This window comes from Bombina bombina, chromosome 12 (genome assembly GCF_027579735.1).
Source record: "Bombina bombina isolate aBomBom1 chromosome 12, aBomBom1.pri, whole genome shotgun sequence".
In the NCBI taxonomy this organism is placed as follows: Eukaryota; Metazoa; Chordata; class Amphibia; order Anura; family Bombinatoridae; genus Bombina; species Bombina bombina.
In genome coordinates, this window is record NC_069510.1 from 136,227,698 (window position 1) to 136,299,786 (window position 72,089).

Here is a 72,089-nt window from a genome sequence, read left to right on the forward strand (position 1 = left end):
AGTGAGTCTTGATGGGCCAGATGGATGGGCCCGTGGCTGGATTGGTAAAGGGCAGAGAGCTCCAGTCCGACTCAGACGCCAGCAAGGTGGAGGTGGAGTACTGGTTTGGGCTGGTATCATCAAAGATGAGCTTGTGGGGCCTTTTCGGGTTGAGGATGGAGTCAAGCTCAACTCCCAGTCCTACTGCCAGTTTCTGGAAGACACCTTCTTCAAGCAGTGGTACAGGAAGAAGTCTGCATCCTTCAAGAAAAACATGATTTTCATGCAGGATAATGCTCCATCACACGCGTCCAAGTACTCCACAGCGTGGCTGGCAAGAAAGGGTATAAAAGAAGAAAATCTAATGGCATGGCCTCCTTGTTCACCTGATCTGAACCCCATTGAGAACCTGTGGTCCATCATCAAATGTGAGATTTACAAGGAGGGAAAACAGTACACCTCTCTGAACAGTGTCTGGGAGGCTGTGGTTGCTGCTGCACGCAATGTTGATGGTGAACAGATCAAAACACTGACAGAATCCATGGATGGCAGGCTTTTGAGTGTCCTTGCAAAGAAAGGTGGCTATATTGGTCACTGATTTGTTTTTGTTTTGTTTTTGAATGTCAGAAATGTATATTTGTGAATGTTGAGATGTTATATTGGTTTCACTGGTAAAAATAAATAATTGAAATGGGTATATATTTGTTTTTTGTTAAGTTGCCTAATAATTATGCACAGTAATAGTGACCTGCACACACAGATATCCCCCTAAAATAGCTATAACTAAAAACAAACTAAAAACTACTTCCAAAACTATTCAGCTTTGATATTAATGAGTTTTTTGGGTTCATTGAGAACATGGTTGTTGTTCAATAATAAAATTAATCCTCAAAAATACAACTTGCCTAATAATTCTGCACTCCCTGTACACAACAATATTAATACATTTGGCTTTTTGCCTTACCTTTATTGTGAGCTGTAACTTTATACAATTATACCACTAGGAGATCAACATTAAACTGATTCAATTTACAATTAGTTATTTTGTTTCATTTTATCTCCAACCCACAGCACTTCAGTGCAATCAGCACATTGCAAGTCTATATAAATGTAAACTTTTTTTAACACATTGTGTGCTAGAGATCGGTTATACTTGGTTACAATATACACACAAATGTTAACCATTGCTCTAACACTTCTTAGCACGTATGTGTATATGATTACCAGGCATCATATTGTTTAACACTGACAAAAGGATCAACCAATTATTGCTACATTCTGATCTTTAGTGTTATAGCATGGTAGCTTAATCTTATAGTGACTTATATATATATATATATATATATATATATATATATATATATATATATATATATATATATATATATATATATATATATATATATTTATTCCGCTAATTTGCCCCCTCAACGCAGTTTTAACTTGTATGTTGTTTGTGTTTTTGTCATTTTTAAATTTCTTCTTAATAAAAGTTATATTTTAATTAACCACTATCTGACCCAATTGTCATATCCAATATTGAAATATTGTCCTTTTATACAATTAATTGTGACTGAAACATCTTTTTGGACTCTGGAGTGCTATCAGTGTATACTTTTTTGGGGGGGTCTTGGCTCCCCATATCTCTCCTTTGTAACAGTTATTATACACAGCATCAACCTTGGAACCCACAGTGATATTACTGGAGTATCCATATATTAGGCAGAAGTCCTTATATATTTTTGTAGTGCCATTGGTATATTCTCCTTTTCTTTTAAATATCTTGGGTTGTCTACTAAGATATATATGTGTATATATATATATATATATATATATATATAGTTTTGATAGGTAAATGAAAATGATAATAATAATAATAAAACATGATTCAATTTCTTTTCAAAAGGAATGATAGCAAAAATGCTAAAAATTCTTCGGTATTTTGGGCAAGTTTTAATCTGAAATTGTGAAGAGTTAATGCCTATTAACTAAGTCTGAGCTCTACATACTGATATCACATGCTGACTTGAAATTGATCTATTAGTAAAAATCTATATTGCTATTAAACTAGAATTTTCTCATACAACAGATAGATTTTTACACGTAGGGCATTTTGGTGCATTTCCCCATAGAGTTTGCAAGCCATAGATATCTTTAGATCTGATTGACTTCACTGCTAGAACTGAGACGTTGAGCCAGTTTCAAAGCCTGTGACGTAAGAACTAGGCATTTTTCATCAACTATTGATTATCCATAAGAATTCAATCTTCTTTACAATTATTAATGTGCACGTTTATGGGACTAATTGAGCATTTTAGTGAGAGAGTTTCCATTGTATTAGATATGTTAATTTAAAATTTACAGGATGTATTTCATTTAGAGGGAAACCTTGTCTATTCAGTGCATACAAAACTCAAGTCTCATCCCATCTCAAACATTGTGAACATCATAAATATTTGTACCCACCCTTCGTTACCGCCATCAGTTGCGAGATCAGCTGCATTATAACCAATGTATGTAGATGTGCATAAATATGTTCGAAAACTCACACTGAAAAGGCATTTCCTACAGAACCCAGAAAATAGAATGATGCAAAATCATAATTATATTGAGTCTGGGGACTTGGGAACTCTAGATATTCTCAAAAATCTAGAGAAAGAAAATAAGGGGCAAGAACAAGACAGAGACGATAGTATGATGCCTCATATAGATATTGATATAAACATAACTGAATTATTGAATATGTCCCAAAATGAAATTGAACCAGAGGACCATCATTCTTATTTTAAGGGGAAATCCATGTTTTATCCTGTGGGGACACAGGGAGAGCAGGTTTCTAGGGTTACTAAATTAGTTCTTAAAGACATAGAAAAGCTGTTTATGAAGGAGGACAGCTTCCTGAACAAACATAATAATAATCTATTTTAGAAAGAAAATCCCTTTAAAAATTGATGAGTTATGAAGATATTGTGATACGTTCTGCCGATAAGGGCGGGGGAATAGTGATCTAAACGAAGGCAGAATATCTATTGGATGCTATGAATCTCCTTAATGATAAAAAAAAAACATACTGTATACTATTGAAGCACCCTACAGACCTTTATGTCAAGGAACTAAATAGAGTATTCATTTCAGCTAAAACGGAGGTTATACTCAATGATTATGAATATAAATTTGTATTTGTCCCCCAGCCTAATGTGTCCATCTTTTATCACCTCCCAAAAGTACATAAAGACCCTTTGAATCCCCCAGGGAGTCTCGGGGATAGGGTCTATATGTGATAATATTTCCAAATATATAGATTATTACCATCAGCATGTAGTTAAAAGAACTCAAGCATACTTGAAAGATACAACATCAGTTATTAAGAATTTTGAAGGCTTACTATGGGAGGATGATATGTACTGGATTACCTGTGACGTAGCGGCCCTGTATATGTGCATTCCACACGATAAAGGCATAGATAAAATTAAGGAGGAACTGTCAAAATGGCTAATGTAATAGAGAGTATTATTTTTATCTTCAGGCACAACTATTTTTTATTTGAAAATAAATACTATCTTCAAGTACGAGGAACGGTGATGGGTACTACCTTTGCCCCATGGTATGCAAACCTGTACATGAACGCCTTTGAGAATGATTTTATTTGGGGGAAAAAACCTTATACTGAGAACATTGTAAAATATGGGTGGTATATAGATGATATTGTCATTTTATGGAAGGGGGTCCTGATGGGATAGAAAATGTTATAAAATATATAAACAATAATGACTATAATTTAAAGTTCACGAAAACTTCCTCTAAAACCCATATAGAGTTCCTAGACTTAATTTTATTGAAAGATAAAGAAGGGAAAAGAGCAGTATGGAACTTCAGAAAACAAACCGATAGAAATAGTTTTATCCAGGCAAAAAGTGCACAAAATAAATGCTGGATGAATAATGTTCCATATAGTCAATTCCTCAGGTTAAAGAGGAACTGTACCCATCAAGAAGATTTTGAAATGGAAGCACAGATCCTTGAGAATACATTTTTAGCAAAAGGGTACAGTTTTAGATATCCTAAAAGAGGCACGTAGGAAAGCAGGGTCCAAGGCAAGGGATACATTATTTGAACAAGAGAAACAGGGGACACAACCTTTTGGCACCAAAATTCATAATAATGTAATAAAATCTCAATCCACAAAAGAAAATCCTATTAGATTAATTACAACATTTAATGAAGGAACTAGGACCCTAGAAAGCATTTTTTTAAAACATTGGCTGCTTCTGAAGGCAGACCCCATTTTGGGATCTCATTTATACGATAAACCAGAATTTACATACAAAAAAGGAAGACACCTTAAGAATGTATTAGCACTTAGCAAAGTGTTACAATTTTGTGAATGGTTGTTTTATCTCTGTTGGAAAATTGCAATAGATATGAATCACAACTGCTGATATCAAGCCAAAATAAGACAGTATAACTTATACACAAAGACAGATAGGAGCAAATGGAGATAGTGCTAATAACCTTACCGGCGGTTAGAGCGACAATCCAGCAAGCAGGGATGAATGCGGAGATGGTGGATGTGACGTCACTAAGCGCAGTTGAAGATGGATTCCTCTCGAGATGACGGCTAAAGCTAGGAGCCTCAGCTGACTTGAAATGCAGAACAATTTACACAAGGCAGAAAGTCCAAGTAACAACTGCAGGAAGGATATGTTACTTACATGGAAATATAAGGGAGTAATACTCAGGAACTATTGAACACAATACAGCTTGGTTCGTTCTGTGAATAAGATGAAAAAATAACCAAGCAATGAGCATAAGGTAGAACCTCTTTTTAAGGCGTGTAAAAAGGGGCGTGAAATATTACTTAAAGGTATATAGGTAATGATAAGTTTACTAAAACATAGCTAAATGTTACACAAACCAAGGGCAAAGAAAATACAAAAAGAGAGCCAAGCTAATCAGAGGGGGAACTGGTTATCTAAGTGGAAAGGCACTTAAAAGTGCGCAAAATCTAGGTGTAATATGTGCTAGCATGTCAATAGGTCCAACACTTTTGTGAATTCAGATTCTACAGAAACCTTCAATATCACATTTACTTGAATGTGGGTCTGGCCTACTTTATGTAGGTCACACAAAATGAAAATCCCGACGTAGGGCCAATGAACCCATTAATAATATAAAAGGGAAATTCTTAAAGCATAGTGTTTCTAAACATGTTTTAGATCATCACAATAATAATCATTCATCACTAAAAATCCAAGTTATTAACTGGGTACCTCTATCTAAACCGAATAGATTATTAGAGCTTAGGAAACTAGAAACCATATGTTTTACAAACCTAATGCAACGCTCATGGGATACTCCTCTATCAGACCAAACTCGGCCAGTAGTCTTGTTATCCCGGTGTCGAGCCGGAATGATAGGGAATATCCCAGAGCAGAGAAAGTTAGAGAGATGAGGAAGGCGGCACTCACCACAGGCAGGACAGTCCCCAGCGGCAACAGCAAAGCAGTCCAAGGATGAACCACTAGAATGGTCAGGCAGGCAGGGTCTGGCAACAGCAAAGCTGTCAAAGGATAAACCACTAGAATGGTCAGGCAGGCAGGCAGAGCTTGGCAACAGTAAAGCAGTCCAAAGATAAACCACTAGAATAGCCAGACAGGCAGGGTATGGCAACAGTAAGCAGTCCAGCAGTTTAAGGGTTAAGGCAGGTAGAGTAGTCAGACAGGCAGGTTCAGCAACAGTGATCAATCCAGCAGTGTAAGGGTTAAGGCAGGTAGAGTAGTCAGACAGACAAGCAGGTTCAGTAACGATATTAGGCACAAAAAAGAATGATCTGTCACACCCAGGAGCACACAAAGTAACACCTATACTTGGGCAGTGACAGATCATTCTAAAAACATTCAAATAGGCACAGATTTGCTCCACTGAGCTCCGACCGGCATCCGGAGCGTGCGGCGATGATGTCAGCACCGCACGCATCTGGAGCCGACACAGCCCCTGACAACGAGCAGGGAAGGAGACGCCGCGCCCCTAGCAACGGCTAGAGTGGCGCGGCTTGACATAGCCCCCCTCTCAAGGGTTCCCTCCGGGAACCAGAGTCGGCCTCAAAGCATGAGCAGCATGGAATCTGGAGACCAGAGATGGAGCATGCACATCACGGAACCCAGGAACGATATGCCATGGAATAACCCTTCCAATGTATCAGATACTTCAGTTGTCTGCGCCTGTATCTGGAGTACAGAATCTTAGCTACTTCATATTCGGGGTCACCATGAACCAAGAGTGGAGGAGGAGGAGCTGGGTATATCTATTCTTGATGTAAGGTGGTGTGGAGTGGAGGTGCAGAGCTCTCTTCCCCGATGTTTGGATCCTCAGTGGCAGTCCTCAATGGCAGATGTGGAAGATGTGGAAGACTGGATGTATGCGTAGGGTTTTTGCCAAGGCCACTTTGTAGGCAACAGGAGATAGTCTTTTCAGGATCTTGTAAGGGCCGATAAACCTAGGCCCCAATTTGTGACAGGGTTGACGTAGACGAATGTGTCGAGTAGAGATCCAAAGACATTCACCCACTGGGATGGCACGTACAGAAGCCCTATGACAATCAGCAAACTTCTTATATCTAGAGACAGCTGAACGCAGCTGAGAGTGAATATGTTGCCAATGAGTGGTGAGTTCAGTGACGTGTCAGTCTGTGGCAGGGACCCCAGTGGACTGAGCTGAAAGAGGGAAGACACAAGGTTGATACCCTGCTGCGGCTTGAAATGTAGAACATTGAAGAGAAGAGTGCCAATGAGTGTTTCTTGCCAGCTCAGCCAGGGGTAGCAATTCAGACCAGTTGGTATGGCGAGCGTTGACAAAGGCTCTAAGGTAGGCTTCAAGATCCTGGTTTGCTCTCTTAGTTAGTCCATTGGTCTGAGGATGGTAGCCAGACGACAAGGAAACAGTGGTTCCAATCAACTTACAAAAGGCTCTCCAGAAGTCAGAGATGAACTGTCGGAAAAAATATTCACAGGAATGCCATGGTCGCACCACATGCAAGAGAAAAAGGGACAACAATTCCTGTGCAGAAGGTAGTTTGGTTAGGGGTACGAAGTGAGCCAGTCTGGAAAAGTGGTCTACCACAACCCAGATAACTGTATGGTGGTTGGAAGAAGGAAGGTCCACAATGAAGTTCATTGTTATGTGTTCTATCTTCATCCATAGCGAAGGTGGCACAGAGCTGGCTTCCCTGATGCATGGATCCTCAGCGGCGGTCCTCAGTGGCGGTCCTCAATGGCGGCAGTCCTCGGCAGCGGCAGGTCCTCGGCAGCGGCAGGTCCTCGGCGGAGTGGAGACTCCTCTTCATGCAATTGTCCAAATTAGCCAATGGGATTTCAGTAGCTCTAATCCTATTGGCTGATTTCAAAATTTCAGCCAATAGGAATGCAAGGTACCCCAAATTGAATGTGGTACCTTGCATTCAATCTTCAGTGTACAACAGACATCGGATGGAGAAGAGCCTCCATGCAGCCAAGGGCCGCCGCCTAGGACTGCTGCCGTTGAGGACTGCCACTGAGGATCTACACATCGGGGAAGAGAGCTCTGCACCTCCACTCCACACCACCTTCGTTCCAGGTGAAGATAGAAGATGATGGAGCTGCCTGGAAGAAGACCTTCTCCGTCGGACTTCAGGAATGGTGAGATTTGGGGCTTAGTCTTATTTTCATTTTTTGGGGTGGCTTTTTTTTCTAAATTAGGGTTTTTGGGGCTGGAAAAGAGCTGATTGCCCTTTTAAGGGAAGTACAAGAGCTGAATGCCATTTTAAGGGCAATGCCCATACAAATGCCCCTTTAGGGGCAATGGGTAGTTTAGTTTTTTTTATTGTTATTTTTTTTTTCCGGCAGTTTGGTGTGTGTGGGTATTACTTTTAGGAGGTAATTGGTATTTTTTGTAAGTAAAAGAGCTGTTTAACTTAAGGCAATTACCTACAAAAGGCTATTGGTAGTTTAGTATTAGATTAGGGGGTGTTTTTATTTTGGGGGGATTTTTTATTTTTATAGGGGTATTACTTTTTTGTAACTTTAGCTTGGGGGTTTGTATATTTTAAACATAGACTTATTGCCTAGTACATAATAATAGCAGAACGCCCACTAATGTAACACTAGAAACAATAGGTGAATGGGATATCATGTGTTTTAGCACAACTGTACATAATAATAGCAGAACGCCCACTAATGTAACACTAGAAACAATAGGTGAACGTGATATCATGTGTTATAGCACAACTATACATAATAATAGCAGAACGCCCACTAATGTAACACTAGAAACAATAGGTGAATGGGATATCATGTGTTTTAGCACAACTATACATAATAATAGCAGAACGCCCACTAATGTAACACTAGAAACAATAGGTGAATGGGATATCATGTGTTTTAGCACAACTATACATAATAATAGCAGAATGCCTCTAGAAACGATAGGTGAAATGAGCCTCATTCCCTTACAAATAAGATCTCACTTGAGCAACTAGGCCCCTCAGTAGACTTATTATGAGTGTCTTTGAATGTTGCCCATTAAGTATGGGGTCTATTCCAATAAGATTTCCCTTGCAGAGGGCACAGCATGGTGTTTCCTGGGTTTTTAGCATTTGTACAATGAAAAATTGCCATACACCTTGCATGAGGATCATTCAACATAAACATTCCATCCAAACAGGAAATACTCTGCATTCCACAAGATTTTTGGAGTTGGACTTTTTGAAAAAAAAATCTACTTTTGCCTTTTTTTGAGTGGCATTTCCTGGCTGTTTGCATGTTTTGTTTTTCAATGGGTTTTGCACATGCTCAGTTAAAATTTATAAAATGCATTTTGTTTCATAAAATGCTCCACGCAATTAATTTATCAGGTAAGCATAACTATATAAATAAACATGTACAAATCATACTTTTAAAACATTATCTAAATATTACTTTATTATTCCAATTAGGTATTTTGTAGTTTAAATATATAAATTATAAAATTACTTGAAATACTCTGACATTTTTATTCAAAAACACAGACACAATTAGCCACCATTTTATTTTGGTTGTATCTGTGCATTTCTGTTTCTTCCTTGAAGGTCTCTACAAATCGTTGCAATAAGCTACATGAAAACCCTGAGACACAGCATTTTTATATATAGTTTTCTACTTGTGTATAACTTGATTGTGCAGTTATATCCTTTTCTAATTAAAATGACAGCTCTTCTTGTTGATTGATATGGCTTGGAAATCAATAAAAAGAAAGTCAAATAAAAAAATGAGATGTTATGGTGTTTTCATATGTGAGTGAAACATAATTGGGGTGGGGGCTGATTGTTCAGTAAAATAAAGTCGTTGTGTTCTAGAGACAATCTCCTGTTTTGTTTATGTCGCCTGATAGGGAGCATATGAATTAATAGGTCACTTGACTCCTATGTATGCCATTTAAATGATTTTTTGTGCAGGGTCTGACTGGGAATAAAAAGCTGCCCTGAAAAAATTGAAGACTAGCCATTTTATCCGTTGAATTCATAGACTACACAGGCCCCTTTTTTCTTAAGGGTATTACTAGGATGCTCCTTCCCTGCGATAATGGAGACATTTTACTCCATTTCACCTCACCACACATAGGCAGGTGCAGCAAGACTTGTGCTCAATACGCGAGCACCGTAACCCTCTGAAAATAGTAACTAACACGTAATGCATGCACAATGCCTATCTACCTCCTGAAAATAACTAACACCTAACTCATGCGCAATATCTATCTACCTGTCAACCACCAACCTCCACCGCAATAACTAATAAGCTATTTTAACCCCTAATCTGCCAACACCCACATTGCAAAACATCTAATTAACCTATTAACCCCTAATCCGCCAACCCTCCACAACACTATATACCTAATAAACGGCTAGATTACGAGTTTTGCGTTATGAGCGGTGCGGTACTAACTTGCAAGTTATTTGCACCGCTCACTTCCCTACAGCGCTGGTATTACAGGTTTATTAAAACCCGGCTTTAACAGGCAAGAAGTGAGCGTAGAGCAAAATTGAGCTCCATACCGCACTCCAATACCAGTGCTGCTGAAAGCTGCAGTAAGCTGGTTTTACGTGCTCGTGCTCGTGCACGATTTCCCCATAGACATCAATGGGGAGAGCCGGCTGAAAAAAAGCCTAACATCTGCAAAAAAGCAGAGTAAAGCTCTGTAAAGCAGCCCCATTGATTCCTATGGGGAAACAAAATTTATGTTTACACCTAACACCCTAACATGAACCCTGAGTCTAAACACCCCTAATCTTACACTTATTAACCCCTAATCTGCTGCCCCTGACATCGCCGACACCTACATTATACTTATTAACCCCTAATCCGCTGCCCCCAACATCGCCGACACCTATATTATACTTATTAACCTCTAATCTGCTGCCTCCAAAATCGCCGACACCTACATAATGTTATTAACCCCTAATCTCCCACCCTCAATGTCGCCGCAACTACCTACACTTATTAACCCCTAATCTGCCGAAGATCCACTTACAGTTTTTGAAGACCCGACATCCATCCTCAACGAAGCCGGCAGAAGTCCTCAACGAAGCAGCAGAAGTCTTCATCCAACCGGCAGAAGTCTTCATCCAGACGGCATCTTCTATCTTCATCCATCCGGCACGGAGCGGGTCCATCTTCAAGACATCTTCATGACCTTATTTTTAGATGGTGAGTCTTGAAAAAGGCCTAAGCTAAGGCCTGCCGAAGATCCACTTACAGTTTTTGAAGACCTGACATCCATCCTCAACGAAGCCGGCAGAAGTCCTCAATGAAGCAGCAGAAGTCTTCATCCAACCGGCAGAAGTCTTCATCCAGACGGCATCTTCTATCTTCATCCATCCGGCACGGAGCGGGTCCATCTTCAAGACATCTTCATGACCATGTTTTTAGATGGTGAGTCTTGAAAAAGGCCTAAGCTAAGGCCTAAACGTGTTGACCAAAGAGCTAGTAAGCATATTTTCATTTTTTAAACTTGTTGGAAAAAAATTACACTATCAGAATTCATGTTTTTAGGACTCTGAAATATAAGGATAGAACAATGTGATTCAAAGACAAGGATTCTCACCTGCAGAAACAGGGATTCTCCCCTCCGCCAAGGAAGTTTATCTCCATCGGGAAGTTTAACATTCACCTTTGGGTGAGGCTTGGGAATACACACAGCGGTTCTCACCACCAGGATTGGAAAGGGTTTCTCACCATCTAAAAACAAGGTCATTTTAATCTAACTTTTTCACTTAAACTATAACCTCAATAACAAAATATTGGATCACAACACTTTTTCTATTATTTTTGTGTACACAATCATTTTTTGCTTTCACTTTTTTATCAACTTTTACATTTTTTTCATTTTTTGACTCTTTGAGACACATTTGAATTGTTTTTTCTTTACCCTATCAAGTGTCTTACGTTCACCACTGTGTTTCCCTATTGTCCCTTTGTCTTTTAATTGCAAGTGTCCCTGTTTGTGCAATTTTCATATTTTCATAAAAATCTGTTTACATAAGAAAAGGGTCAACAAAGGCTCCCTAAACTATTGTCACACTGCCAAATCACTATTCCAAAAAACTATTTGATGCCACAATCAACATCACTGAATATGGAGGTCACACCACAACGACACATTTTATATTAAAGATACCACAAGATTTATTGATTTACCAGTGAAGATAATTCCTTATACATTATCCAAAGTCGGCCCACACTACATTCATTATAGTCGGCCCATAGATACAGATTTAACGGCCCACACTTGACCCACTGCTATTGGCCCAAAGCCACAGCCCCAACGGCCTACATTACTAGGCACCCCAAGTGACAGTGGTCAATTTCAGGAGCATATTGTTTTAATTCTGCATATTTGTTGCAATTCTGTACAACTGTACATTGCAGATCCACATTTTTTTTTACTATATGTGCTTTTATTTGTATAGTGGAATTGATTTATCCAAGTTTTTATTCAATATAAAGCTTTGTTTTTATTGAAATAACAGCTTGAGCACATAATTCTCAAAGACTCTCCCTCCACCCAGCACGATTTGAGGCGCTCTGTACTACCACATTCACATGGATGAAGACTTCTGCCCGGTTGGATGAAAACTTCTGCCCGGTTGGATGAAGACTTCTGCCGCTTCATTTAGGACTTCTGCCTGCTTCGTTGAGGATGGATGTCGGGTCTTCAAAACCTGTAAGTGGATCTTCAGGGGTTAGTGTTAGGTTTTTTTAAAGGTTTATTGGGTGGGTTTTATTTTTAGATTAGGGCTTTTGGGCGGAAAAAGAGCTAAATGCCCTTTTAAGGGCAATGCCCATCCAAATGCCCTTTTCAGGGCAATGGGGAACTTAGGTTTTTTTAGTTAGGATTTTATTTGGTGTGTTGCTTGTGTGGGTGGTGGGTTTTACTGTTGGGGGGGTTGTTTGTAATTTTTTTTTTTACAGGTAAAAGAGCTGATTAATTTGGGGCAATGCCCTGCAAAAGGCAATTTTAAGGGCTATTGGTAGTTTAGTTTAGACTAGGGTTTTTTTTTGTTTTGGGGGGCTTTTTTTTATTTTGATAGGGCTATTAGATTAGGTGTAATTAGTTTAAATATCTGATAATTTCTTTTTTATTTTGTGTAATTTAGTGTTTGTTTGTTTTTTGTAATTTAGTTAATTGTATTTAATTTATGTAATTGATTTAATTGTAATGTAAGGTTAGGTGTTAGTGTAACTCAGGTTAGGTTTTATTTTACAGGTAAATTTGTATTTATTTTAGCTAGGTAGTTAGTAAATAGTTAATAACTATTTGGTAACTATTCTACTTAGTTAAAATAAATACAAACTTGCCTGTGAAATAATAAAAAAAAAACTAAGCTAGCTACAATGTAACTATTAGTTATATTGTAGCTATCTTATGGTTTATTTTACAGGTAAGTATTTAGTTTTAAATAGGAGTTATTTAGTTATTAATAGTAGGTTTTATTTAGATTTATTTTAATTACATTAAAGTTAGTGGGGGTTAGGGTTAGGTTTAGGGGTTAATAACTTTAGTATAGTGGCGGCAACGTTGGGGGCGGAAGATTAGGGGTTAATAAATGTAGGTAGGTGGCAGCGATGTTATGGGCGGCAGATTAGGTTAATAACTAGTGTTTGTGATGCGGGAGTACGGCGGTTTAGGGGTTAATATGTTTATTATAGTAGCGGCAATGTCCGGAGCGGCAGATTAGGGGTTAATAAATGTATTTTATTGTTTGTGATGCGGGAGGGCCTTGGTTTAGGGGTTAATAGGTAGTTTATGGGTGTTAGTGTACTTTTTAGCACTTTAGTTATGAGTTTTATGTTACAGCTTTGTAGCGTAAAACTCATAACTACTGACTTTCAGTTTACGGTATGGATCTTGGCGGTATAGGGTGTACCGCTCACTTTTTGGCCTCCCAGGCAGACTCGTAATACCGGCGCTATGGAAGTCCCATTGAAAAAGGACTTTTTGAAATCTTCGGTAATTATGTTGCATTACGGCCAAAAAAGTGTGCGGTGCCCCTAAACCTGCAATACTCGTAATACCAGCGGTAGTGAAAAAGAGCCTTAACGCTGCTTTTTCACTCATACCGCAAATCTCATAATCTAGATGATAGTGATTAACCCCTAAACAGCCATCACCCTACAATGCAATATACCTTAATAAACTATTAACCCCTAATCCACCATTCACCCATATAGCAAAGTATCTATTTAAGATATTAACCACTAAAACCGCCATCCCCCACCAATCCAATAATTTAATTATATTATTGTGTTGTGTGGGTTTGGCAGATTATGGGTTAATAGATCTATAAGGTTTGTTGCGATGTTGGTTAACGACGGATTGGGGATTAATAGTTTTAATAGGTACTTTGCGATGTGGGTTAATGGCAGATTGGGGTTAATAGTTTTAATAGGGAGTTTGCGATGTGGGTTAATGGCAGATTAGGGGTTAATAGTTTTAATAGGGAGTTTGCGATGTGGGTGAACGGCGGATTAGGGGTTAATACATTTATTAGGTAGTTTCCAATGATGGGGTTGGCGGATTTAGGGGTTAGTACTTTAATTAGGTAGATTGCAATGTGCGTGAATGGTGGGTTAGGGGTTAAAAGTTTAATTAGGCATATTGCGTTGTGGGGGGTTGTCGGTTTAGGGGTTAATACTTTTATTATTAGTTCCAATGTGGGTTTAATGGCGGATATAGGGTTTTATGTGTCGGGTTTATTTTTGGGAGGCGGGTTAGACTTTTACTGGAGATTTGATATTTTTTTTTATTTTCTTAGGCACCGGCAGTTTCTAAAGTGCTGTAAATTACTGGCAACTCCATAAATTTGTATTTACGCTAATTTCTGGACTTCGCTAGTTTATCCGACTTACAGCACTTTATGACCTGCCAGCAGGGTTTATGTGATACCCCAATGTGCAAGGTGAAATTACGGGCGGCTCGGGTTTTAGCAGTTGCGCTGAAGCTTGCGCCGCATATGGAATCTCGCCCCATTTTCTTATTTATTTATTTTTACAGCCTGTTTATAATTTATCTTTTGTTGACTGTCCCCAGGGCCCTGTCTAGACAAGATGTTTATTTTACTGTTCCAAAAACATTTAATGACTTCATAAAGGGTCATTTAATGCATGTGGGATTTCCAGCATAACCTTGTTATCATCTATTAAAAAAATACCATTTCTATTTTTTGTGCTTTCAGATTGCACTATTTTACACAAAATTGAAGCAGATTTTGGAGCGTACGGAACTGCTTATTGCGCACCACATATCTGTATGCTCCAAGATCCCCTCAAGGTAATATATATATGTATCCGAGGAATATAAATGTATGGCAAATACTAAAATAATTATGGTCTGAGGATCCCTATTTATTTTTATACTTTCAGGTGCCTTTAATCTCTGATCTTGTTTAATAAAATATATTAAAAATACATAGCATATGTTAATCACAGATATGAAAATAATATTTAAATTCTATAATCGTAGACATTTTAAAATGATACTAAAGGAAATATTTGTGTTTATATATATATAAAATCAAATTTAGACATAAATATTACCCAATAATTTGCTTAGTTCATACGATTTTTCTTTTTTTAATTGAAAATTATGTTTTAGAAGTTTTTATAAATAGTTTTATTGAAAAAAAAGATCATCTACACGTCATGCAATGCACATTTTATGCACAATAATTACTGAAGAAAAGCTTTTGTACAAATGATAATTAATATGTTGTCAAAATATGTTTTCCAAAGAAAGCGTTTTGTTGTTTTAGCTAATGAAATGATTCATATAAAATATTGGCTCAAAATAAACTATCAGCGTTTACAGTTTTAGAATAACTTTAAAATGTACGTTCTAGAATGTCATTTGCCTTATAAATTTCTAATTAATCATTTCTAAACTACAGTAGGTCAAAAATATAATTTTATTTGCTAACAGGTGTTAATTAGTCATTAATATATGCGTTGCTAGGCCAACATGACAAATACACTGAGTGAAATGTTATGCGATCACTAGGTTACCTTATCAGGCTTTATAACTGTGAAGCTGAATCTTGCAAGGGTCAAGTCCTACAAAAAAAAAGTGTGGGATTTCACCAAGACTTCCGCCCCCCACAATTAATATTGTTTTATGCACACAGATACACTGTACTTCTATGTATCTAATCTATACACTTTGGTTAATGAAAGCAAATTAAAACCAATGAAGGGTTAAATGGTTGCCGTTGGGCCTGAGAATTTGCCTCTGTCACAGAGTCTCACCCATTTAAGGTGCAATAATCCTATTTCTAATGAGGGGAGCTAAATAACCTCAGAGCAAGCCAGACATAAATGTAAGCACCATGGGGCATATTTATCAAGCATATTTATCAACCTGTCCGTCTGCTCTGAGGCGGTGGACAGATATCAACACGATCAAATACAATCGGGATGATTGACACACCCTGCTAGCGGCCAATCGGCCGCAAATCTGCAGGGGGCAGTATTGCACCAGCAGTTCACAAGAACTGCTGGTGCAATGATAAATGATGACAGCGTATGCTGTCGGCATTTATCGATGTGCAGCGGACATGATATGCTACATCGTATCATGTCCGCTCGCACTATAATAAATTGACCCCCATGTGCTAAACACAGTGCGGGGTGATCACACAACAGGACCACTGACACTCTTGCATTTAGTGTATTCAATGAAGTGTTGCTGCCCATTACTAAAGGATCTCACTATTCCTCTAACTAGACTGTGCCCCAGCTCCTCCCACCACCAGCAGCTGTGTTTATTGAAGCATTTCTGTTCTCTGTCCAGAGGGAATTTAGTTACTCCTGCAAAAATAGTGCAGGAACTCTATTCCCATGCGTTCCCGCTCAACTTGACCCCTGGAGTCTTGCCATTCTAGTGCTGAGGGAAATAAATGTATTTACATTCATTTTGCTACTAAAACATTTTTATCTTATATTTTATTACAGTTTTACTTCCTGTCACATGTTTATTTTAAACTCAACGGGACAGTAACCACATTGAGATTTTTATATAAAAATGCTTATTTATCTGTAATGAAACAAGCCTGTTTAGCTCCTCCAAATAATGCTCCTGGGGGGTGGAGTTTGTCTACTGAAAACATATAGATTCTACAGCAACACAACAGAATATTCTTGGAATTACAAAGGGTTCCATTTATCAAGCAGCGGTTGTTTCTTTGGAAGCTCATCAGTTCAGGATCGACTGAAACAAATGCTAAGAAGAAGCGGGCGTAAGACTTTAACCTATCCGCCACCTAAAACATGGCAGATTGAAATCCTCCCTTCTTTTGAGCCTGCACATGGCTTAAACCGGTTGCTGCCCTCCTGGTGTTATTCTTGCTGGCTATTCCATCAGCTAAATGAGTGTCTAAGTTTTCTGCTATAATTTACTTGGCTTTCATAAAGATAAGGCAGTTTTGTATATGAAATTTTTTGTTCTTGCTCAAGGCACTTTTTTCTTAGACTATAAATCGGGAAATTGTAGTCCCTTCCTTGTGTCCAGTTCTTAAAAATTCTAAGATGCATCTTTTGCAAGATGCACATGAAACGCGTCAGATGACGTAATTACCATCAAACCGCTACTCTGTGAGTTTTTTGTTTCCATATTAAATGCATATCAATAAATAATGAATTTTGCCTTTTATTAAGGCTGTGCATGGTATTTCTACTTGTGACCTCTGAACCTTGCTTAGAGTTATTCCTTTTTTCTTGCATCTTCTGCACAGCCTGATGTGGTTTGTGCTTTCAAGTTTTATGTTGAAGCTACTAAGTCCTTATAAAGTAATAAGATCTGAGTGTAGACTGGGACCACAAAGGCCGGTGATGCGCTGCAGGAACAATGTACAGCCAAGCTGTAGAACTCTCAGGCAGATCAGAGGAGTAGTCAGTAAGGAAGTCAAGTCAGCACCAGGTAATCCGTCAGAAGTCAAACATCATGACAGTGGGAGATAACAAACTCATAAGCCGGTAATCAGTTCTAAATGTCTTTAGCCAGTAAAAATGGATATTCATTTGTTTTAATGAAATTAATATCCAAATTAATGCACCAATGAAATTTAAAGAAAATGAAAAAAAATACTGACAAAATTCATCAGTATTCATTATTTAAAAAATAAAATAAGGGGTTAAATACTTACCTTTCACAAACTTGAGAGGTTTAGCGTTGCTCTCCAGTGCGTAAGTTATAGGTGAACATTTTCACCTGTAGTTTTTGAACATTTATATTCGTTTAACGAAATGGAATGTAAATATTCTATGAATATTCAGTTTACCAAACAGTGCAGCCAGCAAATATTCAGGGAAATTAAATTTCCCAAATATTCCTTCCGAAATATTCAGACAAACCAAACATCTTCTATTCAGACTTGGCTCCAATGGTACAACAAACATCACTTCCGACAAGAAATGCGCACAAAGTGTTATTATTAGCATAAATACAGACCATGAAGATGCAGAACAGACTGCATGCACAACACTAATGGCTGCGCTAAGTCAAAGGCTTGTTAGTGTGGCCCCCGAGTCCTCACAGAAGGGATAGTGAAACCATAATTCAGACTCCTAACATGCTCCAGGACCCAACACCTGATACTTAACTTTCTTCTGATTTCTCTGGCATTTTTCTGGCCCTCAAAAGTGTCCGAAGGCAACTGTATCTACATTGGCAGTCTAGTTTAAAGCCTTTATTAGAAAGGCGTATCTTGTTGTAGGGAAGTATTCACTAGAAAGGATTATACTGCTCATTCTACAAGATCAGGGGCCACTTTGTGGCTCTTTTGTAATGGTGCTTCTCTTGAACAGATTTGCAAGGCTTCTGCTAGGTCTTCTTTGCATGCCTTTTATCAAAATTCAATCACTTTGACGTGTATGCCTAGGTTGAGTCAGCTTTTGTCAGGAAAGTACTGTATGTGTCCTGTCCTGTTGGTGGTCTTGTAGTCGTCAATGCTTTTGTATAGGGGCCCAAATGAGAGAGGGGATAGAAGGGAGGAAGTCAGCTCTAGAGAGTGTCTGTTTGTTTGCCTCCTCCTGGTGGTCAGGAAATGAATTGCCAGAAGTGATGATCTCTTGGACTCTCACCATCCTGAAGGAAATTACTTTATCAGGTATACATAATGTTTTTTTTAATAAAGTATATGGTGAAACACTTTAAGCAGCAGGATGAATGCATACGCATTATTTTCAGCTAACACAAGATTCTCCATCTAACTTATAAATCATCTATAATGTGACTGTATCTCCATATCTGTACATTTAAATCATGACAAATCTGCACTTATTAAATCTTACAACCCTAGGAACGCCCTCCAGACCGCGATCAAATCCTGGAAGCACAGAAGGCTTCAGGACAGCCGTTGGCTATGACGTTCTATTGCGACATAATGGCTCTATAGCCCAGTGTAATTATGATGGAATAGAACGGCATAACGACATTAAAAGGTTAAAGACATATAAACACATAAATACACTGGAGCCATTTGCTGAAGAAATCATGAAAACTCATATTCATGCAATATTCATATTTAATAAAGTGTTATACTGTGTATTTACTGTAAATAGTATACATTCCAATGTTCTGCACATAGGGGATTATGTTATATGTATGTATATATATATATATATATATATATATATATATATATATATATATATATATATATATACTGTATATATAATCATCTACATATGTATAGATATATATTGTACCAAAATACCATCAGATATATGTATAAATATGTATTTATGTATAAATATAACATATTCTGGTATGTGAAGAACATTGGAATGTGAAATATTCTTATTTTCATGTTGGGCTAGTGCACTTGAGAATATGCGATTAGGTTTGCATGCGAGTAGGGTGTTTCTTCCCCTTGTTTTGCTCCATTGACTTCTATGGGAGAATACATTACTGTGCGTGCAATATTCTAAGTTCGGGTTTTTACGTGCGTCCGGGTGGGAAATGGAGCGAAATAAGTTTACTGTCAACTTGTAATACAAGTGCAACTTGATGTGCGTAAAAAAACTTACTTTTAGTGGAGAAAGTGCCAGAGCAGGAATGTTAAGTTCCGCTACACTTCTAAATCTGACCCTTTGTATTAGCACAGACAATATTCACACCCAAATTCAACACATTTGTAGTTACCAAAAGCTCCCAACTGTTCCATTTCGGGGAAGGTCCCACTGGCCTGCCAAGCTATGCACTGTATGACCTCTAAGGAGAATACAGAACCCCCCAAGACTGTACCTCCATCTTCACATTCCCAGTTACTAACCAGCAAGTGTTGGAAGGTGTCATGAGTAAGTGTAATTATGCTCCTGAAAAGGGACTAACAAGGATACAATAGTTGGCAGTATGGGTTGGAAACAATGATAAATTAGACTCTAGCAGGCAGTCTGGGAACACAATGTGGGTCATGGAACTTTAAAAAAAATTACACACAGGAATAGTTGCACAAATCTCAGTACTGTAGCACCATAATTACAGACGTTTTCCAAAGACTTTCCAAATAAGCAGGTGAGGAGGAGTTGTGGGCAGTGCTCTATTTGTGTTCTGTGGGTGGAGCCTCAACAGTGAATAGTAGTGAAAGGGCTGCAGGTTTGAAGTGGGTGGGGTTATCTCAAGTGGGGTTGGGTATGATCAGGGCGTCTCAGCAAATATGCTGCTACAGATCCAAACACAGCTCATTTTGTTGTAGGGTAATGGGTCACATGTAAACCACACAGAGGCGGGATGCTAGAAACAAAATGGCGGCACAATGTTGTATATATATATATATATATATATATATATAATGCACCAAAAAAAGAAAGTATGTTGCTGCACAAAAAATTAACAATGTACTATTTTATTTGATAACTATGTTAAAAACACATGAAGCATTAGCCCACATACGCGTTTCTTGCCCATTGCGTTTACTTACAATGGCTATGAAACGTGTAAGATGTGGCCTAATACTTCATGTATTTTTAACATATTTATGAAATAAAATATTTAATATTTATTTTGTGTGCAGCTTTCTTTTATCATAGAATTAAGGCACACAGTGGGAGGAGGCAGGACAGTCACTGGAAATCGGGACATTTGCCCTGATGAGACAAGTTACGGGAGTGACACCGAGCACCTGACAATCTCACTGGGACAGTTGAGAGGTTTACAATGCTGATGCCAGAAAAAAGAAACGAAAGTGACCTGTTGGGTTAAAATATGCATAAAAGTATCACAAAACCAATGCAAATGGCACAGGAAAAAGATCTATGCGGTAATGAAAAACATTCAGAAGTAAACAAATGCAGACAAGTTGTGCCAGAGAGCTATAAATTAACATGAAACCAACACATATGGTAGCATGGTGGCATCTCAGTACTTAGAGACCCTTAGTAATACAACATAAATAAATTCCCCCCAAAAAAACAATGCACTGCCTCTGCAACAGCAGATTATAAGACATTTACAGTATAAAGGAAGTACAATGCGGCCCCTTTGGAGACTTGGGGGCCTTATATATGGCTGCCTGTTACTAGCAACAGCATGTTTAAAGGGACAGTCTAGTCAGAATTAAACTTTCATGATTCAGATAGGGCATGCCATTTTAAACAACTTTTCAGTTTACTTTTATCATCAAATTTGCTATGTTCTCTTGGTATTCTTAGTTGAAAGCTAACCTAAGTAGGCTCATATGTTCATTTCTAAGTCCTTGAAAGCCGCCTCTTATCTGAATGCATTTTACAGTTTTTCACTGCTAGAGGGCGTTAGTTCATGTGGGCCATATAGATAACATTGTGCTCACACATGGAGTTATTTAAGAGTAAGCACATTTATTGCCTGAAATGAAAGTCTGTCAAAAGATCTGAGATCAGGAGGCAGTCAGCAGAAGCTTAGATACAAGGTTATTACAGAGGTATAAAAGTATAATAATATAACAGTGTTGGTTTTGGTTATGCAAAACTGGGGAATGGATAATAAATGGATTAACTACCTTTTTAAACAATAAGAATTTCAGAGTAGACTGTCCCTTTAAGGGAATGCAGGCTAAAACGTCTGTAATCATAGATACCCAATGATGAAATAAAGATATTTCTAAAGAAGATTGTTCTCTTGTCATATTGCATTGGGCCTTGAAAGAGGTCTTGAACTAGGGCAGCCTGCAGTGAGTTTGAGGTGAAGGGCTGTAATCTTACAGGAATTGTGTCAGTTACTGAGCACAGTTGTGCTAAAGCCACAAGACTAAATAGTGTGCAAATGCTCCTTCAGAGCGTGCTACAATGAGATCATCTCAGTCCATGCATTATTTACAGCCCTTAGCTCTGCAAGGTACTTTTATTATCAGCAACATTTTTCTTTTCTGTAATATGAAATTTCTAAATACTTTCTTCCAACATGATAATGATATCACTAATGACTATATTTCTGGCGTTGTAGAAAACACGCAGGGAGCAGGCAGATTCCAGCAGAAACATCTTTTTTCTATGCAAATGTTCCATTTAATTCTAATAAGGTTTTCGTAGATCATTTCTATGGAAGAACTTTTAAAGGGACATAAAATTGGGGGGAAAAAATACTGTAACATGAGCATTGTATTATTTAGATATCGGTTGCATACAGTTGCAAGAAAAAGTATGTGAACCCTTTGGAATGATATGGATTTCTGCACAAATTGGTCATAAAATGTGATCTGATCATCATCTAAGTCACAACAATAGACAATCACAGTCTGCTTAAACTAATAACACACAAATAATTAAATGTTGCCATGTTTTTATTGAACACACCATGTAAACATTCACAGTGCAGGTGGAAAAAGTATGTGAACCCCTAGACTAATGACATCTCCAAGAGCTAATTGGAGTGAGATGTCAGCCAACTAGAGTCCAATCAATGAGATGAGATTGGAGGTGTTGGTTACAGCTGCCCTGCCCTATAAAAAACACACACCAGTTCTGGGTTTGCTTTTCACAAGAAGCACTGCCTGATGTGAATGATGCCTTGCACAAAAGAGCTCTCAGAAGACCTACGATTAAGAATTGTTGACTTGCATAAAGCTGGAAAGGGTTATAAAAGTATCTCCAAAAGCCTTGCTGTTCATCAGTCCATGGTAAGACAAATTGTCTATAAATGGAGAAAGTTCAGCACTGCTGCTACTCTCCCTAGAAGTGGCCGTCCTGTAAAGATGACTGCAAGAGCACAGCGCAGACTGCTCAATGAGGTGAAGAAGAATCCTAGAGTGTCAGCTAAAGACTTACAAAAGTCACTGGCAAATGCTAACATCCCTGTTAGCGAATCTACAATACGTAAAACACTAAACAAGAATGGATTTCATGGGAGGATACCACAGGGGAAGCCACTGCTGTCCAAAGAAAACATTGCTGCACGTTTACAGTTTGCACAAGAGCACCTGGATGTTCCACAGCAGTACTGGCAAAATATTCTGTGGACAGATGAAACCAAAGTTGAGTTGTTTGGAAGAAACACACAACACTATGTGTGGCGAAAAAGAGGCACAGCACACCAACATCAAAGCCTCATCCCAACTGTGAAGTATGGTGGTGGGGGCATCATGGTTTGGGGCTGCTTTGCTGCATCAGGGCCTGGACGGATTGCTATCGTCAAAGGAAAAATGAATTCCCACATTTATCAAGACATTTTGCAGGAGAACTTAAGACCATCTGTCTACCAGCTGAAGCTCAACAGAAGATGGATGTTGCAACAGGACAATGACCCAAAGCATAGAAGTTAATCAACAACAGAATGGCTTAAACAGAAGAAAATACGCCTTCTGAAGTGGAGTCCTGACCTCAACCCGATTGAGATGCTGTGGCATGACCTCAAGAAAGCGATACACACCAGACATCCCAAGAATATTGCTGAACTGAAACAGTTCTGTAAAGAGGAATGGTCAAGAATTACTCCTGACCATTGTGCACGTCTGATCTGCAACTACAGGAAATGTTTGGTTGAAGTTATTGCTGCCAAAGGAGGTTCAACCAGTTATTAAATGCAAGGGTTCACATACTTTTTCCACCTGCACTGTGAATGTTTACATGGTGTGTTCAATAAAAAAATGGCAACATTTCATTCTTTGTGTGTTATTAGTTTAAGCAGACTGTGATTGTCTATTGTTGTGACTTAGATGATGATCAGATCACATTTTATGACCAATTTGTGCAGAAATCCATATCATTCCAAAGGGTTCACATACTTTTTCTTGAAACTGTATAACTACAGTGATTGCGCTCTTTTTAGCAGATAATGATTCCTGAACATCAGCCGGTATTGTCAGTGTGGGTTTTCCAGTGATCAAAATCCAAAAATGCTACTGCTGTTAATACCCCAGAAGCTTGAAATAATGACCTCCCGAAAATGACACAAAATCCTTAGCTGCTCTGTAAATATCCTTATTTCGTAATTCAAAAACCAAATGTGCAGGATTAAGGGCAAACAAAATGTTTACAGAGGTTCTTTCAATAAAATCTGAGTGCCTTAAAGGGACATGAAACCCAAATGTCTTCTTTCGTGGTTTAGATAGAGCATGCTGTTTTTAACAACTTTCCAATCCACTTTGATTATCTAATTTGTTTTGTTCTCTTGGTATCGTTTGTAGAAAAGCATATCTAGGTAGGCTCAGGAGGTGTTGGCTGGTGGCTGCACATGTATGCCTCATGTAATTGTCTCACCCATTGCTTTCAGCTAGCTCCCAGTAGTGAATTTCTGCTTCTTCAACAAAGGATACCAAGAGAATAAAGCAAACTAGACAATAGCAGTAAATTGGAAAGTAATATAAAATTGCAATTGCAGCTAGCATTGGAATCAATCACAATCCTATAGTTTATTTAATGCTTTAAAAAACATTAAAGTTAGTGGGGATTTGTGTAGATAAATCACATGTTAAGTTTTTTTAAAGGATTGTTATTTACTCTGTAGTGTTTATGTATTCTGAAAAAGTCACACTTAGCTAAAATGCTAATTACAAGACTGCACAACACTGTTGTAATGATAACCTTTTTCATGCTCCCAAATAAAAATATTGTGTTCTTGATAGCTATATATGTTTGTATCTTTTTTTAACAAAAGGGTGTGTCAGGTACTTACCTGGTCCTGGTCCCGCTCCCTGCGAGCACTGAGGTCGGATTTCCCAGTCTCGGTATCCCACGTGAAAGGACGGTGAGACTCAACTTCTGCACTGATTGCTGCTTCCCCTTAGGTGTGTGCCAGCGCACGCTACTGATACTTAAAAGGGCAATGTCCTAATTACCAGAACACCCATCTGGAGATATCAGGTGTGGGATTTCCCATAAAAGCTCACTCAACCCATCACTTGGGGGTGAGATATTACTTTACCTACCTTGTTCCAGAAGTTTGGCATACTTCCTTGCACCTGCATGTGCTCACCTGGTTCCTGAAAGTCAAGCATACTTACCTGTTAACTGTTTATGCTCACCTTGTTACAGAGACAAAGCATACTTACCTGTTACCTGCATATGCTCACCTTGTTCCAGAGACTAAGCATACTTACCTGATAACTGTGCATGCTCACCTTGTTCTAGAGACCAAGCATACTTACCTGTTAACTGCGTATGCTCACCTTGTTCCAGAGACTAAGCATACTTACCTGTTAACTGCGTATGCTCACCTAGTTACAGAGACAAAGCATAGTTATCTGATACCTGTGTATGCTCACCTTGTTCCAGAGACCAAGCATACTTACCTGATACCTGTGTATGCTCACCTTGTTCCAGAGACCAAGCATACTTACCTGATACCTGTGTATGCTCACCTTGTTCCAGAGACCAAGCATGCTTACCTGATACCTGTGTATGCTCACCTTGTCCCAGAGACCAAAGCATACTTACCTGAGAACTGTGCATGCTCACCTTGTTACAGACAAAGCATATTTACCTGTTACCTGCATATGCTCACCTTGTTACAGAGACAAAGCATACTTACCTGTTACCTGCATATGCTCACCTTGTTACAGAGACAAAGCATACTTACCTGTTAACTGCGTATGCTCACCTTGTTACAGAGACTAAGCATACTTATCTGATACCTGTGTATGCTCACCTTGTTCCAGAGACTAAGCATGCTTACCTGATAACTGTGCATGCTCACCTTGTTCCAGAGACTAAGCATACTTACCTGTTATCTGCTTATGCTCACCTGGTTCTAAAAACTAAGCATACTGACCTGTTACCTGCTTATGCTCACCTTGTTCCAGAGACCAAGCATACTTACCTGTTACCTGCTTATGCTCACCTTGTTCCAGAGACCAAGCATACTTACCTGTTACCTGCATATGTTCACCTTGTTCCAGAGACTAATTATACTTACCTGATACCTTTGTATGCTCACCTTGTTACAGAGACCAAGCATACTTACCTAATACCTGTATATGCTCACCTTGTTCCAGAGACCAAGCATACTTACCTGTTACCTGCTTATGCTCACCTTGTTCCAGAGACCAAGCATACTTACATGTTACCTGCTTATGCTCACCTTGTTCCAGAGACCAAGCATACTCACCTGTTTCCTGCATAGGCTCACCTTGTTCCAGAGACCAAGCATACTTACCTGTTACTTGCATATGCTCACCTTGTTCCAGAGACCAAGCATACTTACCTGTTACCTGCTTATGCTCACCTTGTTTCAGAGACGAAGCATACTTACCTGTCACCTGCATATGTTCACCTTGTTCCAGAGACTAAGCATACTTACCTGATACCTGTGTATGCTCACCTTGTTACAGAGACCAAGCATACTTACCTAATACCTGTATATGCTCACCTTGTTCCAGAGACCAAGCATACTTACCTGTTACCTGCTTTTGCTCACCTTGTTCCAGAGACCAAGCAGACTTACCTAATACCTGTGTATGCTCACCTTGTTCCAGAGACTAAGCATATTTACCTGTTACCTGCTTATGCTCACCTTGTTTCAGAGACCAAGCATACTTACCTAATGCCTGTGTATGCTCACCTTGTTCCAGAGACCAAGCATACTTACCTGTTACCTGCATATTCTCACCTTGTTCCAGAGACCAAGCATACTTACCTGTTACTTGCTTATGCTCACCTTGTTCCAGAGACTAAGCATACTTACCTGATACCTGTGTATGCTCACCTGGTTCCAGAGACCAAGCACGCTTACCTGTTATCTGCATATGCTCACCTTGTTCCAGAGACCAACCATACTTACCTGATACCTGTGTATGCTCACCTTGTTCCAGAGACCAAGCATACTTACCTAATACCTGTGTATGTTCACATTGTTTCAGAGACCATGCAGACTTACCTGATACCTCCATATTCTCACCTTGTTCTAGAGACCAAGCATACTTACCTGTTACCTACATATGGTCACCTTGTTCCAGAGACCAAGCATACTTACCTGTTACCTGTGTATGCTCACATTGTTTCAGAGACCATGCAGACTTACCTGATACCTCCATATTCTCACCTTGTTCTAGAGACCAAGCATACTTACCTGTTACCTGCATATGGTCACTTAGATTTTGCAAAGGCGTTTGTTACGGTACCAACAGGATACCAAGGGTTAATACCAGGGAACAATGTCCTGCATACAGAATCAGCACTTCACAACCTCGATCAGTTTCCCTGCAAACATGAGACCAAGCTCCACATATCAGGTTTAAAAAAGAATATATTTATTAAAGGCTGAATGCCTAGTATTTATACAGGTTTTGACCCCAGATGGGGGGGTTGAATATAACCCTGGCTTCAGGTTACAGAGGGCATTGGTTAAACAGTAAAGCAAACATATGAACAATGCATCAAACCTCTAAGAATTGTCTATTCACAGGTAAAACAGATTAACATATTAAGTACTCAGACAATCTGATGTTGGGCAGTCTAGTTAACATAATCACACAAAACCCAATCAGTTTACCTAGACAGACTCCTGAGACACAATCAGATCTTAAACATACATAGAATACATCTTATTACAGAATATAGGAACAGTTCTTATTAGCTATAAAGTCTTTTATGCCCACTTGGCTTATAGAGTCACAATTGCTCCCACAAGGGGCACTCACACCCTGTACCCATCCTGTATTTATGGATACAGGGTGACATAGACATAAGACAGAGTTATGAAAGTACATGGGGTGTCCAGCATATAAAATTCCATATTTCCATGCAGTCTCTGGGTATCCTTAAGCCCATGTACCTCCAGCCCAAAAATGTTCCATAACAGGCCCTCCAATGTACAGTGGCGAAATTGGTTTTGTCACATCTCTCCCCTTTTCCAAACAGACTAACAGGGTATCTGACCTCCTGCCGGTCAGTGCCCTGGTTAGTCCAGCAACCCACCCATAAAACACAATTAGTAGTACAGCCCACCCACAATAAATGGTTACTACACCTGAGTACGGGGAAAACTTGTCCATGTCCAGGTGCCTCACCACAGCTGTGTGGGGGACTGGTACGCTGAATTGGTGGGTTGCGAGGTGGGCAGAGACCAGCTGTACTCTGCCCGGGTGCCAGCACTACCATGGAAGTAGCCTGGTGGGAGCCTGGTTGCTGGAGGGGGAGACCGACTGTCTCCCCTTTGGATACATAGCTGTGCTGCTGGAGGGGGAGACCAATCATCTCCCCTTTGGCTAAACAGCCGTGTTGCTGGGGGACAGGACCAACTGTCCCTACCCCTTGTAACGCAGCCTGCCGCTGGGGAATGGAGTCTGGGCTCCCAATTCCCTGTATATTCCTCTGCTGCTGGGGAACAGGACCAACTGTCTCTGCCCCCTGTAACTCAGCCTGCCGCTGGGGAATGGAGTCTGGGCTCCCAATTCTCTGCATATCACTCTGCTGCTGGGGGACAGGACCAACTGTCTCTGCCCCCTGTAACTCAGCCTGCCACTGGGGAATGGAGTCTGGGCTCCCAATTCCCTGCAGGACCGGTGGAGAGACCTCGGTCCCATCTCCACCGGCCACCTGGGGTCCTTCCCAGTAAATCTCCACAATATCTTCCCAGCTGGATGGGTCTGGATCTGGGTCTTTCACCTTGCTGTCCTGCTGAGCCTTCCCAATGGAGTGGAAGAGATCTCGGTAGTCCTGCTCCAGTTCCCACTCCAGGGCTGCTAAGTGAGCCAGGTCTGGCTCTACTTCATGGGGGTCAGCCCAGTCATGCCTAGCCTCCCTCTCATAGAAAATGTCCTGAAGTCTGGTCTGCGCAGGGCTCCCAAAGTCAGGCTCTGCAAAGGACTCCCATAACAAGCCAGGACCATCAAACTCCTCTCCCTCTGGTTTGTCATGCTCAGCTGTCCAGGGTATATACTGTGCCATATACCACCAGAGCGCCTGGTAGGCATGTCAGTTTGCTGGGACAATCCATCTGTATTCCCGTTATGAGAGAGAATTCCTGTCCATACAAACAAGGGTTCAAATTCCTCAGTGCCCAGACCAGGGCCAAACAGTCCTTCAAAATCCCATCAGCTTCTTTACGAGTTTTCTGTACCTGCTCTTTATAGGTATCCACAATCCCTTCATACTGACATAGGGTGCCCTTGAGTTGCTGCACCTCACTATGAGCCAGCGTCAGCTTCTCTTCAAGTGTCGCTAAGTTTGTCTTTAAGGTTTCATGTCCCACTCTCAAACTGGTGTTTTCTGCAGTCTGTCGGTGCAGCTTGTCTAGCAGAGATTCACGTTCTAAACATGCTTTTTCCTCTGCGCTCCTCTTCTCCTTCATCAGCGCATTGTAACGGGACCTCCACATATCAATAGCGGATAGAGATTTACTGAGCTCAGCGTCCTGGGGCTTAGCAGCAGGTGGGTCAGTCTCTGCTGCACGGATCTGGGCACGGGTAGTCACAGGGTTAACATCAGCGGGACCCATAGGAGCGTAGGCAGAAACAAGGGGGGCCAAGTCATTTCCAAGAAGAACATCAGCAGGTAAGTCCTTCTTGACCCCCACATTCACAGGTCTAGCGCCCACTCCCCAATCCAAATGTACCCTGGCAACAGGTAGGCTGAACACATCGCCCCCTGCTACCCTCACAGCCACAGTGTCTCCAGTGTACTGTTTCTCAGACACCAAGTTCTTTTGAAGCAAGGTCATGGTAGCACCAGTATCCCGTAGACCACTGACCTTCTTCCCATTCACTTTAACCAGTTGCCGGTTATTCCGGTGGGCAGCTTGCACAAGGTCTGCCTCATGTAGGATGCTCCAGCATTCTTGCTCCTCTACGTAGCGGGCCGCAGGCTGAGGATTACGTGGGATTCCGCCGGTGGGTCTTCTCCAGGACTGCGCTTGGTTCGCTGCGTTTAGGGGACACTCTGGTCTTTTGTGCCCTAGTTGCTTACATCTAAAGCACCGAATAGGTTGTGAGTAGCACCGCAAATTGAACAGGGCTCTCTGAGGGTAGTTCGTGGCCGGAGGCCGTGTGGTATAGCGGTGCGCCGGGGTTTGGTAACTGGCAGCTGCTGGGGTGACTGGGGGTCTGTGCTCCACTCAAGCAGGGGGCTTAGTGGTAGCAGTGTCCAGTTTGCGGGCATCCGTATACTCATCTGCCAAGTGAGCCGCTTCCTGCAGGCTGGAGGGTTTACGGTCCCGAACCCACTCTCGAACTCCTGCGGGTAACTTGTCGAAGCAATGTTCCAACAGGAATAGCTGCAGCACCTCTTCCCCAGATATGGCTTGGCACCCCGCTATCCAGTGAGCTGCTGTGCGGTGCACCTTACATGCCCACTCAAGGTAGAAATCTCCAGCTAATTTAACAGTGTCTCTGAACCGCCTCCGGTATGCCTCTGGTGTAACCGCATACCTGGAGAGCAGAGCCTCTTTTATAGTATTATAATCCCCGACTTCCTCATCTGGAATGGCCCGAAAAGCCTCACTGGCCCGGCCGGATAATTTTCCAGATAATATCGTGACCCAGTCCTTTGCGGGTACCTTGTGTAGTGCACATTGCCTCTCAAAATCCGCAAGGTAGCCATCAATCTCTCCTTCTGTTTCCAGGAAGTTTTTAAAAGCTGCAAAATGTACTTTTCTCTTTTCCATCTTAGTCAGTATTGTAATAATCCCCCTCTTCCTGAGGTTACTGGCTTGTGTAGTTGCTCTTCTGGGTGATAAGGTTCATCCCTTCGCTTGCCACCAATTGTTACGGTACCAACAGGATACCAAGGGTTAATACCAGGGAACAATGTCCTGCATACAGAATCAGCACTTCACAACCTCGATCAGTTTCCCTGCAAACATGAGACCAAGCTCCACATATCAGGTTTAAAAAAGAATATATTTATTAAAGGCTGAATGCCTAGTATTTATACAGGTTTTGACCCCAGATGGGGGGGTTGAATATAACCCTGGCTTCAGGTTACAGAGGGCATTGGTTAAACAGTAAAGCAAACATATGAACAATGCATCAAACCTCTAAGAATTGTCTATTCACAGGTAAAACAGATTAACATATTAAGTACTCAGACAATCTGATGTTGGGCAGTCTAGTTAACATAATCACACAAAACCCAATCAGTTTACCTAGACAGACTCCTGAGACACAATCAGATCTTAAACATACATAGAATACATCTTATTACAGAATATAGGAACAGTTCTTATTAGCTATAAAGTCTTTTATGCCCACTTGGCTTATAGAGTCACAATTGCTCCCACAAGGGGCACTCACACCCTGTACCCATCCTGTATTTATGGATACAGGGTGACATAGACATAAGACAGAGTTATGAAAGTACATGGGGTGTCCAGCATATAAAATTCCATATTTCCATGCAGTCTCTGGGTATCCTTAAGCCCATGTACCTCCAGCCCAAAGAATGTTCCATAACAGGCCCTCCAATGTACAGTGGCGAGATTGGTTTTGTCACAGCGTTTGATACAGTGCCACATGAGAGATTAATGCACAAAATTAAGTGACTGGGAATAGCTGAAAATTTTAGTTTGTGGATAAATAACTGGATTAAAGATAGGGAGCAACGAGTAGTAGTAAATGGATCATACTCAGATTGGACAAAGGTAATCAGTGGAGTACCCCAAGGATCAGTGCTGGGCCCTATTCTTTTTAATATTTGTATTAATGACTTGGAGCAAGGATTAAATAGTGACATCTCTATTTTTGCAGATGATACTAAGTTAAGTAAGGTCATTAGGTCATTAGGTCAGAATTATGGGCAGGTAAATGGAAAATGAGATTTAATACAGGAAAATGCAAGGTTCTACATTTTGGAAGTAAAAATAAGCAGGCAACGTATAATTTAAACGGGACAAGACTTAGCCAAACACAGGAGGAAAGGGATTTGGGAGTAGTAATAGATAACAAGCTAAATATGGGTGCACAATGCAGGGCAGCAGCTTCAAAGGCTAATAAGATACTAGCATGTATTAAAAGAGGCATTAACTCAAGGGAGGAAAGCATAATTCTGTCACTATATAAAGCCCTGGTAAGACCTCACCTTGAGTATGGAGTGCAGTTCTGGGGACCGATCACAAAAAAAAATACATTGCAGAACTAGAAAAAGTTCAGAGAAGGGCCACAAAGCTAATAAGGGGATTGGAGAATTTAATCTATGAGGAGAGGGTAGCCAAACTGGGTCTGTTTTCTTTAGAAAACAGGCGCTTAAGAGGTGACATGATTACTTTATATAAATATATTCAAGGCCCATATACAGAGATGGCAGAAGCGCTGTTTATTCCAAGAAAATTGTTTGTGACCAGAGGTCACAATTTAAGGTTGGAGGAAAGGAGATTTAATCTCCTGCAACGAAAACGTTTTTTCACTGTGAGAGCAATAACATTTTGGAACTCATTACCAAAGGAGGTAGTGAATGCCAATACCCTAGATACATTTAAAAATTATTTGGATACATTTCTGTCTATAAACAAAATTCATGGATATGATTGCTAGTATTAAATGGGTCACCTTTTAGTGGGATTATTTAATCTTAACTGGAACTTTTTGTATATATTTTAGATTTGTATAGGTTGAACTCGATGGACTTCGGTCTTTTTTCAACCTCATCTACTATGTTACTATGTTACTATGTTACCTTGTTCCAGAGACCAAGCATACTTACCTGATAGAAAAATAGAGAAACAGTTCTGTAGCTGACTTATGGAATATCAGGAGACCGGTATAGTGCAAAGCTAATAGGGTATATCCAGGACCATGCCTACCAACCTGCATATGCAACTTATAGTAGATATACACCTGCGTACATGCACATTTGCAAAAATAATTATATCAGCAGGCAGTGTTAATTCAAACCAATAGGCAGGTGTGTCAATGCTGTGCAACAAAGGTAATAATCAATATGTGTCCAATGTTACAAAAAACAGCTTTACAGCTGAACTCACGTCCCTCCTGTTGCGAAGCTCATGCAGCCAATTTCTGCGTTGACCTTTTGGAGTGATGTTCCCCCTTAATTCCAATCCCAGTTGGTAGCTGTCTGTTAGGGGACTTCACCAAACTCCTCTATCTTCCTTATTGGTGTAACACTGTCAAGCAGCCGGTCTTCAGGTTCTCCTTGTACAACAATTAGCCTCCCTCCAGTAACCTGTGCTCACACTGCAGCCATAGTAGTGTATATAGAAGTGAAAAAATGGAGCATCGGGTCCAGGTAGGGAGTTAAAAGAACAGCTTTATAAGAAAATTACATTAGAAGGGACCATTGTCCCCAGGGTAAAAACTGAATATAGGTAAAGCTTACCCTGGGGACAATGGTCCCTTCTAATGTAATTTTCTAATAAAGCTGTTCTTTTAACTCCCTACCTGGACCCGGTGCTCCATTTTTTCACTTCTATAAACAATACTTACCTGATACCTGTGTATGCTCACCTTGTTCCAGAGACCAAGCATACTTACCTGTTACCTGCATATGCTCACCTTGTTCCAGAGACCAAGCATAATTACCTGATACCTGTGTATGCTCACCTTGTTCCAGAGACCAAGCATACTTACCCATTACCTGTGTATGCTCACCTTGTTCCAGAGACCATGCATACTTACATGATACCTCTGTGTGCTCACCTTGTTCCAGAGACCAAGCATACTTACCTGATACCTGTCTATGCTCACCTTGTTCTAGAGACCAAGCATACTTACCTGTTACCTGTGTATGCTCACCTTGTTCCAGAGACCAAGCATACTTACCTGATACCTGTGTATGCTCACCTTGTTCCAGAGACCAAGCATACTTACCTGTTACCTGCATATGCTCACCTTGTTCCAGAGACCAAGCATACTTACCTGATACCTCCATATTCTTACCTTGTTCCAGAGACCAATCATACTTACCTGTTACCTGTGTTTGCTCACCTTGTTCCTGAAGCTGTGTCTGCTGTACCTATCTGGTATTCCGTGACAGTCTCACCAACAGTACCCACTGAGTATCCTGTACCTGTGAGAATCCTGTATCTGCTATACCAGTGACAGCATTCTTCAAACCAGCTGTGCCTACTGTACCTACCTGGTATCCTGTGACAGTCCCACCCTCTACTGATCAATTCAAGCATCAGTGCCCATTGGACGTTGTTACTGCAACCTATTTAAGTATTCAGAAGTCTGAGTTCCACACACCCTAACCCTGTACCTTATTGGGAAAATAAAGAAATATTCCATCCTCCTCGCATTAATATATTGTGGGATGTGAGATTGTTCCAAGGTCAAGAGATTTTGGAACAGGGTACATTTTTGGATAATAAATATAACTAACCAGGAATTTAACATTAGAAAATATATCTTTCCAGGTTAATTGAAAATACAAGATTCTTAGGTAATGGATTAAAAAGAAGGATAGGTTTCATCGGGTCTAGGCGCCATTCCCACATACAACTACACTCATTTAAAAAGAAGGAATCAAAGATCAGGGAGTTTCTTAATAAAATGAACTCTCAAATGATACTAGAACAATATGATACATCTAATAATTGTTAATCAAGCATTGCTCGTTTCTTATCTAAATTGGAGCATTATATGAACACCTTAACGTACAATATGCAGGTGCGGTCCGGCCATATTCCCCCAGAGGCCCCTCTGTAATGTCTGGGAGCACTCATAAACACTGTATATTGACAGCTTCCTGTCACTGAGTGCTTAGAAGTATAGTGACAAAGAGGGGTACATTCCTGTGTAAGGTGGAGAGTTTAAAGGGAAGAGAGAGGCACAAGAGGATACAATTATGCACAGTATTAACATATTGGGGAGAAATAAAAGGGGAAACAGCCCCCTCATCCCCTCCTCCTCCTGCTCTCCCACTCCCCGACTTCCAAGACCAAAGCTGACCTTTAATAAATGAAACAAAACAGCACTGCACATTTACAATTCCCTGTTTGTGAACTGAAATAAAGCATTTTATAGAGTAAAATAAACATAAAAGTGAAATGAGGAAATGCTCCATATTGTTGCTCTGTATAATTGTGGGATCAATGCCAGGTCCTTCAATCCCATTTATCGGCGGTTTTTATGTCCCTGTAACAATCAAACAACATATATATTCACCTGTTTATCCACATACTGTAAACCTTCAGTTCTAATCATCTGTGATACAGTCACTTGCGGTCATTGGAACCATTGGAAGAAGATGCTGTGATAATGGTGCTTATCAGTAACTAACAAACACCAAGATTTGTGCTATATCGGGTGCGTAAATAACGCAAACAAATTAGCAGTATCGCACTTTCCTTAGCGCTGCCATTACAAGTTACTGAAAAATCTTCTCTTGTTGTGCAATATGGTGCGATAAGATACATACCGCACAAAACCCAAGGCCTCACTTTATGTGCTCGTGCACACTTTCCCCCATGGACATCAATTGGGAGAAAGTGTCTGAAAAAACTGACACCTGTGATCGCGGAATGGTGATCGCCGTAACACAACCCCTATTGATGTCTATGAGGAAAATAAAAATAGCATAGAGAGCTACTGAAATTCTATTGGCTGATTTGAACGGCCAATAGGATTTCAGTAGCTCTCATCCTGTTGGCTGATTTAAAAATGTCAGCCAATAGGAATGCATTGTACCCCATTTTAAAACGGGTAACTTGCATTCAAGCTTCAGTGTAAGGTGGTGATCGTATGAAGAGGATCCTCCACGCTGGATGTCCGCGCCCCCGGGAACGATGCTCCGTGCGTCCACAGGTCCGTGCCACCGGGATGAAGAAAGAAGATGCCTCCGCGATGGATGAAGATGTCGCTGCCTGGATGAAGACTTCTCTCCGCTTGGATGAAGATGGATGTCCGGACTTCAGGAACTGTGAGTAGATTTCCTGGGGTTAGTGTTAGTATTTTTTGGGTGTTTTTTTTTTTTTAGATTAGGGCTTTGGGCCCATACAAATGACCCTTTAGGGGCAATGGGTAGCTAAGGTTTTTTTAGACTTAGGTTTTTTATGTATTGGGGGGTTGTTGGGTGGCGGGTTTTACTTTTAGGGGGGACTTTTAAGGACTATTGTTAGGTTAGGGGTTGTTTTTCTTTTGGGGGGCTTTTTTGTTTTTATAGGGTTATTAGATTAGGTTTAATTGTTATTATTTTGGATAATTTCATTTATTATTTTGTAATCTTAGAGTTTTTTTATTTTTCGTAATTTTAGAGTTTTTATCTTTTTGTAATGTAATTTTTTTAAATTTTTTCGTAGCGTTAGGATTTCTTTAATTTATAATTGTCATGGATACCAGACGGCTAAGGCTATCCACCACCCCCCTACAACCCCACCCCTGTTGTTTCTCAGTGGTTTTGGGCTCCTCAGAGCAACCACCATCTCTGGAAGCTGTTTGTTTGCTTTGTTTTGGCTTGTTTTGTCTTCAGAGAAGAGATGGTTTATTACCAGGAAAACACTCCTAGGCTGGCCGGGCTCCTGGAACTCCCGGTCGGCCGCCTCATAACGGACACCCGCCTAACCCCTCTCAGGCTGGCCAGGGTCCTGGAACTCCCGGTCGGCCACAGGACAGCAGACCATGTGCCCCAGAGCTCTGCTCTTTTGGGGATTAGTAGCCCCTGGGGAGTACAAGGGGTGGGGGAATTGCAGGAGGGGAGCTCCTTTTTAAACTGGGGGTTTTGGACACCCCTAACTCCATAACTTCAACGGACTGTAACTCCGGTCCCCAGTAACGAATCATGCTGATTTTTGGACTGTGAAATCTGGGGACCGAGCTTTAAAATGACACCCTGGAAGTGCCACCGCTCCACCGGGTTCATCCCGAAACCGCCACCCCTAAATATTGAGATTATGTGGGACTGTGGCTCCTATGGAGGCGCCGGTCAGTCTGGAGGGGCGGGAATTGCGGGAAAATTGTGGGATTGTCCTTTGTGTTATCAAGATGAGCTGTGTGTATAAAAGGAGTGTGTGTTCTCAATAAAATCAGTTCTTGTTCACCTGAAGGCTAGTCTGTCTAGTTATTTGGGTTAGCTCCAGCTAAAATCACTTTCCTGGGCTACATAGAAATCACTTTCCTGGGCTACATAGCAGCCTGTTCCAGGCAAAGTAAGGACCCTCTGGCAGAACTACCCAGTCGGGGTAGCTGGAGTCTGCCACAGGGTGGGACCCTGAGTACTGGTGCTGTCAGGCATCAGGGGTGGCTACAGGCTGTGGTCACTTGCCAGCTACATAGCTACAGTTGGCAGGGAGGAAGCAGGACCCGTTTGGAGGAGCTACCCAGTCGGGGTAGCCGGGGAATCCGTCACAATAATTTAGTGTTTTTTATTTTTCGTTAATTTTATTGTTTTAAAATACCAATGTTAGGTTACTTTAAACTTAGTTTTTTTTTTATTTCACAGGTAAGTTTTTATTTATTTAAACATAGTTATATTGTAGTTTTAATTTAAAATTAGGGGTGTGTTAGGTTTAGGGGTTAATAGTTTAATTTAGTGTGTTGCCATGTGGGGCCCGGTGGTTTAGGGGTTATTAGGTTTAGTTAAGTAATTGCGATGTGGGGGGCGACGGTTTAAGGGTTAATAGGTTTATTATAGTAGTAGCGGCATGGGGGGGCGTCGGTTTAGGGGTTAATTGGTTTATATAGTGTTGGCTATGTGGGCGGATTAGGGGTTAATAAGTTTAATATAGTATTTGCGATGTTGGGAGATGGCAATTTAGGGGTTAATAGGTAGTTTATGGGTGTAACATTTTAGTTATCAGTTTTGTGAAACATTTTTGTTTCGCAAAATCCATAACTACTGGTCTCAGATTGTGGAATGGATCATTGCGGTATAGGCTATAACTCAAAAATTTTTAGCCGGACCGCACAACCTGTAATAAAGTGGTTTGGAAATCTCAAATTTTTTGAGTGCAGAAGGGATCATTGCGTTACAGGCTAACAGGCCCATTTATCAAGCTCCGTACGGAGCTTGAAGGGCCGTGTTTCTGGCGAGTCTTCAGACTCGCCAGAAACACAACTTATGAAGCAGCGGTCTAAAGACCGCTTCTCCATAACCCTGTCCGCCTGCTCTAAACAGGCGGACAGGAATCGCCGGACATCAACCCGATCGAATACGATCGGGTTGATTGACAGCTCCCTGCTGGCGGCCGATTGGCCGCGAGTCAGCAGGGGGCGGCGTTGCACCAGCAGCTCTTGTGAGCTGCTGGTGCAATGTTAAATGCGGAGAGCGTATTGCTCTCCGCATTTAGCGAGGTCTTGCGGACCTGATCCGCAGTGTCGGATCAGGTCCGCAAGCCCTTTGATAAATGGGCCTGTATAACTCTTGTGGTATAGCTATACCACCTGCAACTTGTAATACGGCAGACATGCCATTTCACACGCAATGGCCAATTTTTCAGCGGTATAGCCGTACCGCACCATAACATAAAACTTGTAATCTTGCTGAAAGTTTATTCATAGCTTGTTAGTAATGATGCTATTTATAGAGGATCAATAAGTTATTCAGAGCTAGACAGTACTGAGAGCTGGTTGAATAGAGAGATAACGGCAGGTTGTGACTGTGCCATTAAAGGGACACTAAACAACTGGCTACAGCTACAGTATCATGCGGCTACTACTCACATGATATTATTTGCCCTCCTGTACCTGCAGCTGCCTTTAAACCTGTTATTCTATTTTACCCCCTCCAGGTGCCAGTTAGTGAAGCTCAGTCACACTGGGCTCCGCCATTTTGGAACACAAGTATTTGTGCCCATTGTAACAAAAGCAGTGCACATTCACTGATCAGTGACGTTGTCTTATTGACAACTGCATTGTGCACATCAGTTTAGCAATAACATACCTTTCACAACCTGCTTGTAGTATTTGTGTGCAGAACTGGATACGGGAGGAATGGGGTTACATGTGGATGGTAGGGCTATGGGACGTAAGTCGTGGGTGTATCTGTGTGGCGCATAAACGTATTTAGGCTGGACGCGGATGGGGCTAACACTAAGGGGCTGCAGATAGGAAGCAACCCATGCCTCCCAACCGATAACAATCGCAGGAGGGTTGGGATATCTGCAATACAGAGTGGGGGCTGTGTGTTTATATTTGTTTTGTAATCGTTAAAGGATAAGGTTCTTTAGTGAAGGCCCTAGGAGCCGCCGTGCTATTAGCGTGAGCAGGGCTCTGTGAAGAAGAGGAGCAGGTTAGCGCTACTCTCCACTGTTCTAAAGTATAAGCTACAGGTGAACTATTTTTACCTTTGGAATATTTAAATCTGTTTAACGTAAACAAATATAAATGCTCCACAAGGTCGATATTGGATTATTTTAAAATAAGATGAATACCGAATAGCACAGGCACCAAATATTCATAATACAAAGTATTTTATATATTCGGACCAAAAGATTCGGTCAAACTCAAAATTTTGCTTGTGCACACGTCTAGTTTTTAGTGCTTTTTTTTTTTTTTTTTTTGCAAATATTTTTTATTTTTAATAATAAAAGTATACAATCACCAGTACAAACTAAGCGTACTACATATACAGGTTACATGTTCAGCAATGGGTAAGTATCAAGTCACAGCAAATATTAATAACATAACAAGAATGGCTTAGTAATGCGGATTCCGGCTCTCCTCAACACACATAGCGGAGCCAGCCGGATCCGGATATCATGGTATAAATGGGGGGGGGGGGGAGAGGTGGAAAAAAAGGGGGGGAAGGGGGAGGGGTGAGGAGGCGTCTTAAGGGTCAAATTCACCATAGTATATGAGGATCACTTCTGCTATGGAAGGGAATGGATCGAGAAAAGAGTGAGGGCCTTGTTTCCTTCTCTCAGATAAGAGCTTTCTATTTATGCCTCAAAACTTGGGAGCCAATGGGTGTTAAATCTGTCCTTCCAATCTGACCAGATTAACTCAAAAGAGTCTAATTTATCTCTAGTGTAGTATATATTTTTTTCCATTGAGTAAATGTAGGCCATCAAGGAAACTACGTCCGACCAAGCGGGGGGGGCTGGTTCTTTTCCAGACCCTAGCTATATTTAGTGCTTTTTTTAAAGGGACACTGAGCCCAATTTTTTTCTTTCGTTATTCAGATAGAGCATGGAATTTTAAGCAACTTTCTAATTTACTCCTATTATCAATTTTTCTTTGTTCACTTGCTATCTTTATTTAAAAAAGACAGCATCTAAGCTTCTTTTTTGGTTCAAAACTCTAGACAGTACTTTTTTATTGGTGGATAAATTTATCCACCAATCAGCAAGAATAACCCAGGTTATTCACCAAAAATGGGCCGGCATCTAACCCTACATTTTGCATTTCAAATAAAGATACCAAGAGAATGAAGAAAATTTGATAATAGGAGTAAATTAGAATGTTGCTTAAAATTGCATGCTCTATTTGAATCACGAAAGAAAAAATTTGGGTTTAGTGTCCCTTTAATTTTAACCGGCATCTTAGTAGAACTTACAACAGCTTGAAATACAAGATAGAGAGGATTGTACAAATCTCACGTTGTCACCACCATACGGCGCATGCAGAAAATGAAGACGAGAGCACACTCAGCCTATCACCACCACAGACCTAACTTGTCACATACACAGTAAGAGCTATGACAAAGCACGCAATGACTTACTAGAAAAACTTTTACAAGTTTCTGCATATTGCAAAAAGTCTTCTAATCAAATGTGAATTTGACGTTAGTGTCACTTCTGATGTTTACTTTCACATTATCCCAGTACAGTAAGAATTTTCACATAACTTGTGATAACACTTGATGGAAACATTCTTGCTAATGTATGCATAATTCAAAAATGCTCCTAGCCAAATTTGAAATACTCTATTTTAATTTAAGTTACCATTATAAGCCTGATTTTTCAAATGCTTCTAACTGGGGACGGCAATGATGAATTTAACTGGAACTTGGTATTTAAGGAGAGATTGCTGATCCCTACAAAAAAACTAAGCATTCCAATTAAATCAGTGTAGCACATTTTGAGATGTTTTATGTAAAGAAATGATAGCTTTTCAAAAAAGAGAATGTGTGGAATGATTAGCCACGGAACCAGCCGATTGTTATTCAATTTGAAGGGAAAATAAAATTCAGCTCCTATTTTAGAAAGCAAATTGATCTTTTCTTTTTTTAGTTTCTGATATATAAACATTTATAATAGCATATAAATGTATTTTTGGATACCTACATACTTCAGAAAGAAACATATCACTTTTCATGCACTTTAGCAGTAAAGATTTTGTGGCATATTTTTGTTTCCGGTGTGCCTGTACAGAAGTTATGAAGCAGCGGTCTAAAGACCGCTGCTCCATAACTTGTCTGCCTGCTATGAGGTTGTGGACAGAAATCAACCTGATCGAATACGCTCGGGTTGATTGACACTCCCTGCTAGCTACATTGTATCATGTCCGCTCACACATGAATAAATATACCCCTTTGTCCGAATTGTAATATTCCTGAAATAGGCACGTACAGTGTTATACTTATTTCACACATGCTCAGTAGATATAAATTCGGGAACTCTTACTTATGTTGTTACAGTGGTCTGTGCGACCACACTGAAAGAAAGAAAAGCTCCTCACTTTATTAAAGATCAATTAAATTAGATTATATGGCACTTAAAAGTAAGATGAACCCTTTAATGACCACAATGTACCCTGCATGTCACTGGTCATTAAGGGTTTTTTCAGGACATAATAGCACAAGTCTAGCAAGAACACGCTATTAATGCCCTCCCTCCAGCAGGCTTTGTGGAATAGAGCAGTCTCAACGCTGGTGGCAAGACCGCGCTATAAAACAATCAAGTCCCAAAAAAAGGCCAGCGACATACAGGGAACGTCGCTGGTTCTTAAGGGGTTAACTTTAGTTTTCTAGAATAGAAATTGTTACTTTTCAATAGCCATTCGCTGTAGCAAATCATATATATATATATAAAGAAATATATGTGTGTGTGTGAAGAACATAGATATATTAAGTATTTCTATTATTTTTTTTATAAAAACATATTCCAATTTTTTTTTAAAAAGATGTTGTTGATATATAGGCCCATAGTTATCAAGGTCTGGCGGACCTGATCCGACATTGCGGATCAGGTCCGCCAGACCTCGCTGAATACGGCGAGCAATATGCTCGCCGTATTCAGCATTGCACCAGCAGCTCACAAGAGCTGCTGGTGCAAAGCCGCCCCCTGCAGACTCGCGGCCAATCAGGGGGGTGTCAATCAACCCGATCGTATTCGATCAGGTTGATTTCCGGCGATGTCTGTCCACCTGCTCAGAGCAGGCGGACAGGTTATGGAGCAGCGGTCTTTGTGACCGCTGCTTCATAACTGCTGTTTCTGGTGAGTCTGATGACTCGCCAGAAACACGGGGCATCAAGCTCCATTCGGAGCTTGATACATATGCCCCATAATATATATATTCACACACATTGGAGCCCTTCCCAGTCAAACACCTTGACACATATACCATATCTCTTTGAATCTTTGTTAAACATTTATTTCAATAATAAACTTACTTCAGGTCTCTAGTCGTACTAATTCTTCTTCATGTGTAATCTGGCCCATAATGAGCCCTGTGGGGAAGGAAAATACATTAGTATCAAACAGCTCACAACAGTGAATGACAACACAAGTTTATAGAGTCAGAATACAAATGCACTTTCATACCGAGCGTAGAATCTGCTAACTTTTTAGTTACTGTTTCCTCACTAATATTACCTTTATCTTAGGAAATCAGGACGCTGCTTAATGAAATTATTTCTTTTATTAGACAGAAAATAAGTATTTACATAGAAACAAGTTACTGACTAATGTAAGGGAAGGAAAGGGGGAAAGAGCGAGAGAAGAGATGAAAGGGAAGAGGTGAGTGAGGACTTAGAGAGAGCTGGAGGGGGAGAGTATGAGCAGATGAAGAGCCTAGCCTACATACAATGGCAACTAAATTATATGGTAATTTTTTCTCTCACATAGCCCAGCCCACACTCAGCTGTAAATTCCTCATTTATTCAGATGACATCATTAGATCAATGGGGGAAGAACATAATTTCCTTAGGGTATTGGTGGTAGGAACAGAGATATAATCAGAACCTTGTAGTTTATGACACCACCTGTGCTGAAAAGCTTAAGGGGTTAAAGGCTTACCAGTTCACTACCAGAGGTAACAGGACAAAAAAGTGGGGAAGGGGGGAACGTTTAACTCCATAATCATTCTAATGAAACTTAACACTCTACACCCTTCCCCATAAATAACAACAGACACTTTGTTGGGAATAATTGAACCATCACTGGTCCCCTTTTATTAACAAATATATAAAACTATATATACATAGATATAACCGACAGACTATAATTTAGATGGTGCAAATGATATGATAAGACTAACTCTGGACTGAAGAGGTCAGCGACCCGATCTAGACAACAGCAGAGGACTCTGCTCAGGTGGAGATGTTACTAGGGGTGTTTTCGAGTTCTCCTGGCCTACCTACCCCAGAGGGAGGGGCACTCCAGCTAACTGAAGTAATCGGCCCTGCCCTCATCATCCTGGCCATCACTCCCCCCGTTCACCATCACCATGCGCTCCTGGCTATAACCTCCCTCAGTTAGGGTGCAAAAGAACCTACCAACCAGGAGGCTCCTTGACCACCAGGCCACTCAAGCTGGCTAGTCATAGGAGGGAGGTAAAAAATTACTGCTATGGACTTAGGTAGACTAGAACGCCTATCCTTATCTCAGCCAGAGCACCCTGCCTACTGACATTACTCATGCCACCATCAACAGGGAGGGAGGAAGGGCAACTTGACAGCTTCTTTTCCTGGAGCAAAGAGGAAAAGGAACTCCAGATTAATCCGGATAAGAGGTAAGCCACTCCCTGTCCCTGCAACATAGTTGCAAACTCACTGCAACTCCCATTCCTCTATCCCACTCTCTGCCAGCCTTAACCCTTATGACGCTGCAAGCCTACCTGACTCTACACTTACTAAATGTTTGTAAGGGTTGTACAATTTCTTTGTGAATCCTTTTGGTATCCTTTTGATGCATTCTTTTCATACAACGTTTGATCAGATTTTCAACTGGTTTTCACCAAACTTTGTCTTGTCACTTCTGAACTGGAAAAGCTGGTAACTGTAGGTCAGTCTGCATTTAACCCTTTATGTCCTTGATGTTGTAGACAAATGTCCCAAATGTTAGCATTTCAATAACCAATAATGTCTATGGAAATAAGAGTCTGATATTAAGGTTGTAGGTGTGTAATTAAAATACAACACAGAGAATCGGTTTTTCGTTTTCGTAAACAAAAACAAATATCCAAATAAATGCTCCAGTAAGATTTAAAGAAAATGAAAAAAATATTTATTTGTTTCCTTTAAATTACTATTAAAGGCTTAAAGGGACATAAAACCTAAATATTTTCTACCCTGATTCAGATAGAGCATGTGATTTTAAACATCTTTCCAATTTACCTATATTATCAATTTTGCTTCATTCTCGTGGTATCCTTTATTGAAGGTGCAGCAATGCACTACTGTGAGCTAGCTGAACACATTGTTAAATCAATGACAAGAGGCATATGTGTGCAATCAGCAGCTAGCTTCTCATCTTCTGAGCCTACCTAGGTATCCTTTTCAATAAAGGCTACCAAGAGAATGAAACAAATTTGATAATAGAAGTCATTTTAAAGTTGTTTTAAATTGTATGTTCTATCTAAATCATGAAAAAAAACGTTTTGGTTTCATGTCCCTTTAATACTTACCTTAATGCTCTCTGGAGAATGTGCTAACCTGATCCTCTTCTTGACTTTATATATTCTCCAATTTATTTGCCCAGGGTTAGCTTCCTCCAAGAATATATTGTGAAATAATATAGGATTAAATATTCTAATTTATTAACCCCTAATACAGATTGCATCCTGTCTCCCACTTGTCACTTCTATATAAATATTTCTTTATTTCCACCCAATAAAAGGCCAGATGACGAGTGCAGACTGTGGAGCGCTAAGGATTGCGCACAAGTAATAAGGTTTTTTTGCTGGGGTTTGCGCTTAAGCACAATCTCAATTTATACTAGAATGATTACAGGGACTTCAGAGCTTTGGTTAAAGGGACATTAAACCCAAATTTTTTCTTTCATGATTTAGAAAAAGCATACAATTTTAAACAACTTTCTAATTTACTTCTATTATCTCATTTGCTTCATTCTATTAATATACTTTGCTGAAAAGCATATCTAGATAGGCTCAGTAACTGCTGATTGGTTGCTGCACATAGATGCCTCGTGTGATAGGCTCACCCATGTGCATTGCTATTTCTTTAAAAAAGGATATTTAAAGAATGAAGCAAATTAGATAATAGAAGTACATTGGAATGTTGTTTAAAATTGTATTCTCTATCTGAATAATGAAAGAAAGTTTTGGGGTTTAGTGTCCCTTTAAGTATCACAAAACACATCAAAATACATTACAAAGGGGGCGGAGCCAAGTGCCGCTGGAAATGGCCGCTCGAGAGAGAAGCTCTCCATAAGGATTTCTAATAACAGCACCTAAAGCATACAACCACAGCATGAAAGTATACTAAAAAAGTGAGAGAAAACGCATCAGATCCGTAGATCATATGGGACTTCGTTTTTTTACGGGTGTTACAGAGCAATACCCCATCGATTTGCTTGTCTTCTGCATATCACTGAACTAACAGCAAGTGGCGATGCCACAGCACTGTGTTGCACAAATTACCTCAACCCAGCTCTTAGAATCTTGTGGGGAACAACAATCTCAGTCTAAGGTATCATAATATCCCTCTAGTGTGTCAGCCTTACTACGCATTCGGCAGCGAAGATGGAGCCCTTCACTTTTATTACAGCCTTTGCTGATTTGCTAGCTGCGCATCGCGCAAGATTCTTGAACTCCATTGAAACAGCATTTAGCTCCTCCATGCCAGAACCGCTAGACACAGACTCCGCCTTAACCAGTAAGCTTACCGAGACGGTTGCAGTGAGTCCTGTCAGTAATACTGAGACGGAGCCTGTGAAATCGATGAAGACAGCACCGGACTTGAGGCCTGACACTTATGAGCCGACATTCTCAACACCCCGTGACCTATCTTCTCCTATGGTGCGCAAAGCTACCCATCCTCCTGTGACACAGCTTTGGTTAGCTCCTAATGGGGGTCTTAAAAGAATGGACGCGATGCTGGATCAGTGCATGCCGGACCCTCTTGCCATTGGAGGACTTGGTGTACAGAAATGGAATAGCGAGGGACACCTACTTTCCCACTGCTTGATAAATTACTTCTCCTCATCACCTCTCAGACAGGCCAATTCCAGGAGTGGTATTGGTTAGATGAATGTTGGGACTGGACTGTTAATAATTACACTTATGATTTGAAGGACTTCACCACATTCTCTTTGGTATAAGCGTCATAAATCACACTGTGGACATACACCTTTTATATGTATATAGTTTATCACTGGTGTTAAGTTGAGCTGCGTGTCCTACTGTTTGTCTCTCCTGCTTTGATACTAACTGTGCTTTACAAATATGGAGGGATAATTATGCTAGCATTGAAATTACTTTATTCAATTGTTATTAATATTTGTGCATTGTTTATCTATTTTAGGATATAGTTCCAACACTAGCTTATATGTTTCTTATTTAGCACTTCTCTTGAAGGCCTGTCTTCACCAGACTCTATATTGAGTCTCCACGCACCTTGAGTATAAGACATATTACTTACTCTCTAACTACCAAGGTGCTAGTTTGCTACAAATAGCTTGAGTTATAAGTATTACATATAGAGGCATCCTTTTCTGCCTAGCATAAATAGCGCATTGTGATGCCTCCTCTGATCTAGCTACCACCTAATAACTTACTCACTAATATCCCCTATAGAGGTAGTCATAGCAACTCAGCATAAAGTTGTATCTTATAATATCCCTTTTAGTCCAACGGCTTATCCACCACTATCTTGTATGCACCTGACTACCATGCATTCTGCAGCTATTTTTATGTGGCTCTTAGGTGAGCATGAGCTGGGGAGCTTGGATATCTGCGGCCGGGATGTCCGAGTTCGCCTACACTTATGTATGGGCTACAGGTAGAGTAGAGGCCCTAGTATCTCCAGATAGATTTCAGCGCTCAATACCTAATATATATCTAGACCCTCGCACATTTGCTTTGAACCTGTTTAAATATTTAAAATATATAAAGTATTGCTATAGCCACAGCCTTATTGGACTCCATAATCTTACCTTATAGTGTGTGTTCTATGTCTAGAGTAGGATGGACTAACACTTCTGTTAAATAAGCTGCCTATTATATTAATAACCCCCCCCCACTTCCATAATATACCTCCTAGTTTAGGAGGGTTAAATACGTGGCTTCTCTTGCCCATGCCACATCTTCATAATCTTCAACATTACCTACAACTTGAGTTCAAGCTTTTTCATTCAAATTACTGTTTATCATACTCTCTTAAAAGATAATTGCAGCGCAGTGAGGTCCTTGAGTGGCCTAAGGTAACACGTGAGAGATTTATACAATATTACACTATATTGCTTAAAAAAAAGAGGTTAAACTTTGTTTTTTTTACTATAACTATTGAGATATGTCATTCTACAGGAAAAGAGTTAATTGTATTATCAATGTACCCTGTTTTACTGTCTTAATCATAGAGACCATGCCATTGAACAGTCATTCTTGTTAATATTTCCAATACTATTTGCTAAACAACACTCGCATTATATACTACATTATTTCATATATTCTATATTATATTCTATGCTTTGGTTAACAAAAAAATGAGGTTTATTAATGAAATCCAAAAGAGGTCTCCTTTGTTTATTATTGCCTTCTTTCATTGTACTATTTTTAACTACCTCCTATGGTTTAAATCCTACATAACATCAAAGAAATTAATCTGTAGGCCCATCCGGATCAGCAGGACTGATCACCATTACCTTTCACCTAAGCATACATTCTTAACGCAGCTTTTGGTTGCCTATATTGAGGTGCTAGATTCAATATCCCATTTCAGGTTCTATTTATTATTAAAGGAGGTGAATGTCATACTATATATTACATTGCATTATATATTAGTGTTTACTATTACTTATGATGGTCCGAGAGTGGCCTAAGGCATCATGTAGAAGGTTTCTAGATGATTGGCATCCTATATATACAATGGTTGCATGGTATGTAAATTGTTGTCTTTACATTTCTTTTATGTTTATTTCACCATTCCTGTAACAGTGAAGCTTCATTGTATGTGACATATGATGCAAAAACTTATTTTTTTTTATGGTTAATGTATGCCTTTAAATATACCTCAATAAAAATATATAAAAAAAAAAAAAAAAAAAAAAAATACATTACAAAGTACAGTTACACTCATAATAACACCAATAATACTAATCTAATAAAAAGTATTAAAAAAAAATATTGCATGCAAAAGTTATAAGGTCTCAAAGATACGAGGTTTCAAGTGTTTAAAAAAAAAAGTCAGGCAAAGGGCTTTAACATAGACATACATACATATACATCTCTAAAGCCGCCATATGCGAGGCAGGTGGGTAGCGGAAGGCTGGGACAACACCATATGGGGGTGGGGGAAGGGAAGAGTCTGCAAATGGCATCGTCATAGTGAAGGCCCTGAAAAGGCCAATAACTGCTGCGGACGCCTTCCTAGAGGATGTCAAAGCCCCTATGCCGGCCAATTGCACCTGCTCGAAGGGGGAGGAGGACTTTCCTGACCTGATCCCTTGGATCCCTGATCCCCTGGATTCTGAGAGGGAGGCCTCTCATCCAGGAACAAGGACTGGGAAGATAACAGGGAATCCTGTGTGACTTGGGATGGGGGCAAGGTGGAAGTGGATGGGGAAAGGCCTGAGGGAGGAATCACATCCTAATCAATACTCATCTCTTTTTCAGCAGCATTTCCAAGTGAAGGAGGATCAGTAGCGTCCCTGAACCATTTGGCGCTGCCCTGGTCCTTCTGGCACGGTCCATACTGCAAACAAGTGACTTAGTAAAGAACTGCAACAGAAAACGGGAAAACTTCCAGACTGAAGTCACCAGGACAAGAGGCAGAACCCTGGCTCCCTGGGCTTGAATCTGGTAAGCTAAAAGCCACCCCTAACTTTGCAACATAGTTGCTAACTTAACCCTGATTTAACTTCAAATAATGTTCTCCTTTCCATTAGAGGGCCAGGCACTTAATTTCGCTCCAGTACACAAGCTACCTTTCACTACCATACTGTACATATATATATATATATATATATATATATACACATCACCAGCAAAAATATTATGACTCACTAAAGGCTCAGATGATTATAAAAAAAATTTTTGCAATAAAGTTTTTTGTACATTGTTTTTTTTTTAGACATAATGCTATTGCACACTTAATAGACTGCAGTACAAAGTAAATATCAATGAACAAGTGCCCTAGAGGCATGAAACGCGTATGATGTCACAGGGGGATCTTGGTTCCCCATGTTTTTCCTTGCAGTTTTGTTTTTATCTGGGCTACTGTCCATTTCTATGTTTTTAATGCATTGTACTGAATAAAGGAGCTTTTTACTCATCTATCCTGGAGTGCCGAAGACTTTCTTGTGTTTCTTAACTTAAATATAATACTGGGAAACAAAAAAAAAATAGTGTGACTCACTTTATTGCTATATTCGCTTTATTGTGGTGGTCTGGAACCAAACCTGCAATATCTCAGAGGTGCACCTGTATATCTGTATAAATCTATACTTACATATGATCATCTATATATATATAGGTATAAATAAATATTGTACCAACATACCATCAGATATTTGTAGAAATATGTGTTTATGTATAAATAGAACATATTCTTGTATGTGAAGAACATTGGAATGGGAAATATTCATATTTTCATGTTGTGTAAGCGCACTTGAAAATATGCGATCGGGTTTGTGCGAGAGTGGGGTGCTAGGTTTTATTTCCACTTTTTTGCACCATTAACTTCTAAGGGGAATACGTGAAAGTGCATGCAATCTTTTCAGTTTGGCTTTTTGCGCTCGTTGGGTTATCGTGCAAGCAAAAACAGTACTTTCAACTCATAATACAAGCGCAACCCAAAAAGCAAAAAGCTTACAATCAGCTAGATTACAAGTTATGCGCGCTATAGGGAATTTAACGAACGCAACAAAAGTTGCGTTATTTCACCCCCTATAGCGCAGCCATTACAAGTTTTCAAACAGCCGGCTTGTGCCTGCGATATGGTGGTTTTAAGCTCCATACCGCACACAATTCAAGCTCTGTTTTGACGTGCTCAAGCACGCTTTCCTCATAGACATCAATGGGGAGAAGGTTTCAGAAAAAAATCTAACACCTGAAGAGCGGAATGAAAAGCTCTGTAACGCAGCCCCATTGATGCCTATGGGGAAAAAAAAAAAGTTATGTTTAAACCTAACACCCTAACATAAACCCTCAGTCTAAACACCTCTAATCTGCCACCCCCAACTACGCCACCACCTAAATAAAGCTATTAACCCTAATCTGCCACTCCCAATATTGCCTCTACTATACTAAAGTTATTAACCCCTATTCCCCTGCACCCCAACATCGCCGACACTATAATAAATCTATTAACTCCTATTCTGCCATTTCCCGAAATTGCTGCCACTAAATAAAGCTATTAACCCCTAAACCTCTGGCCTCCCACATCACTGTTTCTAAATAAATCTATTAGCCCCCCCCACATCGCAACAAACTTACCTGTGAAATAAAACCTAAGCTGCTTTATATTAAAAACTAACATTACAAAAAATAAAAAAAACTACCATTACAAAAAATAAAAAACAAAATTATCCAAAACAATAAAAAATATTCCTATTCTAATACCCTGTTTAAAAAAAAAGCCACCCCAAAATAAAAAAGCCTAATCTATAATTAACTACCAAGGGCCCTTAAAAGGGCCTTTTGTGGGCCCTTAAAAGGGCTGTTTGTAGGGCATTGCCCTAACAGCTCTTTTGCTACAAAACAAAACAAACACCCCCTAACAGTATACAAATCCAAACCCCCAAACCCACAAAATAAAAATAAAGTAAAACCTAATCTATCCATTGCCCTGAAAAGGGCATTTGTATAGGCATTGCCCTTAAAAGGGCATTCAGCTCGTTTAGGAAATGCCCAACCCCTAACCCACAAAATAAAAATAAAGTAAAACCTAATCTATCCATTGCCCTTTGTATGGGCATTGCCCTTAAAAGGAAATTTAGCTCTTTTGCATTACCCTGAAAAGGGCATTTAGCTTGTTTACGAAAAGCCCAAAACCTAAATAAAAAAAAAAAACACCCAAAAAACCTTAAAAAATCCTAACACATTGGCTGATTTGAATAGCCAATAGGATTTCAGTAGCTCTCATCCTATTGGCTGATTTGAACAGCCAATAGTAGTGATTTTCCAAAATCAAATCAGCCAATTGGAATACAAGGGACACCATTTTGAATTGCGTACCTTGCTTTGAAGATTTACTGTACGGCGGCGACCGTACGAAGAGGATGCTCCGCGCCAGATGTCTTCAGAATGGATCCGCTCCGCGCCATTCTGACAGGTAAGTAAGTTTTAATTTAATTTAAGATAGGAAAATTGTAATTTTAATAGTTTATTGCGGTGTGGGGGGCTTTCGGTTTAGGGGTTAATAGTTTAATTTAGTATATTTAGTTGTGGGGTGCTTTCGGTTTAGGGGTTAATAGGTTTATTATAGTTGCGGCGGAATTAGGGGTTCATAACTTTAGTATATTGGTGGTGATGTGGGCGGACAGCAGATTAGGGATTAATAATATTTAAATACTGTTTGTGATGCGGGAGGGCAGGAGTTTAGGGGTTAATAACGTTAGTATAGTGGTGGCACTATTGGGGAGCGGCAGAATAGGGGTTAATCATTTTTATTAGTTGTTGCAATGTCGGGAGCGGCAGATTAGGGGTTAATAAGTTTATTATAGTGTTTGCGAAGCAGGAGATCCTCGGTTTAGGGGTTAATAGGTAGTTTATGGGTGTTTAGTGTACTTTGTAAGACTCGAGTTATGAGTTTTATGTTATAGTTTTGTAGCGTAAAACTCATAACTACTGCTCTCAGATTGTGGTACGGATCTTGTTGGTATAGGGCTGTAACGCAAGCTTTTTAGCCTCACTGCAAAACTCATAATGCCTGGGCTATGGAAGACCCATGAAAAAACGTCATTTTTACGAGTGCGAGACTGACGTTGCGTTACAGGTTAAAAGGCTTACGGTACAGCTATACAGACAATACTTGTAATGGCTGCGGTGCTGTTTTAACGCTGAAATTGCCATTTTTTCAGCGTTAAAATACGAACGCAAAACTTGTAATCTAGGTTTTTGTTTAGTAGCAATCCACTTGTAATCTGGCCTAAAATAGAGCCAAAGGCCCCTATTTATGAAAGTCTGGCAGACCTCGCTGAATACGGCGAGCAATACGCTCTCCGTATTCAGCATTGCACCAGCAGCTCACAAGAGCTGCTGGTGCAACGCCACCCCCTGCAGACTCGCGGCCAATGGGCCGCCAGCAGGGGGTGTCAATCAACCCGATCGTACTCGATCGGGTTGATTTCCGCCGATGTCTGTCCGCCTGCTCAGAGCAGGGGGACAGGTTATGGAGCAGCGGTCCTTGTGACCGCCGCTTCATAACTGCTGTTTCTGGCGAGCCTGCAGGCTCGCCAGAAACACGGGGCATCAAGCTCCATACGGAGCTTGATAAATATGCCCCAATATGTTTTGCCACTTGCCTTTGGTTGGACTTTGCAAATTAATTGGTCGTTGTAATGTGGGCTTTGTTTTTATTAGCTGTAGAATCTGGTAGCTAGTTATCCGTTATCAAACTTGTAATAGGATTTGACAAATATGTAGATCTGATTCTTAACTCTGATAATTAGGTTAATTAGGTGTCATGAATATGTTGTCTGTTGGGTTAAAATTAGCCTGAGAGTGATAAACAGCTCATGAGTTTTAGTGGGTGCAAGTAATGCTCTACGTGAAACTGACTACCTATCTGTGTTATTTGTCATTTACTTTTAAAAAGAAAAACTCTGAGAAGAGACGAGGAGCCGATGTCTAATAAAGTGATTGTCTAACAGCCCACTCAATACAAAATGGGTCACTTCCATTTTTAAAGGATATTATGGTCATTATGGTCTGCCTTTGCTTTATATGAAATCGTCTTGTCAAAACATATGACAGTCATGGTGGAATCTAGAAATTAAATAGTTGGGGTCAAACATACCTTAGAGCTCTGGCAGTGGCCGGGATACTAGAACGGCCATTGGTGGAATCATCTATATCATGTGGGTGGAGTTAACATGAGTGAAGGTGTGGTCATGTGCATTATGTTGGTGGAGCTGCATAGTCTGGGGTGTGGCTAGATATGAAGAGTCATAAGCAGGGGAGGGGCCATTTTCATCCTGCTCTTTAGGTCACCCAGCCCAAGAGCTGTGCAAAGGGAAAGGCTGTGGCCCTTTTGCACTTCACTGCACCCCAAGGGCCCCACTGATTACAGATTTTTTTCCTTTTTTAAAAACAAAATAAAAAAAATATTTTGTTCCTGTCTTGATTAAACAAGTTTTCTTCCCTGTAGGACTTCACCAGCCAGTGAGCATTACCAGGACATACACAACTAATACGACTGTACTTGTTTCAATGCATGGAATAACCTTTATTCCATGCAAACAATACTTCTGGCATGCTGTATGTTGCACTTTGATATGTGTCATACAGAACAAGCTATTAGTCTCTACTGGGTGCTGTTTTGGCAAAACAGACTTATAGGGGTGAGTTACTGGTGGGTACACAGGGAGAGGAGGGAACCAGCAGAGCTAAAAAACAGGTTGACGTGATTGGTTGAGGTGACATATATGTGTGTGTGATTGAGCAGTTATTTTGAAATTTAGTTCTATTGTTCCAGGGCTGTGTGAATATCTCTGTGTTGGCTGTGTTCCCAGAGGCTCTAGTTGTACACCTCTGTCTGTGTTCGTGCATGTCCCCATATCAGCCTCCTGCTGGCGCATGAGGAGCACGTTCTAACCAACACGGCAGAACATTGCAAGGTATAGTACAGAGATTAAACTGTCTCTTCAGAGCACAAGATATTATTTAATAACTAGGATTCAGCAGGTCTGAGCTTGGCGCTGAGAAAATGAATTTCTGGATGTTTTGTTCAGAGAATTAATACGAGTTCAGGGGCAGGAACACAATTTGTAATTAAGGGAGAACAGGAGCCCGGCACTGACAGATAGAAAAGCTTCAAAGTAACAATAAGAGAGACAGATTTAGGACATTACTGGCGCAGAAGAACTAAGGAAGAACAGATAGAAAGCCTGGACTAGGACCAAACTGCCTCTTACACCCAATACACAGCTTTCTATATCCTTTTATAGTCTCCTACACCCCTATACAGCCTCTTACAACCTCACACTGCCTCTTACATCCTCATACAGCATCATACACCCCTATACAGCCTCTTACAACCTCACACAGCCTCTTACATCCTCATACAGCATCATACACCCCTATACAGCCTCTTACAACCTCACACAGCCTCTTACATCCTCATACAGCATCATACACCCCTATACAGCCTCTTACAACCTCACACTGCCTCTTACATCCTCATACAGCATCATACACCCCTATACAGCCTCTTACAACCTCACACAGCCTCTTACATCCTCATACAGCATCATACACCCCTATACAGCCTCTTACAACCTCACACAGCCTCTTACATCCTCATACAGCATCATACACCCCTATACAGCCTCTTACAACCTCACACAGCCTCTTACATCCTCATACAGCATCATACACCCCTATACAGCCTCTTACAACCTCACACAGCCTCTTACATCCTCATACAGCATCATACACCCCTATACAGCCTCTTACAACCTCACACTGCCTCTTACATCCTCATACAGCATCATACACCCCTATACAGCCTCTTACAACCTCACACTGTCTCTTACATCCTCATACAGCATCATACACCCCTATACAGCCTCTTACAACCTCACACAGCCTCCGACGCCCCCAAACAGACTCTTACATCCTAATACAGCATCCTACACTCCTTTAAAACCTCTTACAACCTCACACAGCCTCCTACGCCCTCCTACAGCCTCTTACAAACTCACACAGACTCTTACATCCTAATACAGCATCCTACACCCCTTTAAAACCTCTTACAACCTCAAACAGACTCCTACACCCCTATACAGCCTCTTACAAACTCACACAGACTCTTACATCCTTATACAGCCCCCTACGCCCCCACACAGACTCTTACATTCTAATAGAGCGTTCCACACCCCTATACAGCCTCTTACAACCTCACACAGCCTCCTACGCCCTCCTACAGCCTCTTACAAACTCACACAGACTCTTACATCCTAATACAGCATCCTACACCCCTTTAAAACCTCTTACAACCTCAAACAGCCTCCTACGCCCTCACACAGACTCTTACATCCAAATACAGCCTCCTATACCCCTATACAGCCTCCTGCACCCTCACACTGACTCTTACATCCTAATTCAGCCTTCTACAGCTTTATACAACCTCCTGCACCCTCACACAGGAGGCCCCGATGATCAAAACTGCTGTGAGTTGGCGATATATTCAAAAGGGATCCGATGCGATGTTGAGAATGCCGGTGAAGTATTAAAACTGCCGACATTACTCTTTAAAGACAGCATTGCACAGGGGCATTTTTACTATACATTGCAATGGGTGACGTTGCTAGCAAAGTATTCCAAGCAGCATCGGCATTGACATTGGCAATGTAAAGTAAAGGGTCCTTTTAAATATAAAACACAGAGCCTTATAAATATAGCTATGTATTCCTAAACCACTATAACCCACCATTGCAAACTAACCCTACACTAACTAACCCCTAAATCATCAATAACCGCAATAAACTTCCAAATCTATTAACCCCTATCCCTATACTGCCAATAGCCCACCGCAAAAACCCCTACACTACTTAACCCTATACTGCCAATAGCACACCGCAAAAACCCTACACTACTTAACCCCTATACCGCCAATAGCCCACAGCAAAAACCCCTACACTACTTAACCCCTATACCGCCAATAGCCCACAGCAAAAACCCCTACACTACTTAACCCTATACTGCCAATAGCCCACCGCAAAAAACCCTACACTACTTAACCCTATACTGCCAATAGCCCACCGCAAAAAACCCTACACTACTTAACCCCTATACCGCCAATAGCCCACAGCAAAAACCCCTACACTACTTAACCCTATACTGCCAATAGCCCACCGCAAAAACCCCTACACTACTTAACCCTATACCGCCAATAGCCCACAGCAAAAACCCCTACACTACTTAACCCCTAAACCGCCAATAGTCCACCGCAAAACCCCTACACTACTTAACCCCTATACCGCCAATAGCCCACCGCAAAAACCCCTACACTACTTAACCCCTATACCGCCAATAGCCCACCGCAAAACCCCTACACTACTTAACCCCTATACCACCAATAGCCCACCGCAAAAACCCCTACACTACTAAAAATAAAAACCCACAGTTATGCCTATAATAAAACTAAAGCCCCCTTTAAAAAAAAAAAAAAAAAAACACCCCAAAATAAAAAATCCTAAACTAACACCAAGGGACTTATTTATCAAGCTCTGTATGGAGCTTGATGCCCCGTGGTTCTGGTGAATCTGAAGTTACGAAGCAGCTGCTCCATAACCTGTCCGCCTGCTCTGAGGCGGCGGACAGACATCTCCGGAAATCAACCTGATCCAATACGATCGGGTTGATTGACACCCCCTGCTAGCGGCCGCGAATCTGCAGGGGGCGGTATTGCACCAGCAGTTCACAAGAACTGCTGGTGCAATGATAAATGCAGACAGCGTATGCTGACAGCATTTATTGATGTGCAGCGGACATGATACGTAATATCGGATCATGTCCGCTCGCACAGTGATAATTAGGCCCCAATGTGTCAACCCCATCCTACAATAAAAGTAACCCCCCCAAAAAAATAAAATAAAAAAATAAAAACTAAACTAAAAAAAAACCTATCCTAAAAAAGCAAAATGCAATGTGCCTGTCTTGTTTTTGTTTTCTTTGATGTTAGGTTTTGTTATTTTTTTGTAACTGTAATGTTTGTTATTTTTTGTAACTTAGGAGTTTTAGCTTTGAGGTGGCTGGGGTTTGGTTAGGTGTTAGGTAGTTAAGTAGTGTAGGGGTAGTTTTGGGGTGATATAGGGGTTAATAGGTTAGGGGGCTTATTGCATTGGGGATTGTGGCAGTTTAGGGGTTAATAGGTTAGGGGGGTTATTGCATTGGGGGTCGAGAGGGTGTAGGGGTTATTAGATTAGGAGGTGGTTTGGTCATTAGGTTGTGAAATATTAGTGGTTAATAGGTTGCACTGCAGGTGAGGGCACATAAGATGTTAATAGTTTATTTTAGTATTGAATGCATATACAATGTTAAAATGATGTGCATTGTCATGTATAATGCATATTATTTTAAGTATTGTATCTAATTTAAAATGTTGTCAGTTTTGCTTGTTCAATTTCTTATTTTAAACATAAATATATATTTAAAATTATATATTTATGTTTAAAATAATAAACTAAACAATCAAAAATATCTACTTTTTAAATTATATACAATACTTAAAATAATATGCATTATACGTGACAATGCATATCATTTTAACATTTTATATAAATGTAGTGACTTAACTCCTATAGTTATAATAGTTTTTTTTTTGTATACTTATTAGTTAGGTAGAATACAGACATTACGTAGGTGTAGGCATTTTGTGCGAGTTAGCCGGGCGTTCCAGGGGGAGTATAGCAAAGACATGACATAGATTTAGGCAGTATTAGGGAGTTAGCTGGGGTTTCAGGGGAGTGTAGCTAAGACATGATGTAGGTGTAGGCGGTATTAGGGAGTTAGCTGGGGTTTCAGGGGAGTGTACTGTATGGGAGTATGATGTAGGTATAGGCATTCTAAATTCTGTGTGATTTAGGTGGGCGTTCCAGGGGAAGTAACCTGTACTTTGATTGGGATACTTTACCGGTTAGGAGTAAGGTGTCAGCTATGTTTCTCTTGCAACCTTTTCAGTGGTGAAACTTTACAGTGTGAGGCAGGTAGTGTAGGTTTAAGAAAGTAAGGTCACACAGGGAAAATTTAAATTGTTCTGACACAGAACCTTGTTTGGTTTCTGTGAGTGTGCTGTCTGCGCTGTGTAGTAACACTTCAAATATACACCCGAAAGTGCGGTGATGTTTAGCGGACGTAGCACTCCCCATTATATCCTATGGAAGACACATCGCTACTTGCGGGAACTTTGTATGGACTGAGAAGCTGACGAGGCTACAGACTCTTGCATCCTAATAAAGCCTTCTACAGACTTACACAGCCTCCTACACCCTTACACAGGCCCCGATAATCAAAGATGCTGTAAATCAGTGATATATTTAAAAGGGATCTGATGCAATGTCGAGAATGCTGGCAAAATATTCAAAAGTGTCGACATTACTCGTTAAAGGCCGCATTGCAGAGGGCGTTTTACTATACATCACAATGGGTGGCAATGCTGGCGAAATATTCCAAGCAGCATCGGCACTGACATTGGCAATATAAAGTAAAGTATCTTCTTAAAATATATAGCACTGAGCCTAATATCTATACCTATGTATCCCTAAACTGCAATAACTCACCACCGCAAACTATCCCTACACTAACTAACCCCTCCAAATCACCAATAGCCCACCGCAATAAACTTGTTTAAAATAATACAGATCAGTAATGCGCTAAGCTTAAGATATCACACCACTCTCGAGATACAACTCCTTCTCTATTGTATCAATATATGTAAGCAAACATAAAAAAGGAGGGCGCTAGAACAGCTAAAGATATCTAAAATCACAGCAAATGTATTAAATGCTTAATCTTAAAAAACATATATAAAATTGGGACGTCTCTCTTAAGTGTAAAATACTTAAACAGGTATATTGGAATACTCCTCGTGTCATAAGCGATAAATGACAGCAATGGGATCTCTGTCCGTGACGTAGACAAAGATAGCCACGTGAGCAAAGATCGGGTGTGCAAGAAAAAACCGACCAGCTTCCAACAGCTCACATAAGTCGATAAAGGTACTGTTTGTAACCACTTTCTAACTTGTCATGTATTGCTTATGACATGAGGAGTATACCGATATAAGGATTTTACCAGAGACATATCTATTGCAAACATTACTTAAAAAACATCAAACTATACTATTGAATGGTAGTGCATCATCTATCATATCTGCACATAAGTCTTTGGTGTCCAAACTATGCTTCATTTTTAGGCTATGTATTTTATACTATGTGATGCCTGAAATACCTGTTTAAGTATTTCACAATTTTATAAATGTTTTTTAAGATTGAGCAGTTAATAAATGTGCTGTGATTTTAGAGCTGTTTCTAGCGCCCTCTTTTTTCTTATGTTCCCCACAATAAACTTCCTAACCTATTAACCTCTAAATCGCCAATAGCCCGCTGCAATAAACTTCTTAACCCATTAACTCCTAAACTGACAATAGCCCACCGCAAACACCCCCTACACTACTTAACCCCTTTACCACCAATAGCCCACCGCAAAACACCCCCTACACTTCTTAACCCCTATACCGCCAATAGCCCACTGCAAACACCACCTACATTATTTAACCCCTATACTACCAATATCCTGAGCCTATTAACCCCTATAGCGCCACAAATCCAATGCAAACTACCCCTACACTACTTAACTACCTAACACTCCCCCCCCACCCACCTCTAAGTTAAAACCCCCTAAGTTACAAAAAATCACAAACACTACATTTAAAACAAGACCTAACATTACAGAAAAAAACAATACTACCAAAACTAAACACAGTTATGAATAAAACTAAGGCCCCCTTTAAAAAACAAAATAAAAAACCCTAAACTAATACTAAAAGTTACTATAACAATAGCCCTTAGAAAGTGACACAGCTAAATACTACTACCCCATTCTACCATAAAAGTAACCCCACCCACCAAAAAAGCCTAATCTAAAATAAACCCTAAACTAAAAAAAAAAGAAACCTATCCTAAAAAAAAATATGGTTGGGTAGAGTTCTTAGAAGAGCATTTGCCCACAGCTAGTTTGCTTCACAGAAAAATTCCCTGATCTAAAAAAAGAATACACTGAAAAGGGCATTTGGTAGGGCATTACCTTAAAGTGACACAGCTCTTTTAGGGGACAAAAATCCTAAACTTAAAAAACTTAAGGGAAATAAACATTTTATTAAAAATAAAAAAGCCCACCCCAAAAATAATGCTAAAGCTAAACTCCAGAGTTTGTACTCACCAACTTGACTTTGACGGTGCTCCTCGTCTTTCTTCATGCAAGCGGTCCTCCGGGGCAGTCCTCTTCATCTTCATAGAGGCTGTCCTCTTCCATCTTCTGTCTTCCTTCTTCTTCCATCATCCATCTAATCCTTCTTTTCCTCTTATCTTCCTTTCTTCTTATAGAGGTCCTCTTTATGCGGTCACTGCCGCACACTGAAGCTTGAATGCAAGGTTCCTCCTTATATAGGGGTGCCCTTGTATCTCTATTGGCTGATTTTTTTATTTCATAGGGGCCAATTTATCAAGCCCGAATGGCCCCTGATGCCCCTGTTTCCGCGCAAACCTTCAGGCTCGTCGGAAACAGCAGTTATGAAGCAGCGGTTTTAAGACAGCTGCTCCTTAACTGGTCTGTCTGCTCTGAGGCATCAATCCGCCCGATCCTATACGATCGGGTTGATTGACACCCCCTGCTAGCAGCTGCAAATCTGCAGGGAGAGGCATTGCACAAGCAGTTCACCAGAACTGCTTGTGCAATGATAAATGCTGACAGCGTATGCTGTCGGCATTCATCAATGTCTATTGGACATGATCCATTGAGCGGATCATGTCGGACAGAACAATGATAAATCGGCCCCTTAGTCTAATCTACCAATAGAATTAAAGCTTTTTTTACAGTTATAAACCCCCCAGCACTCAATGGGTTATTGATAGTGGTGTATCATCTCATATGACATCTGATATTCATTTGTTGATGAATTTGACATAAGTGCACAAAGAACAGTGTATATGGCTGATAGAAATTCAGTTACAAGCAAAGATAAAGGCAAATTAACTCTGTAAACCAAGATCTTGTTGCTGAACTTAAAACAACAATACCAAGTACAGCAACATTGATGAGAAAAGGTTTCAATGTGATTTTCAATAATAAAGGATGCTCAGGGGCCTATCTATAAAGCTCTGTATGGAGCTTGAGGGCCCGTGTTTCTGGCGAGCCTGCAGACTCGCCAGAAACACCAGCTATGAAGCAGCGGTCTAAAGACCACCGCTCCATAACCTGTCAGCCTGCTCTGAGGAGGTGGACAGAGATCGCCGCAATTCAACCCGATCGAATATGATCAGGTTGATTGACACCCCCTGCTAGTGGCCGATTGGCCGCAAATCTGCAGGGGGCGGCGTTGCACGAGCAGTTCACAAGAGCTGCTGGTGCAATGCTGAATGCGGTGAGCGTGTTGCTCTCTGCATTCAGCGAGGTCTGTCGGACATGATCCTCAATGTCGGATCATGCCCGACAGGCCTTTTATAAATAGGGGCCTCAGTCTCTTTTTAAGGTGATGTGTATTGCAGGGGCATTGAAAAATATGGAATATATGTGCTGGGTAGTCAATGTTGCTAAGAACTGCTCAGTGGTTTCACACAGATGCTTTGCACCGTGACTCAAATGCCATCTAAGATCTGATAAAGAAAAATTAAGTAAAGAAAAGTGATATAAATGAGTACGTTACTAAAGAACAAAAAGGGAAAGGCAACTAGGCTTTCAATTCCCAAACAATGTCAAAGTCAATTAAGAAATCCTCTTGACCTAATCCAAACTGATTTATGTGGTCCCATCCAACCAGCCTTAACTGGAGGGAATTACAGCTTGCTCTATTTTATAGATGATTTATCTATATACAGCATGACCTAACTGCTAAAAGTAGTCAATTTAAAGCTACAATGGAGGTGAGTACATCTTACAACCCACACACACATACCTGAAAGAACATGGAATAGAACACAGGCTCACAGTTTCATATACACCAGAACAAAATGGAGAAAATAGAGAATAAATAGATTGTTGATAAACAAGGAAATGTAAGGCAAATTACCTGGAATGCACATAAGGGTTAAGGCCAAGACAGAGGAGTGGGAGTGTTCTGGTTTGTGTGTGCGTGAGAAACAATGTTGCAGTTAGAGAGGAGGGTTTTTTGCTTACCTTTTTAAGCCCTGTACAGGAAGTTCCAAGTCCTCTTTTTGCTGGTTTCTTCAAAGTTTTCCCATGAAGCATTTAAAAATATCTAAGGTACATCCAAAGCGATTAATGAAGGCTTGGGAGGAACCTACGGAAAGAGAAGTCATGGAGGAGAGTGATGAAGCTGAGGAATGGATCGCACCTTCCCCAGATACGGTGGGTCGACCCCTTTACTTACCCCTTCCCATGTCCCTTCCCAGGTTGGGCCTAGTGAGAGGGGTAGTGACATGACGGTGCCCGAGATCTCTGACCAGGCCCTGTTAGAGGCCATTAATCAGGAGGGTGGATAGGGAGATAATGTAGGCCCCTCAGATGTGGTGTCTGAGTCTGTGGGCCCTATGGCTCATACCAGACCTTCTCAATTTGGGGGTGATACAGTGGCCGGCCCTTCCCATGTGTTTTCTGGTCCCTCCCTTGTCCTTCCCGGCACCTACATTGCTTTTTCTGGCCCTTATCAGGTCAATCCCGGTCCCTCATGGCCCCATCCATTCCCCGGTATTGTTGGTGGGCATAGTGGGAGCGCCGGGGCCTTACCTGGGTCTTTCCGCAGCCTTGTCCCAAGAATCCATTGCGGTGGTGGTGTCCCTCTTTCAAATGCTGGCGTCGGCGATGTCCGGGGCTTTGGGTGGGTCCCACGTGGTCCATGGTCTGGCGATCGGTGGTCCGCATGCTCCTTCGGTAGCTTCGGCCTTCTCTGTGTTGACTTCCGATCTCGGGTCCTCCAGCGGCGGTATTTCCGGTGACGTCATTGCCGGTGACGTTACTTCCGGTTCCTCCATTTAATGCCTGGCTGTGAAGAGGAGCGCATTGAGTTCCCCACGTGGCTCTGTAGGTAATAAAAAAGTGCCACATGGGGGAACTTTTGCTCCGAGGGATAGGCCTAAAGGGGCGGTAGGTGCTCAGGGTGCACAGGGGCATAAGGTGGTCCAAAAAGGGGGCAACAGAGCTTCTAAGGGGCAATATGGAACTTCTAAGGAGCAATATGGAACTGGACTTGGTTCAAGTGCTCAGGAAACAGGGGCTAATAAAAGTGCTAGTGCGCAGTCAGGGCTGAAGGCCCCAGAAGGCATAAATAAAGGTGCTACGACTAGGGATGGGCGAATGTTTTGCAACATTCTAAAAACGGCACGAATTTTAACACATTCGTTCGTTCGAATCGAATTTCGAATGTTTACATAACATTCTAACATTCGATTTTCGAATATTTGGTTTCGAATTTTACGATTACATTCGAAAAAATTCGAATTCGAAAAATTCGAATTTAGATTGTAATAGTATTTCTAATGCTTTTTCTTTAAATGTAATATTCGAATTATGCAATATTCGAATTCGAAAAATTCGAATTTAGATTGTAATAGTATTTCTAATGCTTTTTCTTTAAATGTAATATTCGAATTATGCAATACGTGTATTCGAATTCGAAAAATTCAAATTTAGATTGTAATAGTATTTCTAATGCTTTTTCTTTAAATGTAATATTCGAATTATGCAATACGTGTATTCGAATTCGAAAAATTCGAATTTAGATTGTAATAGTATTTCTAATGCTTTTTCTTTAAATGTAATATTCGAATTATGCAATATTCGAATTCGAAAAATTCGAATTTAGATTGTAATAGTATTTCTAATGCTTTTTCTTTAAATGTATTATTCTAATTATGCAATATTCGAATTCGAAAAATTCGAATTTAGATTGTAATAGTATTTCTAATGCTTTTTCTTTAAATGTAATATTCGAATTATGCAATACGTGTATTCGAATTCGAAAAATTCGAATTTAGATTGTAATAGTATTTCTAATGCTTTTTCTTTAAATGTAATATTCGAATCATGCAATACGTGTATTCGAATTCGAAAAATTCGAATTTAGATTGTAATAGTATTTCTAATACTTTTTCTTTAAATGTAATATTCGAATTATGCAATATTCGAATTTGAAAAATTCGAATTTAGATTGTAATAGTATTTCTTATGCTTTTTCTTTAAATGTAATATTCGAATTATGCAATACGTGTATTCGAATTAGAAAAATTCAAATTTAGATTGTAATAGTATTTCTAATGCTTTTTCTTTAAATATAATATTCGAATTATGCAATACGTGTATTCGAATTCGAAAAATTTGAATTTAGATTGTAATAGTATTTCTAATGCTTTTAAATGTAATATTCGAGTTATGCAATACGTGTATTCGAATTCGAAAAATTCGAATTTAGATTGCAATAGTATTTCTAATACTTTTTCTTTAAATGTAATATTCGAATTATGCAATATTCGAATTCGAAAAATTCGAATTTAGATTGTAATAGTATTTCTAGTGCTTTTTCTTTAAATGTAATATTCGAATTATGCAATACGTGTATTCGAATTCGAAAAATTCGAATTTAGATTGTAATAGTATTTCTAATGCTTTTTCTTTAAATATAATATTCGAATTATGCAATACGTGTATTCGAATTTGAAAAATTCGAATTTAGATTGTAATAGTATTTCTAATGCTTTTAAATGTAATATTCGAATTATGCAATATTCAAATTCGAAAAATTCGAATTTATATTCGAATTCGAAAAATTCGAATTTATATTCAAATTTGAAAAATTCGAATTTCGAATGTAGACATTCGATATAATTATAAACATTCGAATTCGAAAGTGACATTCGAAAACTGTAAATAACATTAGATTTTCGAATTTTTAAGAATATTCGTTCTTATCGACATTCGAATTTAGAATTCGAATTTCGGTAATAACCTTCGTTCTAGATTCGAAATTTGAAAATTTGCACATTCGCCCATCCCTAGCTACGACACCTAATAGGCCTAGTACAAGAAGGATGGAGGGTGATAACGTGGACTCAGATTCCACAGGCATGGCGATTGGCACGGATGATGGCAGCATGGATGGGATTGAATGTGATGATAGGGATGATAGGCCTCAGGGTGCGGCCGCGGTTCCAACTGCCGCTAAGAATGTAGTTACTAGGTCTACAACTATTCAGGGTACCCCATCACAATTCCATAGTTTAGATATGGAATTAGCGCCAACTAGAAGTTGCAAGAAGACCCCTTCTCAGGCCCATAAGACTGTACACTTTAGTGAGGATATTGAGGATTTTTCAGAAGAAGAGCAGAGTGTGCATGTTAGAGAGGAGCGTGGCAAGTGCCCATGCGGGCCCAGAATGCCTGAAGGAGGGGTGAGCAGTGTGTGAGCAGGGGGAAGGGGAGAGCTGAACTTCCCCTGCGTGGTACTCCTCTCTTGCATTCTGTTTTTTAGGATAGCGACATGGCAACCACTGGCAATTCTGGAAGTGCCATGGAGAGAGGAATGGAGAGAGGAATGGAGAGCGGTGCAGATTCCCTGGTGTCCGAGGATGAGCGTCCATCGACTTCGGCGTGGTGGCGATACCACCTAAGACGGGTTACAAACAGGTGAGTCCTCAGTTCCAGTGGGGTTTAGGGGTTTTACGTCATCTTCAGATGACTCTGGTTCAGAGAATGACAAGGAGTTGGGTTTAAATGGTAAGGGTCAGAAGCAAATGTATAAAATGTGTAGGTGGCTGACAGAAGAAAGAAAGGCTGCTAGGAAGGGGTTGCAAAGATCTTCAGAACCTGCTTCCTCTGAAAAGTCTGATAGGACATCCCAACCCAGATCCAGAGTCAGTAAGGTGCGTGGATCTGCAAACCGCAAGGTGGTGCTCCACGGTGATACACACTCCTGGTCCTCTTATGATTTGCACAAACATCTTAAAACTAAGATGGTTTGGCGAATTCAGGAGGGGAAGTATGTCAATATCTTTGAGCTCTCTGTGGAAGCCTTGAGGCAGAAGGAGTGAGCCGAGGATGGGACTGGGCTGAAGAAATTTCAGTGCCCAGACACGTTCAAGGAGTGGCTAAGATGTGTCAGGATATACTCTTCTTGCTTTTTGGAGAAGAGGCCTGATCAGTGTTTAGCCATATTAAAATATATGGAAAACATGGAAATTATTGCAGACAATTTCCGTGAAGGAGCCTGGCACGATTATGAGGAGGAGTTTCGTAGGAAGATGGTAGGTAACCCTCTCCTGGACTTTGGATGTGTGGATATGCAGCTCTGGGCCCGGCTGGGACCGGAAGAGGTCCCGGGGACCTCAGCTCCTCCAACAGGATCATCACAGGTACGTTCTGCTAGTAGATTTTGCAGGCGCTCCACCGGGATCTGTTAGAAATCTCAAAATAAGCAATGCGCGCTGGGAACTGCATGTGCCTTTCGGCACGCGTCCCGCAACTGTGGGGAACCTCACCCGGCCACAGATTGCGTCAAGAAAAGTGAGAAGCAAGAGAGGGTTGGACCAAGAGGCCCTGCTGCTGGTAACGGTGGACACCCCGCTGAGGGTGGACACAATAAGGCCTTGGCTCGCACTGTACCCTGATAGGGATGCGGCTGCCCTGCTGAGGGTGGGCCTCCATGAGGGTTTCAAAATTCCGGTGCAACGTAAGGTTAAAGGTTCTGAGGACCGCAGGAATCTGAAATCTGCTTACCAGTTTCTAGCAACCCTCCTTACCAATTTGCAACGCCAGATGAAACATCATGTTATATGCTGAGAAACGCAATGCAAATTGGTAAGGAGGGTTGCTAGCATACCCTATCTTTGGTTCCATTGTTACTTTTTATTCTATTTTATACTATTATTTTATAATAAATTTCAGCTGGATTACGAGTTTGGCGTTATGAGTGAAAAAGCATCGTTATACTTCATAACGCTGCTTTTTCCCTAACGCCGCTATTACAAGTCTTGTAGGTATAGGTGTACCGCACACCTTTTTTGGCCGTCACGCAACATCCATACCACACTTTTAAAAAAGTCCTTTTTCAATGGGACTTCCATAGCGCCGGTATTACGAGTTTGCCTGGGAGGCCAAAAAGTGAGCGGTATACCCTATAACCTACAAGATCTGTACCGCCATCTAAACTCAGTAGTTACAAAGCTGTACCACAAAACTCATAACTAAAGTGTTAAAAAGTACACTAACACCCATAAACTACCTATTAACCCCTAAACCGAGGCCCTCCCGCATTGCAAATGCTAAAATAAAATTATTAACCCCTAATCTGCCACTCTGGACATCGACACCACTATTAAAATGTTTTAACCCCTCTTCCGCCACTCCCCAACATCGTCGCCACTATAATAAACCTATTAACCCCTAAACCGCCGCCCTCCCACATCGCAAACACTACTTAAATATTATTAACCCCTAATCTGCTGTCCGCCCACACCGCAGCTATAATAAACCTATTAACCACTAAACCGCAAGCCCCCACAACGAAATATACTATAATAAATTATTAAGCCCTAAACCTCTGACCTCCCACATCACTACAAAAATATATTAACCCCTAACCCTAACCCTTACGTAACCCTAAGCCTAAATCTAACCCTAACCCTAACACCCCTAACTTAAATATATTTAAAATAAATCTAAATAAACCTTACAATTATTGCCTAAATAATTCCTATTTAAAACTAAATACATACTTACCTGTAAAAAAAAAACCTAACCTGCCTTACAATTAAACCTAACATTACAATCAAATCAAATCAGTTAAATTAATAAAATATAATTATCTAAATTACAAAAATAAAAACCACTAAATTACACAAAATAAAAAATGAAATTATCAAATAAAAAAAAACAATTACTCCTAATCTAATAGCCCTATCAAAATAAAAAAAGCCCCCTTAAAATAAAAAAACCTAGCCTACACTAAGCTGCCAATAGCCCTTAAAAGGGCCTTTTGTGGGGCATTGCCCCAAAGAAATCAGCTTTTTTACCTGGCATTAAAAATTGCAAACACCCCCAACTGTAAAACCCACCACCCACCCAACCAAACCCCCCCAAATAAAACTATATCTAATTAAACCTAAGCTAACCATTGCCCTGAAAAGGGCATTTGGATGGGCATTGCCCTTAAAAGGGCAGTTTGCTCTTTTACGGTGCCCAAACCCTAAGCTAAAAATAAAACCCACCTAATAAAACCTTAAAAAAAAACAAGCGGGCAGAAGTCCTCATCGAAGCCGGCAGAAGTCTTCATCCAAGTGGGCAAAAGTCTTCATCGAAGGGGCCAGAAGTCTTCACCCAAGCGGGCAGAAGTCTTCATCCAGACGGCATCTTCTATCGTCATCCATCCAGCGCGGAGCGGGTCAATCTTCAAGACATCTGGCATGGAGCATCCTCTTCTACCGATCGTCACTGGAAAATAAAGTTCACTTTAAGTGACGTCATCCAAGATCAGCCAATAGGAATTAAAGGGGAAAAAATCTTATTGGCTGATCAAATCAGCCAATAGGATTGAGCTTGCATTCTATTGGCTATTCCAATAAGCCAATATAATGCAAGCTCAATCCTATTGGCAGATTGGATCAGCCAATAGGATTAAAGCTCAATCCTATTGGCTGATTGGATCAGCATATAGGATTTTTTCCCCTTTAATTCCTATTGGCTGATAGAATTCTATCAGCCAATCGGAATGTAAGGGACGCCATCTTGTATGACGTCACTTAAAGTGAACTTGATTTTCCAGCGACGATCAGAAGAAGAGGATGCTTCGTGCCGGATGTCTTGAAGATGGACCCCCTCTGCGCCGGATGGATGAAGATAGAAGAAGCCGTCTGGATAAAGACTTCTGCCCGCTTGGATGAGGACTTCGCTGGCTGGATGAGGATGGATGTCCAGTCTTCGAAAACTGCAAGTTGATCGCCGTGGGTTAGTGTTAGGTTTTTTAAGGGTTTATTGGGTGTTTTTTTTTTTTTTTTACTTAGGGTTTGGGCACCGTAAAAGAGCTAAATGCCCTTCTAAGGCCAATGCCCATCAAAATGCCCTTTTCAGGGCAATGGTTAGCTTAGGTTTATTTAGATAGAGTTGTATTTGGGGGGTTTGGTTGGGTGGGTAGTGGGTTTTACTGTTGGGGGGGTTTGTAATTTTTATTGCCAGATAAAAAAGCTGATTTCTTTGGGGCAATGCCCCGCAAAAGGCCCTTTTAAGGGCTATTGGCAGTTTAGTGTAGGCTAGGGGTTTTATTACTTTGGGGGGATTTTTTATTTTGATAGGGCTATTAGATTAGGAGTAATTCATTTTTTATTTGATAATTTCATTTTTTATTTTGTGTAATTTAGTGTTTGTTTTTTTTGTAATTTAGATAATTGTATTTGATTAATTTCATTTATTTGATTTGATTGTAATGTTAGATTTTATTTTTATTTATTTTGTATTTGTATTTATTTTAACTAGGTCGCTAGTAAATAGTTAATAACTATTTACTAACTAGTCTACCTAGTTAAAATAAATACAAACTTACCTGTGAAATAAAAATAAAACCTAAGCTAGCTACAATATAACTATTAGTTATTTGGTAGCTAGCTTAGGTTTTTTTTTACAGGTAAGTATGTATTTAGTTTTAAATAGGAATTATTTAGATAATAATTGTAAGGTTTATTTAGATTTATTTTAATTATATATGTTAGGAGGTGTTAGCGTTAGACTTATGCTTAGGGTTAAGTTAGGGTTAGGTTTAGGGGTTAATATATTTATGTAGTGTTAGTGATGTGGGAGGCCAGAGGTTTAGGGGTTAATAACTTTAGTATAGTGTCGGCAACATTGGGGGCAGCAGGTTAGGGGTTAATAAGTGTAGGTAGGTGGCGGCGATGTTAGGGGCGGCAGATTAGGGGTTAATAACTGTAATATAGGTTGCGGCGATGTTAGGGCAGCAGATTAGGGGTTAATAACTGTAATGTAGGTGGCGGCGATGTTAGGGGTGGCAGATTAGGGGTTAGTAACTGTAATGTAGGTGGCGGCGATGTTAGGGGCGGCATATTAGGGGTTAATTACTGTAATGTAGGTGGTGGCGATGTTAGGGGCAGCAGATTAAGGGTGTTTAGACGTGGTTTTTATGTTAGGGTGTTAGGTTTAAACATAACTTTTTCTTTCCCATAGACATCAATGAGGCTGCGTTACGGAGGTTTTGTTTCCATGATCGCAGGTGTTAGGCTTCTTTTTTGCCATTGATGTCTATGGGGAAATCGTGCACGAGCACGTCACAGCAGCGCTTGTATTTCGGTACGGTATGGAGCTCAACGCCACCATATCGTCCGCACAAGCCTGCTTTTTACAAACTTGTAATAGCAGCGCTATAGGGAGGTGAATTAACGTAGCTTTTGTGGCGGTCGTTAATTTCCCTATAGCGCTAAAAACTCGTAATCTAGCTGTTTGTTTCTATAAAATTTTAAGTGTAACCTCATTTCACTAGCCTATTATATACCAATCACTCCCACTGGGAGCCTCCAGCTGCAGTTATAGCAGCATTCTGTAGTTCCTGTGACTCTGTTGATTGTAGACATTGCTTCAGTGTTCCTGTGTTCCAGTGACCGGGTTGATCAGTGAGCTGGGTTACTGTTAAAATCTCCAGCCTGTCTCTAATAGCACTGTCTGAGTGCTCTTCACAAATGTGAGTACCCTGACTAGGGCTTATATACAGTGTTATCTCCATTGTATTACTGGTACACACAGACGCCTCTTTTGTTTCTTTCATATCTCCAGATATTGTGATCCTCAGTTCCTGCAATTGGGTGTATCAGTGAGCTGGGTTGCTGTCAAACATCCAGCCTGTATCTAATAGCACTGGCTGAGTGCCCTTCACAAATGTGAGTACCCTGAATAGGGTTTCTATACTGTGATCATTCCGTTACATTACTAGTACACACAGGCGCCTCTCTTGTCTCCCATTTTTCTAGATTTTGTGACATCTTGATCTGAGGAGAGTGCAGCCTATCTCCCATTTCTGCTTTCTACACCTCTGAGCCACATCTCCACTCTTCCACAAACCTGTTGGGCTATCTGCTATAAGTGGACATTTGCATCCAGAAACTTACTTATGTATTTTGGATTTATTATTTTTATTATACCAAGTTTGCTACTATAGGTTGTTATCATAGGTTGCTTATTATATATATTTTTTTCATAGGTTGTCTATTAATCTCCTCTATATATACATATATAGGTCTGAATACACCAACTGCTTAGACCATTGTAGCGCCCCCTATTAGGAGACAGTTTTATATTGAATCCATTTTCTTCAATATGTGAGACCCCCTTTAATCCCACTGCTAAGTAGTACAGTGTGTTTTGTTGTGATGTTTCACTGTTGTGGTATGGAATTAACACCTTTTTCTTTTGCAGGGCCTAGCAGTGGTCCGCTCCGTGTCTGGATTGTGGGGCACTCGTCCGTGCACTGGGCAGCCATCCAAGCATCAATGTGACCTGGAGGACGGCAGCTGGGGTTCTAGTCATCTAGGGTGGTGCTTAGGTGGTTGGGGAGGAGAGGCCTTTGCTGGGCAGGTCTGCCTGGATTGCTGCAAGATGCCATGAGACGTTGGGAGAAACCCCTCGTCTTGATCCTCAATTTGGGAGGGAACGATCTTGGTTCAATTTCCGGACCGGATTTGAGTACAGTGATCCAGTCTGACCTGCACACTTTCAAATGGTCCAACATTATTCCTAGGTTGACTTGGCGTCATATGGTCAGCCACAGGGCCGCTTTCCAGGTCCAGAAAAAGCTCAACAGAGATGTGAGGAAATTGATGTTTGAGCTTAGGGGCTTTGTTCTGGAGCACAAGACCATTACGGCAGCTGACTGGAGCCTCTACCAAGGTGATGGGGTACATCTTTCTGACCCTGGCATGGACCTGTTTATTGAAGACTTGAGACAGTCCCTACTCCTATTTGTGTGAATTTTAGGTGGTGGCGAGAGTGGCCCTGAATATGTGGGCGACCTTGTGGCGGGTGG